This window comes from Brachyhypopomus gauderio, chromosome 19 (genome assembly GCF_052324685.1).
Source record: "Brachyhypopomus gauderio isolate BG-103 chromosome 19, BGAUD_0.2, whole genome shotgun sequence".
NCBI lineage: Eukaryota > Metazoa > Chordata > Actinopteri > Gymnotiformes > Hypopomidae > Brachyhypopomus > Brachyhypopomus gauderio.
Window position 1 is genome coordinate 14,557,741 of NC_135229.1, and position 71,436 is coordinate 14,629,176.

At 41.1% G+C, this 71,436-nt stretch overlaps 5 protein-coding genes across 10 annotated transcripts; 1 reads left to right on the forward strand and 4 right to left on the reverse strand.

Annotated features, from left to right (window-relative positions):
* Positions 1–4,976: 4,976 nt before the first annotated feature.
* LOC143483240 (alpha-N-acetylgalactosaminidase-like) lies at positions 4,977–12,947 on the reverse strand. Its single transcript, XM_076982062.1, has 9 exons — positions 12,879–12,947; positions 9,322–9,478; positions 8,235–8,375; positions 7,695–7,906; positions 7,417–7,511; positions 7,012–7,173; positions 6,524–6,721; positions 5,939–6,079; positions 4,977–5,809 (listed from the first exon to the last, which is right to left on the reverse strand). The coding sequence occupies exons 2-9, from the start codon at positions 9,474–9,476 to the stop codon at positions 5,591–5,593; spliced, it is 1,323 nt and encodes a 440-aa protein (XP_076838177.1). The 5' UTR covers positions 9,477–9,478; positions 12,879–12,947; the 3' UTR covers positions 4,977–5,590.
* A 2,243-nt stretch (positions 12,948–15,190) lies between these two features.
* Positions 15,191–22,478, reverse strand: rhbdl2 (rhomboid, veinlet-like 2 (Drosophila)). Of its 3 annotated transcripts, none has more exons than XM_076981760.1 (8): positions 22,021–22,478; positions 20,901–21,115; positions 19,784–19,932; positions 19,393–19,505; positions 17,791–17,891; positions 17,543–17,603; positions 17,395–17,456; positions 15,191–16,333 (listed from the first exon to the last, which is right to left on the reverse strand). In XM_076981760.1, the coding sequence occupies exons 2-8, from the start codon at positions 21,111–21,113 to the stop codon at positions 16,151–16,153; spliced, it is 882 nt and encodes a 293-aa protein (XP_076837875.1). In that variant the 5' UTR covers positions 21,114–21,115; positions 22,021–22,478; the 3' UTR covers positions 15,191–16,150. The 3 variants fall into 3 exon arrangements, with proteins under 3 accessions (XP_076837875.1, XP_076837874.1, XP_076837876.1); XM_076981759.1 differs by having other exon boundaries at positions 20,901–21,121; XM_076981761.1 differs by having other exon boundaries at positions 16,324–16,465; positions 20,901–21,121.
* A 956-nt stretch (positions 22,479–23,434) lies between these two features.
* akirin1 (akirin 1) lies at positions 23,435–31,484 on the reverse strand. The gene is made up of 5 exons (XM_076981617.1): positions 31,067–31,484; positions 25,011–25,157; positions 24,562–24,696; positions 24,302–24,373; positions 23,435–23,888 (listed from the first exon to the last, which is right to left on the reverse strand). The coding sequence occupies exons 1-5, from the start codon at positions 31,269–31,271 to the stop codon at positions 23,878–23,880; spliced, it is 570 nt and encodes a 189-aa protein (XP_076837732.1). The 5' UTR covers positions 31,272–31,484; the 3' UTR covers positions 23,435–23,877.
* A 569-nt stretch (positions 31,485–32,053) lies between these two features.
* On the reverse strand, positions 32,054–37,213 carry cnr2 (cannabinoid receptor 2). Of its 4 annotated transcripts, none has more exons than XM_076981616.1 (3): positions 37,110–37,213; positions 33,785–33,861; positions 32,054–33,396 (listed from the first exon to the last, which is right to left on the reverse strand). In XM_076981616.1, exons 2-3 carry the CDS (start codon positions 33,855–33,857, stop codon positions 32,393–32,395), a joined length of 1,077 nt encoding a protein of 358 aa, XP_076837731.1. In that variant the 5' UTR covers positions 33,858–33,861; positions 37,110–37,213; the 3' UTR covers positions 32,054–32,392. The 4 variants fall into 4 exon arrangements, with proteins under 4 accessions (XP_076837731.1, XP_076837728.1, XP_076837729.1 ...); XM_076981613.1 differs by lacking the exon at positions 37,110–37,213 and adding an exon at positions 36,048–36,200; XM_076981614.1 differs by lacking the exon at positions 37,110–37,213 and adding an exon at positions 34,479–34,582.
* An 8,514-nt stretch (positions 37,214–45,727) lies between these two features.
* Positions 45,728–49,527, forward strand: pnrc2 (proline-rich nuclear receptor coactivator 2). Its single transcript, XM_076981307.1, has 3 exons — positions 45,728–45,902; positions 46,378–46,596; positions 46,884–49,527. The coding sequence occupies exon 3, from the start codon at positions 46,905–46,907 to the stop codon at positions 47,361–47,363; it is 459 nt and encodes a 152-aa protein (XP_076837422.1). The 5' UTR covers positions 45,728–45,902; positions 46,378–46,596; positions 46,884–46,904; the 3' UTR covers positions 47,364–49,527.
* The last annotated feature ends 21,909 nt before the right edge of the window (positions 49,528–71,436 follow it).

Sequence of the window (71,436 nt, forward strand, 5' to 3'; positions counted from 1 at the left end):
TGTGTAGGTGTGGTGTAATGTGTTTGTAAGTGTGTGTGTAGGTGTGGTGTAATGTGTGTGTAGGTGTGGTGTAATGTGTTTGTAGGTGTGTGTGTAGGTGTGGCACAATGTGTGTGTAGGTGTGGTGTAATGTGTTTGTAGGTCTGTGTGTGGGTGTGGTGTAATGTGTGTTGGTGTGGTGTAATGTGTGTGTAGGTGTGTGTGTGTAGGTGTGGTGTAATGTGTGTGTAGGTGTGGTGTAATGTGTTTGTAGGTGTGTGTGTAGGTGTGGTGTAATGTGTGTGTAGGTGTGGTGTAATGTGTTTGTAGGTCTGTGTGTGGGTGTGGTGTAATGTGTGTTGGTGTGGTGTAATGTGTGTGTAGGTGTGTGTGTAGGTGTGGTGTAATGTGTGTGTGTGTAGGTGTGGTGTAATGTGTGTGTAGGTGTGGTGTAATGTGTGTAGGTGTGGTGTATTGTGTGTGTAGGTGTGGTGTAATGTGTGTAGGTGTGGTGTAATGTGTTTGTAGGTGTGTGTGTAGGTGTGGTGTAATGTGTGTAGGTGTGATGTAATGTGTGTGGGTGTGGTGTAATGTGTGTAGGTGTGTGTAGGTATGGTGTAATGCAGTGGTTCCCAAACTTTTTCTGCCGTGCCCCCCTTTAGTAGATGAGAATATTTTTGCGCCCCCCCCCCATATTGATTAGGGATGTACCGATTCACGTTTTTCACTTCCGATACCAATTCAGATATCTGAGGCTTAGTATCGGCGATAGAGTAAAACTGTGCTGAATCGACTTAAAACATTTTTTTTTTTAAACACAGACATACTGAATTCGAAGTTTATTGAAAACTCTGTACCAGTATAGCACACTTAAACACACACAAAAACATGTAAAAACAACACAACTTGCATTTGTTCAGTCAGTGCAATTATGAATATAACATTGAATGTAAAATAAATAATACCAAAGAACCTGAAACTTACAAAAACAATAGGTTCACAACTTTGGTCAAACATGAAAAAAATAAACTGCAAGAAACCTTTTAAATGGTTCAAGAATTCTAAATATAATTTAAAATAAATAAGGAGATGAAATAAGAGAAACAGCAATTCATATGCGGCTAGTTTGCAAGCGCAGACATCACGCAGAGCACAAAGCATGTAACGGCCAGAAATATGTGTACTGTCTCTTTAAGGGAGCGAGTTGAGTGCGCGTATGGAATATTGTTGACTCAGACCACTGCTCTTTATTTTATCATTATTTCATTTCTGTAAGTAACGCATTCAATGAGCTTTGGGCAACTCACCAGTTCATGTATGAACAGTCAAGTAGTGCTGGAGCCCAGGTTTAATTTGGTCAACCAGCAAATAAACGGACTAAGTGGAATAGCACCAGCGCGAGTACGAGTCAGTGATTCACCTCTCCTCTGTGTGCTTCGCGTTTCACTGTTAACTGTTCACTGTTAACTGTCCAGGTTCACTTCTATCCGGGACAGAGTGGATATTTAAGGTTGAACTAACTCCGAAAAGCAAGCAATACAAGCATAGAATTAGACTGAATAGATCTGTTTTTATGGATCGGTCACATTGTCACCGATACCCGATCTAGAATTGTTTCAGATATTAATATCGGAATCGGTGCATCCCGTTTTACTTCCAAGCTCCGCGCCCCCCCTGCAATAGCTCCGCGCCCCACCTAGGGGGCGCGCCCCCCACTTTGGGAACCACTGGTGTAATGTGTGTGTGTAGGTGTGGTGTAATGTGTGTGTAGGTGTGTGTGATGTAATGTGTGTGTAGGTGTGTGTGTAGGTGTGGTGTAATTTGTGTGTAGGTGTGGTGTAATGTGTGTGTAGGTGTGGTGTAATGTGTTTGTAGGTGTGTGTGTGTAGGTGTGGTGTAATGTGTGTAGGTGTGGTGTAATGTGTTTGTAGGTGTGTGTGTAGGTGTGGTGTAATGCGTGTGTATGTGTGGTGTAATGTGTGTGTAGGTGTGGTGTAATGTGCTTGTAGGTGTGTGTGTAGGTGTGGTGTAATGTGTGTGTAGGTGTGGTGTAATGTGTGTGTAGGTGTGTGTAGGTGTGGTGTAATGTGTGTGTAGGTGTGGTGTAATGTGTGTGTAGGTGTGGTGTAATGTGTGTGTAGGTGTGGTGTAATGTGTTTGTAGGTGTGTGTGTAGGTGTGGTGTAATGTGTGTGTAGGTGTGGTGTAATGTCTCTGTGAAGTTAAGCTGGGTGGATATGAGTGGACGTTTTCATGACAAGTGCAGTGATAATGTGGTAAAGCACACAGTGCCTGATCACCCTGCGGCTACAATGAAATGAGGGACTGACATTTAAAACTGCTGATGGCTAAAAATTTCCAGTGGAGACTCCTGATCCCGGAGCAGGAGTAGCTCTATTACGTCCTTACACTGTTATAAAAAACAGCTCTTTATTTCACATTATCACTGGACTTGATGCCACTTTAGACAGCACCAGTAACTGATCGGGGGCCTGTTAAGATTGTCTTAAATGAAACAGAAAGTGTCCAGTGTAATATTCCATATATGTCTTAAATATGATCTTGTTTTGCAATGCTTGAGAGTCCCAGCCAAGTTCTCTGTATTTTTAACCACAATTTAAAATTGTATTTTGTTATTGATAATACATTTGGATGGATATAGGATGTGTGATTCTGAATGAGGGCTTTAAGGTGGCATTCCTGTCTAAATTAAGGGCATATACTTTGTGTATACTTTGTGGCCATACACAATTAATATTTTTTCCAGTATTTAGTCAAAATTTATTTTCATTAACTGAGAGCAAAAACCTAAACTTCAGAACGTCATTTTGTCCTTCAGCAGAGAAGAATGTAACATTGAATATCAAAGATTGCTTTCCATCAAGCTGGTAGTTTGAGCAGAATGTTTGGCCATACTGCCCTCTACTGGTCAGTTTAATGTTGAAATATTTAAATAAAGTGAATCAATTACAAAATATATTTAAATGTGATCAGTGGTCAATCTTAAACTTTTCAAAATGTGCTCCTTTAAACTCAATTCTATTTTCTAAAATGCTACAAAAATATATCTCAAATGATTTACTTAAACATTATTTTCAAAATTGTCTTTACTTTTGTCAAATCATTAATAAAGACAATAAAGCTGTTCTGGAACTGGTGTGTACTGGTGTATACTAGTGTGTACTGTTCTGTGTGTACTGTTGCGTACTGGTGTATACTGGTGTGTACTGGTGTATACTGGTGTGCAGGCCCGTTGACAGTCTTGCTGGGGCCCGGGACAAGAAAGTTTCATGTGCCCCCCCTCCCCCGGCTTACGTCATTTGAATTTCCTCTGTAGCAGACAATCCTTGAGTTCGGTCATATAGTATATAATATAGCCACACATCAAAGCTGTTTCTGACAGCTGACTGGTTTATACTTGACGCGGCGCGAGGGCCCGTGCGGCGAAAATGACGTAATCGCAGTGGCTCCGCCCGTGCGCGAGGGCCTCACGCGCTGTCAATTTGCGAGGTCGTGCACCTCTCGACTTTTGTAACTTCGCGCCCACCGCGCCTCAGCGCAATTAACGAAGTCACGTTTGCAGGGTTCATACACCTTAATAAGGTGGAATTAAAGCACTTGTACGTCACTTTAAAGGTCCATTTCTATATTTCCCAGAATGTTAAACTTAATTAAGTTAAATATTTATACATATACTCGAAATGATTCGAAATAAATCGCTTTTTATCACATTATTTAATGGATGTTTATTTTCAAAACGCCCAATCTTAACGTCTTCACGTTCTCTCATGTTTCGTCCTGGAATTACAAGAGGCTCGTATTTGTTAACGTAATACAAGAGAACTGTTCAGTCAGATAGATATTTGTTGTGAAACTAAGCAATTACAATTTTAAGCATTTAGCCTACTTTAGCCTAAATTCCAGCACTTTTCAAACCTGGAGCACAATGCAACTTTAAAATTCGTCAGGTAAATGTTTTTCCTTTCTTTTCTGCGCTCCAGATTTCTGTATTTACTTTAACTATCCATCACTGTATTTCCCGCTGTTGGGCGGGTACCAGCCAGTTACGGTCGGTGCTGGATCAAACCATTTCAGTGGGAGGCGCGGGTGTATGCACTTAATGGAAAATATGCAGATAGGTACAAAACATATATATTTTAGCCATTGAGCTTATTTTGAGGACAGAATTTTATATTAATGAAAAATTTCAAGATTATTTAAAATTATAAACTTTAAATAAAAAATCAGTGGGGAACCGTCAGGGCCCTCTACGCCCTCTCAGAGGGCCTAAAATATTCTTAAAGCATTATATATATAATTATCCAATTTTATTTTATTTACTTACAGTTTGACATTCGACATCTAAACAATTACAAAAATATAAGCAAATAAAATATTCACCTATTCAGTCTATTCAATCTGTGTTGGAAGGTGAGGGGTTAAGTGGAAGCCTGTGAGCCTGTGTCTCCCCCTATCAGGACTGTGATGCCCGCTGTTCGTTTACAGAGGGCCTTGCAGTTATAATTCAGCGCAATACCAGTTTCAAATGACAGCAAAATTGACCAATCAATTGTAGCGGGCCCAGGTTTAAAGGTCACGGTTCGCTACTGTAAAAAATAAATTGCTGGGCTCTTTGATGGTACCCCCTGGCCCTGTTACTTTGACAGTGCAGATGTGAATGACAGATGTGTAGTTTTATTACAGTATTGGAGGTATGACGTGGTGTCTGGAACGCTGCAGAGAGGAGAGTCCATGCTTCTGAAGGACGCTGGGATACACACACACACACTAGTGATTACTAGGGGGCTGTGGATCACACGTGCCCAGAGCAGTGGGCAGCCCTAGCCCGGCGCCCGGGGAGCAGTTGGGGTTAGGTGCCTTGCTCAAGGGCACCTCAGTCATGGCCTCAGGTCTGGGAATACTGGTGTGTACTGGTGTATACTGGTGTGTACTGATGTATACTGGTGTGTACTGATGTGTACTGGTGTATAAATCAAATCAAATCAAATCAAATTTTATTTATATAGTGCTTTTTACAACAGTTGTTGTCACAAAGCAGCTTTACAAGTGTCAAGTCCTATCCCCCAGTGAGCAAGCCAATACTATACTGGTGTGTACTGGTGAAGTGGGCTAATTGTGACCTGAGGACGCCTGTTAGCCACCTCTGGGGATGCTCAGAAACAAGGACGGACATTATTAAAAACATTTAATATAGGATCTTGAGGACATATTCCTCTCTGCTTTATTTTAATTACATTCAATCTTTTCTGTGTGTTAAGTATTGAAGATATTGTACAAAATGTTCTGCACACTCTGTCTACTTCCCATGTGTTCCTGAAATACCTGTAGTAATGAAACTCTCTGATGTTTATAAAGGCCACACACATGTTGGGCTTGTCCCAGGACTCCAGGGACTTTCTGGTCATTTCCAAACATAGTAGAAATGTTGGCACTTATGCTATCAACAAGATGGCTATAAACACCATTCAGATCTTCTGTTGGTTTGTTGAAAATTATTTGAACGCATTAATGAATAAAGGTCTGCGTTAGCAAGTATCTAGTAAAAATGTTACTTTGACAGTGCAGATGTGAATGACAGATGTGTAGTTTTATCACAGTATTGGAGGTATGACGTGGTGTCTGGAACGCTGCAGAGAGGAGAGTCCATGCTTCTGAAGGATGCTGGGATACACGCCAGTCTGTCGGGACGCGTCCCAGACTTTATCCGGCTGGACGTACCACATGACGACTCCAGACGGGTTGATGGAGACGGTGAAGCGAGTCTTCACTGATGGCAAGGTCACCGTGTCCCCTTTGAACACATCGTAGGCCTAAAGGACAAACCCCATAGTACAATGCACACTTCAGCACTTCAACGCTACACGAGGCAGAGGTGTAGTGCTCTTCAGTGGTGTGCTGAAGAGCAGCAAGGCTGGGTGGAGATGTTGAGGGGCTCTGACCAGGTAGCTGGTGGATGTGTAGTTCAGCAGACTCAGGGAGCAGTGGTAGCGGTACGGCATGTCGGTGCGCCGGCTGAGAAACACCAGTGCGCTGGCCGACTGCGACAGAGGCCTCCAGAACACCTCGATACCGCCGTGGTCCTGGGGCGGGAAAGAGGCCGGGGGGCCATGTTTACACACAAGCTCATTTATAGACTTCTGATGGACATCTCAGACAGCCTCAGTCAGATGAGGACTTTCTCTATTGCAAATAACACTGCCTTCTGGCAACTCAGTGTGGAATTAACTAAGAATATTTTTTAGAGAAAAAAATTTATTACACCAAAGTTTTGCAGCCACTGAATGAGTGAAGTGTTTTGGGTAGGACAGGTAACACAGATGCTTTGATCTTATATTACTAAGTGTGCTTTTAGTAGATTTTAGTGGTTCTTTAGCTTTTCAGAACCAGTTTTTACTTAAAATGTAGATAAAATAAGACCTAATCTCTGATGAGGCTGACCGTCACACAGGTATGTGTAATGACCGTCACACAGGTATGTGTAATAACTGTCACACAGGCCCTGAGATATTCCGTACGATATTTACCTGTAGAATGCGTCTACCCTGGACACCCAGAGGATCCTGGTTGATGGCGATGGCAGCTCGGTTTTGTAGAATATTACGGGCTTCACTGGTCAGAGTTCGAAGGTCGGTCGACATGAAAAGAGGTGCGGCCATGATTGCCCAGAGGGCCATCTGGGCTTCTGATTGGTCCAGACTCAGGCCATAGTTCCCAATAATAAGCTAGGTGGGTCATTAAAATGAATAGATAAACATGAGCAAGAAGTATCCGTATAAATTTTAAGTGTTAACTCTTTCTGGTAGACATATACATGAACCACATGCAAATGAATAACAAATATTGAATAATAATAATAATAATAATAATGAATAATAATAATGAATGATGATATCTCTGTTAAGAATAAAGGGGAAAAAAAACAAAAAAAGAACTCGTGAGTACAGAGTGTCCAATAAAACCCAGAGGTGTTTGAGGAGCCCTCACGATGAACAAAGCTCGGGGGCACACGGACCATGTCGGGGTCGTTCCAGTGACCTGGTCCTGCAAAAGGCTGCAGATGGTCTTGGTTATTGAAGAACCAGTCCACAATCCTCAACACACTGTCCCAGGAGTCCTCGATGTCTTCATAGTTACGCCACAGGTTGCAAATTTCTCCCAGAAGTGTGTAATTGACCTGCAGTGGGAAAATAGCAGTGATGCCTTCTGAGCCTAATAAATTATATTTTTTTTAAATCACATCAATAAGCAATCAAGCAGCCAATTCTGCTAAACTGAATACAAACCATACAAGCCTTCTAGCTTCTTCCTGGTGGATCATAGTGCTATGAATAAAAAATCATTCACTCACTCACCCATGTATTCATAATCCATTTATTCTTTAATGCATTTACACATTTATAGTTATAGTTTGACCTACACTTGGAGGAAGCCCACCACGGTAAACAGGCCAGCTACACGAGTACGCAATTGGACGTCCTGTTGCATTCAGAGCCTTAGACATGAGTGGATATCCTATACAACATAAAACAGCACGTGTTTCTGAAGATGATGCCAACATTCATCCACTATATACTGCACATGGTGCTTTTCAGGGAGAGATGTTAAAGGCAGAACACTCCCAGCATGCAACAGGGTTATTCACATCCTCTCAGATGAACCCCAGGGTTATTCACATACTAAATGAAGGAGTCTTACCCTTTTGCTGTTCTTCACTGTTCGAGTAGCAGCCATCGAACTTCAACATGTCTATGCCCCAGCTGGCGAAGGTCTGTGCATCGAGCTCGACCTTCTCGAGCGTGGTGCCGGGGAAGCCCGCGCAGGTGTGCCGGCCCATGTCGGCGTAGATACCTAGCTTCAGGCCACGGTCGTGCACGTAACGTGCAAGCCTCGGGATGCCAAGGGGAAATCTGAAAGGTATGGATGCTCTTAAAGTATGGATGCTCTTAAAGTATGGATGCTCCTAAAGTATGGGTGCTCTTAAAGTATGGGTGCTCTTAAAGTATGGGTGCTCTTAAAGTATGAGTGCTCTTAAAGTATGAGTGCTCTTAAAGTATGGGTGCTCTTAAGGTATGAGTGCTCTTAAAGTATGGGTGCTCTTAAAGTATGGGTGCTCTTAAAGTATGGGTGCTCTTAAAGTATGAGTGCTCTTAAAGTATGGGTGCTCTTAAGGTATGGGTGCTCTTAAGGTATGGGTACTCTTAAGGTATGCTTAAAGAGAGAAAGAGAGATCTTCACCTGAGCATGTCAGGCATAAGGCGTCCATCTCTGTCTCTTAATATGAAGGACCAGCAGTCATCAATAATGAGGTAATTATAGCCCAAGTTCTTCCAGCCATCTTCAGATAACCTGTCTGCCATGTCAGTGAACAAAGTTTCACTGACACACACACACAACAGATTTGAGATTTTGTCAAATAACTGTCAAACACCAGAACAGATTGGAGACACAGCTAATTATTTTCATTATAACATTGTTCATATTTAATAACTGTCACGTACGATTTGCCTTCCTCCGTCGATCGGATCTGTGTTCGCGGTTTCCTTCGTATTTTCTTTCTTTAGCCTACTTGTGCTTCGTGTTTATTTCCATTTCCACTATCCGCGTCTTGTTCAGTGCCCCATGGTGTGTATTTGACCCCCTCTTTTCATTCGGGATTTGTGGGTCTGTTTTGTTCAAGTATGTGGGGGTTTTATCAGTTAGTAGAACCGATTAGTCGCGTTAGTGTTTCTTGCTGTCAGAGTCCCATGTTTTCTTAGTGCGGTTCTAAAATTAGGATTAGGGTTAGGGTTAGGGAACCCTATGGTTCTCTCCAGTGTGTTTGGTGTGCATCTCTCGCACGCTTCTATTGGATAGATTGTGTATCTCGTGTTTTAGTGCTCGGTTGCACTGTTACATGTTGAAACAGACAGTCATGTTGCTTAAGGTTCTGTTACACCGCGATGTGTTAAGAGTAATAGTTTGTCCGTTGCCTGTTGCCATGCTGTTGCTAGTCTTACGTTTATGTAACATTGTTGGGTTAGGGTTACTGTTCATACTTCATATTGTTATTTCTGCTGCGCATTATTCGGTCTAATTAAGGTGCACTCCAGACATGATGCCTCGTCGTTCTCATAAACGGGTCTCTGGTTTACGTGTAGGTAGTTTGTCTCTGTTCTCTTCTCCTGAGCTCTCTGATCAGACTAATTAAAGTCTCATCTTCCCCGCATTTGTATCCTCCCCTGGTTTCATCTGATGCTAGACTATTACAATAACGGAGCTGAATTAGCAGTTTGATCATTTTACTTATTGGCGCTCACAGAGATTTTGCAACTCACAAAAGTACCTGATGCAGTTCTTGGGGTCATTCACGCAGTCAACGTTACAGCGGAATCGCTCCCAGGACATCCAGCCCATAGGGGGCGTCCTCATCAGCCCGTTGTCTAATGCCAAAGCAGGCAAAACCAACACCAGCTCCATCACGAATGCCCAATTTTGCATCTCTGAGGAAAATGAAACCATTTTAGGACAAGAATACAATGATGATTTGAACACATCTGGACACGATCAAGCGTGAGGCATTCCATGCTGTGAGTGTATCCAAGATCACAACTGGCAATCCGGCCATTTGTGTTTGGAGCTCAGGCCTAGAGCTTGAGTGTGTGAGTGTGGATCTGGTCCTGATTCAGAGGGTTGTCAGAATTACATGTTTATGGGCAAAGGACGGATTTGATATGGTATAGATGGAGGAAGCCACATCCTTGATTGTGAATGTCTGTGATGTTGTTGTTATGGGCAGAGGCGGTCTTTGCATAGAGGCGTGGCTAGGCAACTGCCTTGGGCCCCTCCCACTGCAGCCCACTGTAGGGGCCCCCTGACTAGCTAACTTATTTCTCGCATATTAATGTTGATGGGCCCCCTAGCTAAATTCGCCTTGAGCCCCCAAATTGCTAAGTCCGCCACTGGTTATGGGGTTCCTCTTAAGGTTTCTTTCTCATGCTCTAGAGTTTTTCCTTCTTATTCTCACCTATCTTTGGCTAGCTCACTCGAGGTTTGGACTCAGACATGTGTAAAGCTGCATTGTAACAATGGCTGTTGTAAAAAGACACTATGTTCTCATGTTTATGCTACCGAAACATGCGGTACAGAGCCAGAAATATCACTGTCAGACTTTCTAGGCTGTGGACAGAGATCCAATCTTCTTCAAAGATTTTATCTGAGCATGTGGGTGGGTAAAGAGCATTCAATAGTAAAATGATAGTAATAAAGTAACAGTAATAAAATGTAGTTTGTCCATAGTCCATGACTTGCTTTGTTTAGGTTAAATTAGACCATTTTATGGCCAGACTTTTTCCAACATATTTCATGACCAAAGACCTAAGCTGCACTGGGTCTCAAATGAACAGTGCACTGGGTCTCATAGCTGGGATTCAGAACACACTGGATCTCATAGCTGGGATTCAGAACACACTGGATCTCATAGCTGGGATTCAGAACACACTAAGTCTCATAGCTGGGATTCAGAACACACTGGATCTCGTAGCTGGGATTCAGAACACACTGGATCTCGTAGCTGGGATTCAGAACACACTGGGTCTCGTAGCTGGGATTCAAAACACACTGGATCTCATAGCTGGGATTAAGAACACACTGGATCTCGTAGCTGGGATTCAGAACACACTGGGTCTCATAGCTGGGATTCAGAACACACTGGATCTCATAGCTGGGATTCAGAACACACTGGATCTCATAGCTGGGATTCAGAACACACTAAGTCTCATAGCTGGGATTCAGAACACACTGGATCTCGTAGCTGGGATTCAGAACACACTGGGTCTCGTAGCTGGGATTCAGAACACACTGGATCTCATAGCTGGGATTAAGAACACACTGGATCTCGTAGCTGGGATTCAGAACACACTGGGTCTCATAGCTGGGATTCAGAACACACTGGATCTCGTAGCTGGGATTCAGAACACACTGGGTCTCGTAGCTGGGATTCAGAACACACTGGATCTCGTAGCTGGGATTCAGAACACAATGGGTCTCATAGCTGGGATTCAGAACACACTGGATCTCGTAGCTGGGATTCAGAACACACTGGGTCTCGTAGCTGGGATTCAGAACACACTGAGTCTCGTAGCTGGGATTCAGAACACACTGGATCTCGTAGCTGGGATTCAGAACACACTGGATCTCGTAGCTGGGATTCAAAACACACTGGATCTCATAGCTGGGATTCAGAACACACTGGATCTCGTAGCTGGGATTCAGAACACACTGGGTCTCGTAGCTGGGATTCAGAACACGCTGGATCTCGTAGCTGGGATTCAGAACACACTGGATCTCGTAGCTGGGATTCAGAACACACTGGATCTCGTAGCTGGGATTCAGAACACGCTGGGTCTCGTAGCTGGGATTCAGAACACGCTGGATCTCGTAGCTGGGATTCAGAACACACTGGATCTCGTAGCTGGGATTCAGAACACGCTGGGTCTCGTAGCTGGGATTCAGAACACGCTGGATCTCGTAGCTGGGATTCAGAACACACTGGGTCTCGTAGCTGGGATTCAGAACACACTGGATCTCGTAGCTGGGATTCAGAACACACTGGGTCTCGTAGCTGGGATTCAGAACACACTGGGTCTCGTAGCTGGGATTCAGAACACACTGGGTCTCGTAGCTGGGATTCAGAACACACTGGATCTCGTAGCTGGGATTCAGAACACACTGGGTCTCGTAGCTGGGATTCAGAACACACTGGATCTCATAGCTGGGATTCAGAACACACTGGGTCTCATAGCTGGGATTCAGAACACACTGGATCTCGTAGCTGGGATTCAGAACACACTGGGTCTCGTAGCTGGGATTCAGAACACACTGGATCTCGTAGCTGGGATTCAGAACACAATGGATCTCGTAGCTGGGATTCAGAACACACTGGATCTCGTAGCTGGGATTCAGAACACACTGGGTCTCGTAGCTGGGATTCAGAACACACTGAGTCTCGTAGCTGGGATTCAGAACACACTGGATCTCGTAGCTGGGATTCAGAACACACTGGATCTCATAGCTGGGATTCAAAACACACTGGATCTCATAGCTGGGATTCAAAACATGTTGGGTCTCATAGCTGGGATTCAGAACACACTGGATCTCGTAGCTGGGATTCAGAACACACTGGATCTCATAGCTGGGATTCAAAACATGTTGGGTCTCAGCTGGGATTCAGAACACACTGGGTCTCATAGCTGGGATTCAGAACACACTGGATCTCATAGCTGGGATTCAGAACACACTGGGTCTCGTAGCTGGGATTCAAAACATGTTGGGTCTCATAGCTGGGATTCAGAACACACTGGGTCTCATAGCTGGGATTCAAAACATGTTGGGTCTCATAGCTGGGATTCAAAACATGTTGGGTCTCATAGCTGGGATTCAGAACACACTGGGTCTCATAGCTGGGATTCAGAACATGTTGGGTCTCATAGCTGGGATTCAGAACACACTGGGTCTCAGTTGGGATTCAAAACAAGTTGGGTCTCATAGCTGGGATTCAAAACATGTTGGGACTCATAGCTCGGATTCAGAACACACTGGGTCTCGTAGCTGGGATTCAGAACATGCTGGATCTCATAGCTGGGATTCAAAACATGTTGGATCTCATAGCTGGGATTCAAAACATGTTGGGTATCGTAGCTGGGATTCTAAACATGTTGGGTCTCGTAGCTGGGATTCAGACATTAACATGGTACACAGAACATATAATCTTCAGTTTTCATAGCAATGCCCAATTAAACAAACTTTCACAATATAGCTAAAATGTACTTAGTGCTTAATTAAATGTATCTACATTTACATCAATACAACAACATAAAATACTAAAATAAGGAAAATATTTACCTGGGTATTGTAGTGCTCGCCCCGTAACAGTACCTTGGTATAGTTGTTATACAACTTCCTTGTTTTGAGTGCAGTGATTTGGTAATACAGATCAGCTACACATAGAGGGCGTATCATTCTGTTTATAAGCACCTGTTAGCTGAGTGTCCTTATTAAATGAATGACCTTATTAAAACCGTTTATTTCCAACATGTGCAGCTATGCTGAACACATCCTGAGCATATGAGCGCTAGCAGTAATGAAGATCTCCTGCTTCTCCACAGTTTCTCACATCACAGTGGGGCTTCAGAAATCCAGATAAATCACCTTCTCCAAAAATGATTAATCACAGTGTAGTCATCTGCAGATGCTACATCTGTTCTGCATTAGGTTAACACATCGTTTAAACTTGATCAAGCTTATTCTATGTTGTCAGGGATATGCAGAGAAACTCAGTACCTGGTGACGTCATCCGTACTCACACACGGTGAAGAGTAAGACCAACAGGTGTTGAAGCCTCAGGGACCCTTCATACCTCTGTGTACCTTCATACCTATGTACATGCATACATACATACATATCTCCTGAGGCTCTCGTGTGCTATGATATGAAGCTACACATATAAAGTTCCTTTCTCAGTACCCAGAGACACTTCATAATCAACATACTGTGCAGTGGTTTAGACCCAGTCAATGTACTGGTGAGAAGCAGCAACCAACTGCTTATTCTGAAACAAAGCACAACCCCTGTGGGACTGCTTCACAGCAGAGAGAGAGGATAACACCCAGCACAGACCTCCATCCTTTACATTAATGGGCACAGGCACACAGTCACACTGTATTATGGAGCCAATTCTTACCTAATCTCATAATAATCATATTTTTGGACTGTGTGAGGAAACCAGAGACCCCCAAAGAAACTCAGGCAGACACGAGGAGAACATGGAAACTCAACCTGAGACCTAGACTGTGTTTAGATGTGTTGTGTGTGTACTCTGACTAGATCTACTCCAATCTGAATATTTCTAATGACTACACTCAATTTGCTTCATTCTTAAAGCTTTATTGTCATTTTGTTCTTTTATTTATTTATTTATTCATGTGGTTGGTTAGTTTCTATGCTTTGGCTCCTCCTTCTGTGCTTTGGCTCCACCTTGCGTCCTTTGACCTCTAGCTCCTGTCACTCTCTCAGTGAAGTTACATGATTATAAATGAGGGAAAGCAGGATAATAAGGTTTAGATAAGTATGCCATATAATTGTCACATAATAAAAGGCCACACAGGGGGTCGGTGTCCAAAACGGGACGTGTAGCGTCTCTACAGAAAATCTATTTGCCCAGTGAGTTCACAATGGATCTTTAAACATGTTGGTCAGTTGATTGTTGGAGATGCCAGCGAAGCTTCTGTAACTCTTCCCTGTACAAATGAACACATGATCTCAACAAACAACACTGGCAATATGGATGTATAAATATCATTAGTCATTTTACCATCAACTACTAAGTAAAAAAAAATGTATTGTGTTGACAGAGGTCAATTACAGCAGAGGCCACTTCAAATATATTTTCATTGGATAAATAGTTTAGATAAGTATGGAATTATATATTAAATTGTTTGAATTACATATAAAAATAAAACCACATACCTATTTTTTCTTCTCAACCCAACATTTATTTACCAGTACATCATTTAAAAACTACACTACACACTAATTCCTGTGTCTAGAAATTGACTGGCCAGTAGATGGCAGTATCTCCCCAACGATAAAGTGCACTCACTGTTCCTACCAACTTATATACTGATCTACACCGACACCAGTAGTTTTAGCAGGCATTCGTTACATTGAAAACTGCATTTGCTCAGTGTGAAATTACTGCTGCTAAATTTACCATTTCCTTTGATTGCTTGTTTTGCGGGAGGGGCTTATGCAATGACTCAGTTTTGTCTGATTTTTTTACTCTGCTCGTTGAAGACATATTCAGTTTCAATTTACAGAAAATTAAGTCTGAATTGCTGTTTTTACTAACTGCCTTTCTCTAGATGTAGAAGAGCGCATCAGACAATGACAGTACATCCTTCACATGGTTCTCATTTTGATCTGTCTGGTCACCCTAGAATTTATATCTATACCTATGAAGGGCACACCGATCTAAAGCCTCCCCTCCTACAACCTGCACTGCTGCAACTTGTTTAGGTGTCCTCGTGTCTTTGTGGAAATACACTGAACCCCATAAAGATTGATTATGCATTGATCGATTAATACAAGCCAATTTTTCATGTTCAGGAAAACTGTAGGCTATGTTATTTGTTCTGAATAATTACATGAACATACACTGCTGTGTCAATTGTCTTTTAATGAAAAAAATTGTACACAAATGTACATAAAAACATTTATAAAGAGTAGTGTTCTAATCTGTAGAATTTACAAAATAACATGGAGACAACAGGACTGACATGCAGTGAAGGTCAAATGTCAAGAGGTTAAAGTCAATCACTAATCTGATTTACATGCTACCAAACAGAGCTCAGGGCAGGAGATTCATTCATGGAAACGCTGCTCAGACTGGTGTTTTATTATTCTACTGTATTGATACTACAAGGAAGTCTGGTACTGTTCTCGGTTCAACCTCATTCATCAGCACACTGAGAAGCCTCTGAATATTAGACACAGGTCGAGGTGTGTAGGACAATTCTTGCAAGAATGCCCAAAATTCTGCCTCCTGTGTTTTAATGAAGTTTCAGCCAACCTCTGAATATTGAACAGACAAGCACAAAAAACACTAGACGTTTAACACGGAGAGAGAAAGTGTGAGATGAAGTGTGGCAGGTCACAACCAACCAGACTTCTTGTCCCCGCCCCTTAGCATACCTGAGCCAATAGAAATCCTTTGGAGAAGTCACCCGTATTCAGTCCACGCTCAAAGCAACAAATCATTAAAAACTTATGTAAATCCTTAACTTGGTAAACCCCAAACAAACAGCAAATCAGAAATGCCAATCTACAAATTGTACTACCTTTATGAAACAATGTAATACCCGCAAAGGTACACACCCTGACATCCATTTCTGTAGCACCAAATCCTTTGATGAGGTATGCTGTGTTGTCAACGTACTAAAAACAAACTTCAAACTTTTTTTGAAAAATTTGCAATTAGCATATTTAATCATGGCTGATGATTCCAAATTAAGAGTTCAACTTTAGCTTCACTTAATAGGATACAAAGTATATATAAAGCATATATACACCACCTAACTGCGTGACCAGACCCACAGTGGCGTTGGGCTATGTGCACTTTAGTAAGGAGCAGGAGACAGGAATATGTTAAAGAGAACAGCGAAAAGCAAAAATACAATGTATCCCACAATGCACAGCCAGAAGCGCGGGTCCTTCAGAAGCTTCTGGTTGTAATTGGTGAAGAACACGTAGCCGATGGTCATGCCTGCTACTCCGCCTCCGATGTGGGCTACGAAAGACACCTGGTGGAGCAGGAGGGAACAGCACACCACCCCTTTAAGAAAACCTCCATCATGCAGCGCTCACACAGAAAAGACCCGGACCCACACACATCCTGAGGTGTAGAATTGTCAGGATCAGCTACAGGCAAATTCCTGCAAGACATTCATTTGTTGTGGCAGTAGAGATTATTTATAAATTTTAATGTCTAAAGATTTATGACTATTATAATGCATGCGTTCATTGCCTAATTGTCTAAATTTATTACCAGCGTTTTTATTACTGTTATACAATTTGGATTGGCTTTTGATTATAAATGATCATGTATGCTTTAGTGTGTTTAAAACTAATAAAACACAAGTTTTAAACACAATAAACACACACACATTAGTTCTCTCTCTCCTTGTGCTGTCTCTAGTCCTTCCACCAAGTGTGCCTCTAAAACTGCTGTACTGGTCCCAGTCTCAGTGAAGATCCTGCAGTCCAGGAGTTTTACAGACATTTAAACTTCACTGCACATGAATTAAAAAAGAAAACCATATAGAAAACATGTAAGTGGATCTGAGAGATTTTACGTAATTTTGGGACATTTCTACTGGGACATTTCTACATTCTTAACCACACACGCATACTTCCTGACTGTAAAATGTTTTATTAATAGTGTGGGACGTTAGTGAACACATACAATATGCACTGCATGTGTTTAGAGTTTTCCTTTGAAGGAAACCATACTCTCACACACACAGCGTACACAGTGTGATAACACGTACAGTGTGGTAAACAAGCTGTCTGTGGTAAGCACACAACAAGATAATCCCAGTGTGGTAAACACAATGAGCAAGTGTACAGAGTGTGGTAAAAGCTACTAAACTCAAATATGACCTATGTTGCATTTTTAAACAGTCTCCTTCATAGAAGCAAAAAGGGCAATATCGGTATGCGTGTACAAAAATAAATGTCTGACACACACACACACACAATATATATATATATATATATATATATATATATATATATATATATATATATATATATATATATATATATATATATATATATATATATATAAAAATCATCTGCTCACTTTCGGTCCGACTGCGTCACTCAGGAATCGTCTGTAGAGAGCGAAGCCCACATCAGTTCCCACTAAAACACAAGCAGGTACCATCAGCCAGTTGTACAGATACAGAGCCAAGCAGAGGTCACACGAGAGGTTAAAAACAGGAACTGACCGATAATGACGATTACCAGGATACGGTAGATGCCCAGCAGTGGCATCATCTCCCTGAAGTTCTTCAGGAACATAAGAATGAAGATTCACCAAATGAGCCAGACAATTTCCACATATAAAAACATTATACACATTTGAACTAAAATTTCAAAGTCCACAACACCGGACAGATGTACCGACTCAAGAAACTTAAACTTGGTCATTAAATTCTAATCCAAACCAAAGAAGAGAGATAAATATGGATCATACCACCAGTGCGTTCATTAAGGAGCCTCCAATAAGGGCATAAACTCCACCTGAAGCCCCCACGAGAGCACTGTATGGGTCAAAGATGGAGCTGGCCAGAGATCCTGGGATGCGCACGCACACACACACACACACACACACACACACACACACACACACACACACACACACACACACACACACACACACACGCACACAAATTTGTGCTTTCTGATTTGAACCACCTTAGCAAATGACATATCCCAAAACCTTGTCAAATTTTTAAGAATACATTTTATGCAGCAATGCTTTATTCAATACTTTGTGGAAGCCAGGGCGAAGGGTTATATGGTAAACTGGGGCGCTGGTGCTGTCATCCTGTCACTGCACGTGGTCACTCAAGTTGGTTGACAGTGTAGTGGATGGATGCCATTGTCTCAGAATGCTCCCTGTGTTTCCTTCTGGTTCTGCCGTTTTATTTAGGCTGTAATAATTTAATGCCGGAGTTGCTGCCACACCCCAGAAATGTTTTAACTTCCTCAGTCCCGCATATGATCCCATACAGAACTAATTGTTCCTATTTTTTCAAATGGCTGACTGCCTACCCAAGAAATACTGAGACGAGGAGAGACGAGTCTTTCCTGATATCCACCCTGGGCCTGCCACCTCCTGCCTAACCAGTTATGGATGAAGGATCAACCCACTGCCCTGGACCCTCTCACCACCCCAAATTCCCCCCTGCTACGAATGTCTCAACAGCCCTGGACTACCATTACTGACCACCAGGAAGTCTAGGACTCTTAAGAATAAGAATTACATACATTGTTGTAATGGGATTTTTTGTATAATTTTGATTTGATTTGATAGCAGTTACAGCTGTATGTTTTCTTGGATAGATCTACAAATCTTGAACACATTCAAGACAAATTCTTTATATTAATGTCAGCTTAAATGGTGAGTTTAGATATTCATGTTGCGAGTTGTTACCATTACTCCTGTCCCTGCCACTGAGAAGTACAGCCTGGCACTGCCACCACCATGCTTCACCACTGGTATGCTGGTTTTTCATTAAACACGACGCTTTCTCTTCTGCCCAAACAATTACACTTTCATCTCATGAAATGAGAGAATCTTTGCCACACCAACTCTACGCAGCATCAAGGTCAGGCCACGTTTCTTCTATTTTAAAACATCTGAGGCCACAGAGGTTGTAGGAATACTCCAAGCATTAGATGTTGTTTAATATCCTTGAACTTCATCATTTGGTGTTTATCCTGACACTGTAGTGTGAACTGTGGGCCTTTACAGTGTCCAATCAATTCAAATTGAAACAAGTTGACTGGTGTGTGAGTTCTGGACACCTCTTAAAGACGCATAAAAGAAGGAGGATGCACCTGATCCCAGATCAGCGTGTCACAGCACAAAGGGTCTGAATACTTTTGCCATAAATCACAACAAAGTGTGCAACGAGAGGCCTGAATATGTTCTAAATACTCTGTATGCATAAAATACACTGAGAATCAACTTTAAAAATATAAAATAATATCAGTAAAGCGTAGTCCCATACAATGTTTCTTTATAATATGGTGATTATCAATAATAAAAGCTGGGACTGTCACCACTCACCTGCTAGAACGCCACTCAGGTAGACCATCCCCACCTCGAAGCCCTTGTGGACCAGCTCTAACGGGATACCCAGCAGGAGCTGGAGCAACAGGTTCCCCACTATATGCTGCACCCTGGCAGGAAGGAGAGGTGCCCATAACTCAGTTAAAGCCACTGCTGAAATCAGCCGTGGAACAAGGCCCACCCTCAGACCCGACATGCCAACATGCCATGACCGGAGGAGACATTTAGATTAAATTTGTTGCTCTCCAACATGTTTTTAATATATATGTATATATATTTTTGCATTACATTTGGTTGAGATAAAAAAAAGGTTGAAATGAAAGAGATCTCAGGGACATCTGAGACCAAACACAGAGGTAGAGAGGGAGAAGCAACAGGAGGTGTTTACCCAGCATGCACAAACATGTAGGAGATGAATCGCCAGGCCTGCTCCCTGTGGTCGGGTTTGTAGGTGAGGGGGCTGTTCCAGATGCCCTGGTCCAGCGTCACCCACTGTTTCTGGGGCTTCCACACAGCGTAGTAGATAAACACCGCCAGCTGTTAGGAGTTACAACACACGTATTACCCCCAGATACACTTTACTACGACTCCCAATGGCATCGCCAGTCGAGCTAACTGCTGCACACTGCCCTTGGTTTGGACAAGGGAGTGTGTCATTTCTTTTTCATAGTTTTTATGCAACTAAAGTTAATTACTAAAAGCTGAGGAATGTAGCATTGGCCTTTGATTAATCAGAGGTGGGTATAACGCTCGATTAATGGTATAAACACAATCTCACCAACACATTCTGTTAAATACTTTTATAAACATGTAGAATGTGATTGCATACAAAGGTCTTTCAGCAGATAAATTACAAATATGGCCTATTACCCCCATCTTAGAAAGCATAATGAGAACATTTGTAGGCCTAAAACAAAGGTTCTACTTTCACATAGCACAACAAAGGCAATAACATCTGATTCAGTTGTAAATCTCACTTCTATAGAGCAACTAGGAATACCAACGTTAGCTTTAGCTTGGTCTAACTGCACGCCAGGTTCTGGACTAGTATGTTTTAACTGTTGATTTGAAGTAAATAAAACACAACAAACATAACCAAGAGAAGGAATCCCTGCTTTTTGCTGTAAGAAACAGCACTGCAGTATTCAATAACTCTTGTGGTTTGAAACCAGGTATAGTGTGAGACTCTGGAAATCGGCCCTGAATCTGCTGATTCAGACGGTCTCCCCAACCGAGGCCCAGCACCACACCGCAGTGGAAAAGTCCACAGCTGAAACACAAGAACCTTTCAGTCCCAAAACCAAACACCTTAACATTAAAATATCTCCACTGCAGAAGTGATGCCAACAGTACTCTGACCACAGAGTATCCTTTATGGGGAGAGACCTTTAATATGAAATAGACTGGCTTAGATTGTTCTTTTTAAAATTATTCATCAGGTCACAAGAGAGATAAAATCCCTTTTCCAGTCTTTATATTGTCAAACTTTGCGCCCAGAGTCCTACCTCTCCAATGCTGACCAGGACCATGAAGATGGGTGGTGGACAGCAGTTGGCACGCTCCATGTAGGTTTCACGAAGGTCTGCTGGAAGCAACCATCTGGAGATGGAGGTGTGGAGTGCGTCGCAACACCCTTTCTTACTTGTATCTTCATCCTCTTCTTGGTCATCTCTCTCCACAGGAAAACCACCCTGGTCTTCAACGTCAATATCTGGCATTTCTTGGTCTCAACAAAGGGACAGCAGACGTTAGGTAGAGCTGGAACCTTCAAGTGTTAGGGGTAGCATCTTTACCCCATACATCACTCACACTGGAATAACTCACAGATTTAAATGAAATACATTTCATAACCAATTATTAGAAAAAAGAGAGAGAGGTACTGCTCTCCTGATTGAGGTGCTGGATCTAAAAGAAACTTAATAAAGGAGCATCCATATCTGTAGAAGAATCTTCAATGTACAGGTAATAAATGAACACAGGCGTTCAAAGATATTTTTAATGCAGAACACCCGTAGAACAACTTAAGCTTGTAACTAGGCAAAGTTATGAACTGATATTACAATGACATACACATAGACCAACCAACATATCACCTCCTATACCCAACGGGCGAACACACACAACAGAAGGGACGTAAGCTAAATTATGTTAACACCGTGCATCCGACATCAAAAGACACTAAAGGTCGAAAACGTCCCGATTATTAAAGGTATCGAAGGTTTAAATCCAATGAAGTTTTGTCTGACAAAGTTTTCATCATTTCTATAAGGAGATATTTAGTTAGTTAGTTAGTTTGTTACCATCTAATAAAACGCTACCAGAGCATTTTCCTTTATATTGGCCGACATGCTTAAGCATTAAAAGTGAATGAATCAGTATTACAGTGAGACGGTCGCTTTGGTCCAAGTTAAGATACTTTGAGAACATTTTAAAAACCATAAATCACCTTCCACGATAATTCAATAAAAATCGCAAAATTTGGTTTATGATAGGAGCAAATTCGGAAAAAGTGCGCTTCCGTTTACAGCAGCCCAGGGTTGAGAAGACTTTCAAAAACAAATTTTTAAAATGTAGCACAAATATCAGCTGAAATATATCAGGAATGAGTTATGAACCTTTACTTACAACTCTTTCTTTCACTTTGACTGCCGATCGCGCACTTCTTTCCAAAATGAGTTGAGATTTCTTTTCCAGTGAAATTCAGCCACTTTTTGACCCTATATTTTGAGTTGGGGGCTTGAAATATTACCGAAATAAAACATGCATAACCTATAGGATATTATTCCAGCCGTTTGACGCGCAACAAGATCATCGTTTCTTGGTGTACACAGAATTATGAGGAAAGGTGGCCTACACGAACACTGCTCACAAATGGACCGAGTTTCCCAGAACAGGCGAAATCTAATTATATCTAAACTTCTTTCCTGTTTCGGCCTTCCTTTGGGGACGGATGAGCGTTTCCGAAAGACCTATGTGAACTCAGTTCGTGAAGTTTTTTTTATCTAACAAATGGTAAAAACTTCTGCAGGTCTACCTGTGCTTCCTACAGGCGCCACACCTGGGCAGTGACGTCACGCAGGTAGCGCGACATTCGGCGGTTACGTCACTATACGTAAATTTACCGCGTGTCTTCAACCGTGAGGGGGACGCCAGCTCCTCCCAGAAGACAACAACCAGCTCCAGTATAAAACAACAACTTTACAGGGAACCTGTTAGAGCAAATGCAAACTTGAGTAGTTGGAATAGGTGAGACTGCAGAAGATTGGAGCAGTTTTTGGGTGTGAAAGATTATAACGACCGTTTATTTACTATTAAAATGAGTCTGTAGCCTTGGTTAAGGCAACTTCTTAAAACCGGTTCGACACGTGTAGCTACATTGCCAGTTAAGACCACTAGGGCCACACATTCACATGTTAGTGAAAAGCTCATTTGAATAATGCTGTAGTTTGCAAAATTTTTTTTTCAATTGAAGGGTGAATATACTAATTTTCAGTGTTCATAATTCTATGAGGATCATGTGAAATAAAGATCCCAACAAAGTGTCCAAATCCAGGTAATTATCCATCACTTGTTAGCCATGTTAGACAGATGTGTGCACCAGCTGATATTTCAATTCTCAAACTAAACTCATTTAAAAGACTAACATTGTTAAATTACAGTTCAGCTGGTGTATTTACATTTGAATGGACAACAGAGTTCCGGGTTCACCGTCTGTCAAAAGTAACTACAGTTTCCATTCTGTGTGGAAACACACATTTAAAAACCCTTTCCAGACAATATTTACGTCAAAGTGGCCTGCAGCTGTGTAGCAAAACCATAATCAACCTAAACAGGGTCTACGGCTAAACTAGCTAGAGCAAACGTTGATAAAATGGGTTAAAATGGGTAAAATTCTGACCAGGCGTTTAGGGCAGTTGGGAAAACTGGTTTCTTCTAGAGTTTCTATTGCTGGCGTGTACGGAGAGACAAAGACACACAATGGCCCATTGGAAGTGTATTCATATGAAACCGGAACAATACAAAAGAAAAGACAAGCAGCTTATGGGACAACCTTTATTTTTCAAAAAAGAAAAAAAAAAAAAAACAAATCCACATTTCTAAGTTAGTTTGGAAACAAGAGAGTTGGAGAGAAGAGATGAGTCAGGCCGTGTGTGGGAGCAGCTGTGGCCAGTAGGGGGCAGATTGTCCAAAATCATTCAGACACTTGTCAAGTTCTTGTACAGGTGGCACCCAGTCCATCAGCTGCCCATCCACACCAGCCACTGCATTCAGTTTTCAAAAGGAGAGGATATTTATTCAAACATATCTTATATGCTCATAGCTGGGCTGTCAGTAAGAATTTAGAAATACAGGGGGATTAAATGTGGATTATCCATGGCACCCAATCGGTTTTTAAAATAGGAAGGGATTAAAGGAAAGTGGGGACAGCGATGGCTTCATGAACCATGATGCAGCCATGAAGTCAAGGGGCCGTGAGGATCTTCAGGATACATCTGGGGAAAACACAAACAAATGAGCATTTCTGCATGAACAAGCCAATAAGCACTGTAGCATGTCTCAACCAGTGGTTAAGTCAGGTGTTGTATTCTGCAACTGCTATCTGGCTCATGAGCTAATCCAGCAGGGTAGGAACTGATACTAGTACGCTTGTCAGTGATGTATAGTGCAGCCAACAGAAGCTATTTTTGCAAAAGATGACAACGTTGCCACATTACACAAAACTAAGTATGGAAGACGCTATGAAATCATTCCCAGCTTTTAAAATAGATCATTATGCCCTAGTCCAAGTTGAGGCTGTAACAAAGGGCGGTAGAGGTGGGCCATGTGAGTAACTCACAGCAGCTACACGAATGACAATGCAACCAGACACAAAGACAAAAGTATGGATAAACACTTCAATACATACAGCTGGCTGGCCTGGCACCGTATCGCCGCATGATCTGATCTTGTGTGAATTTCACAAATGACTCATATTGTTCTGGAAGACAAGGAGATAATTAGTTTTAAATCATCACAAATACACAACAGGAGAGAAGAGTCACAAATAGTCATAGGAGACAGGGTCTTTAGAGAGGGCTGGTGTATAGGGGCCGGTGTAAAGGGGCCGGTGTAAAGGGCATGCTGATGTCTCCAGTATAAATCAGTGTACCAGGTGCTGCTACCTACCTGCCAGTTTGGTGTTTAGGATCTGTTCGTACTCTTCGCGGATCTTTTCCTCATGGTCTTTGAGAAGACGCTCACATAGATAGCCCACTTGGCGCAGTGTAAATGTGGGCTGGTCCTTCTTCAGCAACGAGGCACCTACAACACACATCCAAGCACAAGATTACACCTGTACACATGCACCATAGTGGTCTGCAATGTTGCAGAATACCAAGGCAGACAAACCATACGCAACTTCTACATCTGACCTGCTCAACCATGGACATTGGCCTCAACAGGAAGGATATATGTCCTGTATGTAAGTGTGAGAGATGCACAACTGGCACTGAGCCACTTCTATCATTTATTCTACATTCACATTCATGTGTGATGGGGAGTGAGAAACAAGCACTGTCCAGGCACATGGGAGAACAGGCCAGGACAATCCCACAGGCCTGGAGACCCCGTCTGACCTGAGGGTGAGCTGGGCGAGGTGAGGACCGGGCAGGGGCTGGCACCGTCAGCGGCTCCGCTCGCCTCCGTCTGGTTGAAGGCTCCCTCCAGCTGCCGTCGCCGCTGGTAACGGCTGTACTCCTGCCGAATGTTCTGGAAGATCTGCTCTGTATAGGCAAGAACAAAACGTGTCATACAGCAAAACGTGTATTAAAGAAACACGTAGGACAAGACACACAATATATATATATATATATATATATATATATATATATATATATATATATATATATATATATATGGTTTTACCATTGACCAGGTATTATCTAGATGTACATGTATACTGTACTTCTAAAGGCTGTTTATTGTATATTAAGTGTTTGTATTAAATATAGCACTATTTATATGTTAATATATACTCACACACTACTCACAAAACAAAAAGTTAGGGATTTTTGGCTTTTCTACACTTTTTAATGCACATGCCCAGTTCTTCAATGTCTCAGTACTTTTTTTTGCACAAGTTGCTGTTCTCCAACAAGTTTTGATCCATGACATTTCCTGGTTCAATTAGAACTGGCATTTAAACAGTCCTCCTCATCATGGTGTTCTCATTTTGACATCATGAGGCCAAGACGACGCCCCTCTATTGATCAACAGTACCAGCCATTGCGAGGCTTCTAACAGGATATTCTCAGACAGAAGTGGCGACTGAGGTTAGAGTGACACAGTGTCATCAGCAGATTGCGACAGAGAGACTGGAAGACGTGGACGTCCTTGGGCCACATCCCACACAGTTGAAAGCCACACAACTCCAGGTACATTTAGGGAGATGAGAGGCACCCAAGTGTCATATCAGACCATTGGAAACAGTTCACATCAGAGTGGCCTGCGTACAAGACGACCTGCGAGGTCACCTGACCACCCCACCCAGACGACCTGCAAGGTCACCTGACCACCCCACCAGGCACAGGTGTCATTGTCTTGAATGGGCCAAACTCACAACTGCATGTTTCTACTTTTTTCAAGATACATCACTGTAGTGTGCTCTATGTTTTACAAAAATCCACCCGAAAGACAAATATCCCTACATTTGTGACTAGTGTATTCTATCCAGACATCACTTGTCCTTTAACATGCATTTCATTCATTTTACAGAATTAACCTAAATTGTAAAATAGGTGCACATGCTTATGCACTCACTAGTAGATTCAATGCAGTTTACCAATCCTTACCATTCAAACTCATCCTTGTGTAGGCAGTAAAAGGTAAAACAGATGTTCATACCCTTTAACATTCCTCTTATAGGCCTACATCATGATTAAATCCAGCACCCGGAGCTTAAGATTTCTAAAACCAACATATGGGCTGGTTTTCACCATCAGAGCCTTTAGTTTGACTTCATGGTGAAAGCAATTCATTCATGGCAATTCAATCTGGGCAGCAGCCCTGCAGTGATGGTGTAATGAATCCATGAACTTCTTACTCCATTCTAGAAACAACTGGGCTGGGTCAAATTTTCAGGATCATGATGCTGAAGCATAATGCAGGACTCTTCAAATTAGATCACAGGGTACACAGCTTTTGGCCCTGTTTACACCTGGTAATGTATTGTGTTTTGAGCAGGATTATATCCAGACAGATTTCATTGACCTAAAAATACAGGTGCGGGCTACCGAAGGCTGGTGACAAGCTGAGCCCACTGTTGGCTAATGGGAGACATCAGGCTGTTGGAGGGAGCTGAGCAGCTGTCTCTCACACTCAGTGTGGTGCACTACACCATAAGAGAGAGTTTTCTGAGAATAAGAGAATTAATTAACCAGAGATGCCTTTGATTACAAAGAGTAAATGTATATGTTTGAAATCTTGCGCTGCAAACCACATGCTGCTCCCATGAAACTTCCAGGTGTAAATGGAAGCAGCACAGAAAGACCCAATTTCACCAGTTAGGTTGATAAAGTGGGGTGGGTATCAGAGTCTACATTTATTGGACAATTATGCACACACACACAAGGAGTTTGTATGTAGTTGTTGGTCATTCTCAAGCAATACACAGATAATACAACATATTGAGATAATACAATATATTGAGATAATACAATATATTGATTGTTTTAGTGAAAGATGTGGATTCAACATCATCTCAGTAGCGCTGGCATATGGAACCTACTGTCTGTACTGGTCCACAAGACTGTTACTCTAATTTACAGCATTGTTCTTGTCACTTGTGAAGAGAACCAATTTTCGAACCCAGGAACTCACTAAGAATACTGAATATACCTACAGAAAGTAGCCCGAGATGCAATAGTGGCATCATTTACATACATAACATAGACCATACTTATTCAGAAGGTACATCAACGATTCTGCGTGCAACATCGGTGGTGCACAAACAAGTGATTTGCTAGTAACTGACATCCATCAGAATATGAACCTGAAAAGTTTAAATATTGTGGGGTGGCAGTTGACTTTGCCTTCCTGCCCTGCTTGAATGATGCACTGTGAAAAGAGAAGCAAATGACCAGCTTCTCAAAAACAAGTAAACCTCACTAAGTAAACCTCATGCATAGTGATGAGTCCCACACAAACAAGTGCCACTCACTACTATGTGCATGCAAGTAGGAACACTAAATAAAGACAGCAATCATAGTGCAACACAGTGCATGTTGTTGGCAAAGGTGCATGCAAACCTGTCGGGAATCAGCATAACTGTGCACAGTGTGAAACTAGACCAACTAGGAGACATTGTGGACAACCACATTACATTTGCACTCAAGCCAGTGTAAAAACACCTTAAACACATCTGCCCTCTTGTGCAGTCATGGACCATGTTTGGTCTTTAACTGAATCACGTTACTTGCAGACACAGGCAAGATCTAAGCAAACTGTGATTCTTTAGCCTAACTGCACAGTGTGGTCTTTTACAGCTCCTAACACTTGGTTATTAATGAAACTAATTTTTTAGCTGGGCATCCTATGGCTACCTAACATGACAGGATCAAAGCTCAGCAGAATGGTCCATTACAATTGTGTCGTGTATATCGTATATCATACGTGCTGCTTTATCATCATATAAGTGCTGTGTGTTTAACTTAATTACCTAATCATCCACTGAAACAGAAGAAGGTTGCCCAACAATGATGGGAAGTCATGCCCTCCCATCCACGCCAGGAAGTTAAAACACTAGAGGTACTTTTTAAATGTAGGCCTAGTCCAAAATGGGACTACACTTTGTAATTGCGGTCATTAACCTGCGTCATAGAACCTAGATTTAAGTCACAAGCCTCAAAGTCTACTTTAGCTACTTTATGGAGGTAAAGAGCTCCACCCTGCCTTTAAGACCTGCAGTAGACTAAAGACTTAAACATGGGGAACTGCTGGGGAGTGTGTATGCACTACCGAGAAGAACATAGCTCAGCACACATGAGACTGCAGGACAGACATCACTTCTCACCACTGCAAAGCATGTCCAATTCAATAGGCTGTTTGGCATGAAAGCCTCTCACATACATTAAAGTTGTAAGGTTGATATTTATCCAGAGATAAGCTTTGACATCTTTGCTCTAGGGAGTTTTTCCTTGCCACTGGCTTGCTCACTGTGGCTTGGACTCTGACATATGTAAAAGCTGTAGGTATAAAATTGTCAGGTGTTCACACATGACTCCTCCATGAATAGTAAACAAATGTCCCTTTTTTATTTTGAAAAACACCGAAATATTTCTCACAGCAAGCTGGATAAACATATTTAGAAAAGGCTAAATAATTAACGATGTAATAACATTTCACTGTCTCCATATAAAGGTAAAAAGAGTGAAAGATTTTGGTAAACACATCATTAGCTGCCTGTGGCGAGAATGATCGTCTTCATTGATCCCCGGGGCTCTAGGCCAGGAGGGGGGGATGGGGTACCTGCACGTGAGGGGGAGATGGGGTACCTGCACGTGAGGGGGAGATGGGGTACCTGCACGTGAGGGGGGGGGGGGGGGGTACCTGCACGTGAGGGGGGGGGGGGTACCTGCACGTGAGGGGGGGGGGGGGGGGGGGTACCTGCACGTGAGGGGGGGGGGGGGTGATGGGGTACCTGCATGTCAGAGTACTAGACCTCCACATGTTTCTCTAGATGCACTCACATGAAACAGTACATAGCGCATATCTATATACATAGCTCACGCAAATTAACTAGCCACTTAGCTACCATAAGACAGCTATATAAACGCCGGAGTAAGATATACAAGAACTGCATTAGAAAACAACATTTAACATCTTTTCAGACGACGTGACTCTTACTAAGCCGTTCTGACTTAAGAGTGGGCAGGTCAGACTGGGTCCGTCTGTGGGGAGTTAGCCACACGAGCTAATACAAAAAGACTAGTCATTAAAACGGAACGATGTCTTTCAAATATAACTAGCAAGTATAGTAACCAAAAGTACAAAACACGCTAACGATATCAACAACTGGCATTAAAATAACGCTAACCATGCTAACTAGCCAGCTAGTGCCAGGTCTGTATTAGCTAGCCTAACTGGCACTGGAGGGCTAACAGCAGCTAGCTAGCCTAACCAATGTATAACGCTAGCTCAGAGCTAACAGCAGCTAGCCTAACCAGTGTATAACGCTAGCTCAGAGCTAACAGCAGCTAGCCTAACCAGTGTATAACGCTAGCTCAGAGCTAACAGCAGCTAGCCTAACCAGTGTATAACGCTAGCTCAGAGCTAACAGCAGCTAGTTGGCAATTTAGCGATTGTCTGCAAACCAATTTAACTACTTTGCGGTAATTATCTAACAGCTAGAAAAACTCCCACTATGGAAAACGCAACAGCGGCGTGATATATTTACAACTAGCGAACAGAATTGAACCTTTTTAAACGCCTACTACGCACAAAGAATGAGGGAATACACGTGTATACATATACATATTATACACATGTGGATACATATATACATGTGTGTGTATGTGTGTATATATGTTGGTGTGTTAAAATGTGTATGGATGTGTCAATATATATGTTGATGTGTGTGGATATGTGTATGTTGATATGTTAATGTGTGTGTGTGGATATATATTGATATGTTGAACAACACTGCTTTGGCAATACTGTAACTGAATATGGTCATGCCAATAAAGCTTATAGAATTGAACTGTATGTATACAGTGTGCATGTGTGTGTGTGTGTGTGTGTGTGTGTGTTGGGGCAGTCATGGCCTGGTGGTAGGGAACTGGTCTTGTGGTCGTGGGTTCGATTCCCAGACCTAAGGCCATGACTGAGGTGCCCTTGAGCAAGGCACCTAACCTCAACTGCTCCCCGGGCGCCGGGCTAGGGCTGACCACCGCTCTGGGCATGTGTGCACCACAGCCCCCTAGTAATCACTGGTGTGTGTGTGTATGTGTGAACTGCACAGATGGGTTAAAAGCGGAGGACAAATTTCGATTGGGGTGTAAAAAAATCACAATTGACAAAATATGGCACATTAAAATTACATTAAAAATGTTGATGTGTGTGTGTATTTATATATATATATATATATATATATATATATATATATATATATATATATATATATATATATATATATTAGTGCTGTCAATTCCAGGTGCCGCGATTAAAAGCCCTCACCAGGATTTTGCTCAAGCTTGCTAGATTTTCTAATTAGCAATCCAGGTAAAATTAGTGGAATCAACACAATCCAGGAAGCCTGAGCAAAATCCTGGTGAGGACTTTTAATCGCGGCACCTGGAATTGACAGCACTAATATATATATATATATATATATATATATATATATATATATATATATATATATATATATATATAATACACACACACATCAACATTTTTAATGTATATATATATATATGTATGTTGATGTATGTGTGTATATATATGTTGATGTATGTGTGTATATATATGTTGATGTATGTGTGTATATATTATATATATGTTGATATGTGTGGCTAACGCTACAGCTTTTGGTTGTACCCAACACACAGCTATTATCGCTTTGCTAGCTAGTTAACGTTAGCTTAGCTAATCCAGGCTCAAACACACACCTTGTCTGCTCGAAGTGTTATCTCACCTGGAGTTAACCGGTGCTCTCCTCCCACGGGCTGAGGGCACACCGAGTTTGATGGGCTTTCCGTTTGTGGTCGTAGGTTACACCGCTGCGGAGACGGAGTACCGGGGGTTCCCGGTAACGGACTGCACCTTCTCCGCTTGGGAGACTGAGGGCTGAGAAGGGCCTCGAACTCCATGGAGCGTTTTAACGTAGCGCCACAGGCCATGATTGAAACGACGGTCAAGACGGCGCTCGGAAACCTTTAGTCCTCGGTCACACGGACGATTTCGTGCTCTTATATCGTTCACTCCTTGGTCTTTCTTTATGAGCTACGAGTTAGCACCCCCTCTCACTCACACCGGTTTGTACTCGCCAACTGCCAATGTTGTGTAAAAATGTTAGAACGTCACAATGGAGGAGTGTACCATGTAGTCCGTGTGGGGGTGCACTGTCCAAATGTTTCCTCTAAATTGCTTTCTTCCTTTACAACTGGAACTTCCTTTACGAATTGAAACATGTCACGTTGTGCCTGCTTTGAGTGTGTACAAATCTGAGCCACCTATAGTCTTTAAAAAAGGCAATGACTTAACTGACATAAAAAATAGGTAGTTCCTCGAAATCATTGTTCATTTCTTATTTCTTCTATTAAACAGATACGATGTAGATGACTGGAGCAAATACGCACTGGTTATTTTGTAATCTGGGCGACACTGGTGTTATGTCCTCTGTCTTAGTGTCATCCAGCCAGGCGTGTGCCAGTTCGTATTTAGCTACAAGTGGTAAACTTTAGTAACGTGTCTGAACCCTGAGGCACTGGTTACCCTTTATCTACTTTTGTGATAAACAAATTAAAACGAGCAGTGTATTTGATAATAACATTGGTAATCACCTTTTAAAAATGTTTTAATGTGTCATTCAAATTAAAATATAATTTGAATTTGCCTTAATGTATTTTATAAAGTAGTATTAACGAAGAGATGACAAAAGCGTATTTCAAAAGCATTTTTTACATTACCATTGTACCATTCAACACTTCTTCATACGTGTGTATTTCAGCATGAGCTACCGTATTAATTAAAGGCATAACATATAAGGTTTAATATTTCATACATATCACATGAGTATTAGACAGTCATGTTATCTTTTTCTCAAACTGCCACTGTTCCATTTTTGACATATGAATGTTGTAGAAGTATGAAGATGACACATCACACATCAAAGTATCACATTTTGTGTGTGTTTTTTAAACTTTCTATAAGCAAATATAAATATACACTGTAAAGTTTCCAACTGAGTTAATTTATTAGGACTCCAGAAGCTGCAGTAATATTGCTTGTTGTCATCAGGCTATCCAACACCATCCTCCCTCCCTTGGTCACAAACACAGCCCATATTACCATGACGACACACACATACTCTCCATGGTCTGGAATTGCCGATGGACCTCAACATGTTCATGAAGGCCCGTCTCAGCTCACCGCAGCGGAGGGCATACAGCAACGGATCAACCATTGAATTCACCAAGCACAGGGTGCAGCAGAAGGCAAATGCTCTCTGCTGCTCTTTGTTGAGAGGCTGAGAGACATCAACTGCCATGAAGGAGAGTACAGGAAGCCAGCACACCACCAAGATGAGGAGGATCAGACCCAGAGTCTGCGCCAGGTGGATGTCCACACGCATACGAGCTTGTCGGCTCAGGTTTGAGATCTCTGCCTGTTGTGTCCCCATGGCTGCTTCATGCTGGTGCGCTCGCCACAGGATCTGAGCGTAAGCCACCAGGATGAGTAGAAGCACAGCCAGAAGGAGGCCCGTCCAGGAGCCCAGGTAGAACCGGTCGATGAAGGGGAAGAGACGGGAGCACGGTTCACATTTACACTGCCAGCCCATCAGAGGAAGGAAGGAGATCACAATGGTCAAGGCCCACAGTGCCACGATGGTCACCATGGCTCTGCGACGCGTTAGCAGCAGTCTGTAGCGTGTCGCCTGGTGGATGCAGATGTAACGGTCCAGCGCTGTCAGCAGCAGGCTGCCCACTGAACCCGTAAATGCCATGGTGACACCAGCCAGCTTGAGCAAGTACATTTTAGGGGTGTCGCAGGAGTTGGAAATATGGAAAGCCAAAAAGCTAATGGGGAAAAAGCAGCTGGCCAAGGCATCCGCCAGTGCGATGCTGCTGATGAAGAGGTAGGAAGGCCGCTTGCGCAGGCTGGCTGAACTTCCAATCACCACCAGTACCAAAACGTTCTCCAAGAAGGTGATGGGGGCAGTCAGGCAGCAGATCCAGCCGATGACTATCTTCTCTGTGTGATTCAGCACCATGTACCTTGACAGAATCTCACATGTGTTGTGACCTACAATTGCAATATGGCAGCAAAGTTGCATTATAACTCTGATAGCTGTAAAACAAATTTGAACAGAGATGAGAGAAAGAGCAGTCTCAGTTTTGACTGCTAGAGTTCAGCAGTGATATCAGTAGTTCAGCAGTGGTATCAGTAGTTCAGCAGTGATATCAGTAGTTTAGTAGTGTTTGCTGATATGCCTTCCTAAATATACCAGATCCAATGAAATCAATAATAACCTAATTTGTTGGTTTTTAAAACAGAAAATTGCTCACTAGAATCAGAGTTAGTCAAGAGACATTTTAGTTTCCATATGTCTTTTGTACAGTAGGTTTTGGGATTGTTAATTAAATAGAAACCGGCAACCCAACATAAATCGTTGTTCTGATGTTTGAACTACCTGTGGTGGAGCATCTTGGTGGTGAAGCATCACTGATGAATTCTGTAGATGCCTCTGTCAGCTCTGCTGCCATGGTTCTGTAGCATAAAATCTAGATTAACTTGAGGAACAATTATTATATAATATAATAATAATTGTATAGAAAATAATAGAAAATAGAATACTGCATGTATTTTAGATCTTGATTAAATCACAAATATAAATAGAATGTTGTAAGGGAATTCTTGAAGAAATTACAGACACGGTGCATTTTGCCCCAATTTTGTATAATGGAGCTCTGTGCAATTGGCCACTGAGCAACTGGAAGGTGCCATTACGTTTTCACACAGGTAACATTATGTTTAAAGTGTGGCTTCTCCTGCTGAAGCCCTCTGGTGGATCTATTCAGAAGTGCACAAAACCATCGTGGCATGACGAGGTACGCAAGTGGACAGAAATGTCTCGCCCAAATAGTTTCTAACATTATGGTAAGTATAGTATGTGTTACACTGTAATCCATTTTTGTTTGTGATTACTACATTAATACTATTGAGAGAAAAATATACGCTGTTTGGATTACTCTTCTGAAATGCATTGAAGGAGTTTTTGAGTTTAAATCACAATTTTGAATGTATGGAAGTTGATTAACTAAGTTGTAAGATAACTCAGAACAAGAAATAAATCTGTTATATATGTACATGATAATAATGCTCACCCATGTACCATAAGACAAGCATAAATACGATGGATGATGGAACTAGACGATCCATTAATTATGAGAGTGTTCTCTGCCTACCGTCTGCTGGGAAGCCTGATGCTGTTCAGTACATTTCACAAATGTGTCTTGTTGTAATACACCCGTGATTACAACATAACATTCTTCCTCTGTTAACAGGACCCAGGCACAGATGAAGTATCATTAACCAAACTTGACTGACACTTAAAGTTACCAGCAGAAGACCATAGTCATGAAAAACATTTAAAGATGCTGCTTTTTAAACTTTTGTACTTTTAAACATTTTTCAGTTTACTGTCTGAGCGAGGGCAAATTTCTCACTCCTCTCCGATACACCTTTGTACAGGTGTGCTCTCAGACTAATGTTTCCTTTTAAAAAGACTTCAGATTAGGCTTTGTATCAGAAGAACTGGTTTGCACTCAGTGTAACATCTGTCTGGAACACACATGGAATGTCACTACTAAGACATTGAAACCAAAGTGAAAGTAATCTTATTTAAAGGTCGATAATCTCTGTTTTCACAGCATGGGAGTACACTGTGGGCAGGCTAATGAAACACACCTGATATGGGGACCTATGGGATCAAATAGTGGAGAACAAACTAGGTGAGAGGTGTGTGACCTGATGAAGTGGGTGATTGTGATCTAGGACGTTATTGTGGCATGTGATCGGTTGATGTGCTGGGGCTGATCTGGGCACCAGATGGGGCGTGATAGGGTCACATTCCTTTGTCTATGTCAATCCCTTAGGCATCCACATATCCAAGTTATATCATGTTTGAACAAAACCATGCCTACTCAAATTATGACTTTTCATCATTTCAATTAATAGTGAGTGTTTTTGGTGCCTAGATGCATAGGTCTGATACATCAAATTCTGGATTTTTATGCCTTATTTTGGTGCTATATAATTTATGTTATTAAAATCCAACTGACATAATGAACATTTAACTGCAATTTAAAATTTTAAGCTCCATTGCAGCAGCCCAGGGGTAAAATACGTGCCGCTCATTTCTTCTCTGAAGTTTGAATAACTTTAAAAATGTGATAATTTCAAAATAAAGATGTAATTTACTTTGAAATATATATTTCTTTGGGCCACTATCTGGACATTTTGTTTTTCTTCTGTCTGCTAGATATCGTCTTACATTTGATTGTTGATTGTTTTCAATGTAATATTTAATGTAATATTAAAACATCTAAATCAATTAACTTCATCACTTTTTATTCAACTTTAATTGTCAATTGCTTGTCGTTTGCTTGTCGTCAGTTGGTGTAACCGATAAATGTCAATTGGCATAACCAATGTTTCTCATAAAAATCTAATATTGCACAAAAAAGTTACTATGAATATGATTTCAGCACTGTACTACACTGTAAAAATGAAATGTAAAATTATTTGAAACCAACTGACCCAAGATTAGAGAGAAAACATTATTGGCATATGGCATATTGGCATTATTGGCACTATGGCATATTGACTTGCTCAGTAGTTTAGAAATAAAATATTTTAAATATAATTTGAAATGATATTTGATAATAAATCACTTCTTCCCGCGGTGTCGTGTTGCGTTTGCTCGGTGCCTCATCTCCAGTCTCTCTCTCTTTCTCTTATCTTGTTCGAGTACTTCCTTCTCAAATTCTATTCTCTCGGTCTGGTTCTGGTTTCGTTTGGGAAGGGTTTTCTGTTTGTTGCGGCGCCTTCCTGTTCATGTATTTTCTCCCGTATTGTTTCTACGGTCGAGTTAATTTTACGCATCTTTTGGGGTTTGTTTTCAACTTCATTCATTTCTCCCGTCACTACGGTCAATATTTAATTTTACGCGTTAAGTTCCTGTTTCATTATGGTGTTTTGTGTTGGTTCTGTCAACCTACTTTCAGTTCCTTTATTTTTTCCGCGATCTGGCACTTGGGTTCATCCTCGTCTCTATTATTACTCACGCGTTGGGTACAGTCCTCGTATCCCAACGCGTTACAACTTCAGCAAGGCAATTCTGTTAAAGAAATCACCTATAAACTCATGGGAGGACACTTCATTGTAGCCACTGCTGTCCAAAAAACACTGCTGCACTTTTGACGTTTGCAAAAGAGCACCTGGGTGTTCCACATCACTCAGAGCCGGCCCTGACCAATGTGGTGCCCTAGGCGAGATTTTGGTTGGTGCCCCCTGCATCATCAATCATTGGGTTGATTGTGTCACTATTAAAGAAACAAATAAAAAGCAAATGACTTAAATATTACCATATAACAAGCAATAAATATAAAGGTGTTGCACAAAAATATTTAAAAACTATTTTACATAACGATTCTAATTGGATAATATGATTGATTGATAAAAACCTAGAAACAACGGTGTGAAATATTCTGATTGGTTGATTTTTTTATTTCAGCACTATTTTAAGTTTTTTTTTCCAGCACAAGTACGAAAAGTGGATTTGAAAGCCGATTTATAGGAAAAATACAAATTATTGGTGAAGCGTTATTAACATATATTAGCCTACATATAATAGATAAAGCATCCTTTTTAAGATCAATTAACCTTCAGAGAAGGCGTTGAAGTCCCTGACGGTTCGCCAATGGTGTTAATTCACCACATATTACCATTATTACCTGTTTTTTGCCGTCTTTCTTCCTCCACTTTTCTCCTTTTTCTACCCTGGGCACCAGAGGACTTCTGCCTTTTTGACGTCTTTTCGAGGAGATGTCACTCTGTGGTGTCTTTTTCCCCACAGAGAAATAGTAAAGCCTGGTTTATACTTTCGCGAGCGACCGTAGCGCGCGGCTCCGCCCACCTCGCGCGACCTGACCAGAGACCGTATATATACACATCAGGCATCAAACGTAATTATGGCTTTGCAATGTTGTCCGAAACGATATGTGGTAGTATAAAGAAACACCCCTCAAAAAAAGGTGAATGAACATTTACCTGACCCATTTTGATGTTGCTTTGTGTTTCAGGTTTGAAAAGTGCTGGAATTTAGGCTAAAGTACATTAAAATGTTGAAATTACGTTAACAAATACGAGCCTCTTGTAATTCCAGGACGAAACATGAGAGAACGTGAAGACGTTAAGATTGGGCGTTTTGAAAATGACCAACCATTAAATAATGTGATAAAAAGCGAATTATTTCGAGTATATATATTAATATTTAACTTAATTATGTTTATCGTGCTGGAAAATATTTAAATGGACTTTGAAAGTGCCGTACAAGTGCTTTAATTCCACCTTGTATAGGTGTATGAACCCGGCAAACATGACTTTGTCCATCGCGCTGAAGCGCGGCGCGCGCGCGAAGTTAAGCCTGGTTTAAGCCTGGTTTAAAGCCTGGTTTATACTCGACGAGGGTCCGCGCGGCGAAAATGACGTAATCGTGGTGGCTCCGCCCGTGCGCGAGGGCCTCGCGCGCTGTCGCGGCGCGAGGTCGTGCACCTCTCGAATTTTGTAACTTCGCGCGCGCGCCGCGCTTCAGCGCGATGGACAAAGTCATGTTTGCCGGGTTCATACACCTAAACAAGGTGGAATTAAAGCACTTGTACGTCACTTTAAAGGTCCATTTCAACATTTCCCAGCACGTTAAACTTAATTAAGTTAAATATTTATACATATACTCGAAATGAATCGAAATAATTCGCTTTTTTATCACATTATTTAATGGTTGTTTATTTTCAAAACGCCCAATCTTAACGTCTTCACGTTCTCTCATGTTTCGTCCTGGAATTACAAGAGGCTCGTATTTGTTAACGTAATTTCAACATTTTAATGTACTTTAGCCTAAATTCCAGCAGCACTTTTCAAACCTGAAACACAAAGCAACATTAAAATGCGTCAGGTAAATGTTCATTCCCTTTTTTTTGAGGGGTGTTTCTTTATACTACCACATATCGTTTCGGACAACATTGCAAAGTCATATTTATGTTTGATGCCTGGTGTATATATACGGTCTCTGGTCAGGTAAAATGTTCTTTCACCGGTTTTGCAGGGTTTTTTTATTCTCCACTGCCACCTATCGCCACCTATCGTTTCGGAGAACACTGCAGCGACGCTCGCGACGTTCGCGAAAGTATAAACGCCTACACCGCTCGCGCAGGGTCGCGCGAGGTGGGCGGAGCCGCGCGCTACAGTCACTCGCGAAAGTATAAACCAGGCTTAAGGTTTATACTTTCGCGAGTGACTGTAGCGCGCGGCTCCGCCCACCTCGCGCGACCCTGCGCGAGCGGTGTAGGCGTTTATACTTTCGCGAACGTCGCGAGCGTCGCTGCAGTGTTCTCCGAAACGATAGGTGGCGATAGGTGGCAGTGGAGAATAAAAAACCCCTGCAAAACCGGGGAAAGAACATTTTTACTTGACCAGAGACCGTATATATACACATCAGGCATCAAACGTAAATATGGTTTTGCAGTGTTGTCCGAAACGATACGTTAACAAATACGAGCCTCTTGTAATTCCAGGGCGAAACATGAGAGAACGTGAAGACGTTAGACGTCTGGGCGTTTTGAAAATAAACAACCATTAAATAATGTGATAAAAAAGCGAATTATTTCGATTCATTTCGAGTATATGTATAAATATTTAACTTAATTAAGTTTAACGTGCTGGGAAATATTGAAATGGACCTTTAAAGTGACGTACAAGTGCTTTAATTCCACCTTGTATAGGTGTATGAACCCGGCAAACATGACTTTGTCCATCGCGCTGAAGCGCGGCGCGCGCGCGAAGTTACAAAATTCGGGAGGTGCACGACCTCGCGCCGCGACAGCGCGCGAGGCCCTCGCGCACGGGCGGAGCCACCGCGATTACGTCATTTTCGCCGCGCGGACCCTCGCGCCGCTCGCGGCGCGTCGAGTATAAACCAGGCTGCTTTAGCCTGGTTTATACTCGACGCGCCGCGAGCGGCGCGAGGGTCCGCGCGGCGAAAATGACGTAATCGCTGTGGCTCCGCCCGTGCGCGAGGGCCTCGCGCGCTGTCGCGGCGCGAGGTCGTGCACCTCTCGAATTTTGTAACTTCGTGCGCGCGCCGCGCTTCAGCGCGATGGACAAAGTCATGTTTGCCGGGTTCATACACCTTTACAAGGTGGAATTAAAGCACTTGTACGTCACTTTAAAGGTCCATTTCAATATTTCCCAGCACGTTAAACTTAATTAAGTTAAATATTTATACATATACTCGAAATGAATCGAAATAATTCGCTTTTTTATCACATTATTTAATGGTTGTTTATTTTCAAAACGCCCAGACGTCTAAAGCCTGGTTTATACTCGACGCGCCGCGAGCGGCGCGAGGGTCCGCGCGGCGAAAATGACGTAATCGCGGTGGCTCCGCCCGTGCGCGAGGGCCTCGCGCGCTGTCGCGGCGCGAGGTCGTGCACCTCCCGAATTTTGTAACTTCGCGCGCGCGCCGCGCTTCAGCGCGATGGACAAAGTCATGTTTGCCGGGTTCATACACCTATACAAGGTGGAATTAATGCACTTGTACGTCACTTTAAAGGTCCATTTCAATATTTCCCAGCACGTTAAACTTAATTAAGTTAAATATTTATACATATACTCGAAATGAATCGAAATAATTCGCTTTTTTATCACATTAGTTTATGGTTGTTTATTTTCAAAACGCCCAATCTTAACGTCTTCACGTTCTCTCATGTTTCGTCCTGGAATTACAAGAGGCTCGTATTTGTTAACGTAATTTCAACATTTTAATGTACTTTAGCCTAAATTCCAGCACTTTTCAAACCTGAAACACAAAGCAACATTAAAATGCGTCAGGTAAATGTTCATTCCCCTTTTTTTTGAGGGGTGTTTCTTTATACTACCACATATAGTTTCGGACAACATTGCAAAGTCATATTTATGTTTGATGCCTGGTGTATATATACGGTCTCTGGTCAGGTAAAACGTTCTTTCACCGGTTTTGCAGGGGTTTTTTATTCTCCACTGCCACCTATCGCCACCTATCGTTTCGGAGAACACTGCAGCGACGCTCGCGACGTTCGCGAAAGTATAAACGCCTACACCGCTCGCGCAGGGTCGCGCGAGGTGGGCGGAGTCGCGCGCTACGGTCGCTCGCGAAAGTATAAACCAGGCTTAACGTCTTCACGTTCTCTCATGTTTCGTCCTGGAATTACAAGAGGCTCGTATTTGTTAACGTATCGTTTCGGACAATACTGCAAAGCCATAATTACGTTTGATGCCTGATGTGTATATATACGGTCTCTGGTCAGGTAAAAATGTTCTTTCCCCGGTTTTGCAAGGGTTTTTTATTCTCCACTGCTATCCAGACCCTAAGCGTTCTACCACTTCACATATATTCCGACATACAACACTATTAACCTGCTAGATTACTTCACATCTAAGCAATATATAATCTGGCAATTCGCCAACCTCACAATCTCATTTGCCGTTTCTAATAAAACGTCAGCCATGTCGCTTGTGCTGCCCTCTCTGGATTTCACGGGAGGTACTGTAGTTGTAGCTCCGCCTACTGTTCATTTACATGTATTTGCATGCTGGTGAAGTTGAAAACGAAAATGAAAAGTGGAAAAAGAAAATGAAAAGTGGAAAATGAAAAAGAAAATCACCAGCAGGTAGCGCCAATCCTCCTTTTTAATTTTCATTTTATATTTGTCACATATGACCCGTGCTCGAGTGAAAAATTAAATTGCAAATTAAGTGATTTCATTTTATTTTTAATTTTGTCATAATATTTTCACACATGTATGGAAAAAGAAATGGCAAAACGGTATTTTCATTTTCATTTTAGTGTTTTCATTTTAGTTTTATTATTGGCAGGAAATACCTCCCATACACTGCCACCTATCGCCACCTATCGTTTCGGAGAACACTGCAGCGACGCTCGCGAAAGTATAACGGCTACACCGCTCGCGCAGGGTCGCGCGAGGTGGGCGGAGTAGCACGCTACGGTCGCTCGCGAAAGTACAAAATTCGAGAGGTGCACGACCTCGCGCCGCGACAGCGCGCGAGGCCCTCGCGCACGGGCGGAGCCACCGCGATTACGTCATTTTCGCCGCGCGGACCCTCGGGTGCGCAGAGCGCGTGGGGGAGGGCGGGTTGGCGCGCGGGTGAGAGGTGTCGTGTGTTGTTATTATAAGAATTATTAATTTGACTAATATTATAAAAAAATGAAATTATGATTATGTGGACTTTGCTTGTTTTCACATTTATTAATTGTTCATTTGTAAAAAAAAAAAAACGCATGCACGCGAGCGCCCCCCTGGACAGACGGCGCCCCTAGCATTTGCCTATGTCGCCTAATGGAAGGGCCGGCCCTGACATCACTCCTGGCAAAATATCCTGGACAAATGAAACCAAAATTGAGTTGTTTGGAAGGAACACACAATACTACGTGTGGAGAAAAAAGGCACAGCACACCACCACCAAAACCTCCTCCCTACAGTGAAATATGGTGGAAGGGCATCATGGTTTGGGGCTGTTTGCTGCCTCAGGGCCTTGAATGAAGTCATTATGTTCCCAGCTCAGGGGACATGTCCACTGCCTCATTTTGCAACTCCATAATTTCTAATGCTTGTCCAGTGCTGCATGGAGTTCTTTACAACTGAATGATGATAATCCATTATATATAAAAATGTTCATTAGAAACAGTACAAGCGTAGGCTATTGACATCTTAAAAGGTAACAGCGGACATTTCAAGGACAACGTTGTTCCAAATCCTCACTTCACGTAATCTCATATTAAGACTCGTTGGAGGATCCGTGTTTGAAAGATTCCGCTCTGCAACTTCGCTTTTTAACCTACATCCGGTTTATGTAAAAACTTTTGACAATCATTTTCAGAATCAGTTCGTTTTTAAATTCTCTTTAAGGCTTTATTTTATAATTTCATTTTTGATACAGAACATAATTCTGGAAATATAATGTGTTGTTTTGCAAATATAACACAAAGTGAAGGAAACAATAAAATCCAGTCAACTCGTGTTCTCCAAATACTTTATTAAAAAACAAAAATGCTTTGGACGGAACGTACAGTGCTCAGTTGCAGTTTTTCCCAGTAATGCAGTTGTCCCTGTAATTTACTGGCATTTGAAAATGGATTTGCCTGGATGTTTAATACAGTAAAACCCCGGTAGGCTACTCGACCGTCTCAGTTCTCCACATTTTAGGAGTTCCACGCAATATTTCTAGAAATTGTGTGAGCTCGAACAAAACTTCCGACCCGACTAACGTGACTTTTGTCAAAATACAGTTCGTGTTTCGGTCACATGGTGTTAGTTGGCGTTAGTCAATGGGTTATTTTTTTTTTATTTTGAGGTTGTGCAGCTTTTCTGTATTTTTGTTGTTTTTTGTACTGTTTTTTTAAACAAAAAAAAAACATGGGAGAAAAGCAGAAGAAACGGTAAGAACAACAAAAGAGTTGAAAAAGAGGATCATAGAGAAGTATGAAAAGGACAATCGTGTGACGGACTTAACATTGGAATTCAGTGGTGGAGAACGGATTCATCAATTTTCAATTATTTATTATTGGGAAAATTGATTCTGAATTCGACTGCATCACTTCCGGGATACTGCTGTACTGTATTTGTTTTGCGACCTGGGCATAATTGTGCGCCCTCCAGTGGCTATTACTGTATGACTGTTTACAATCTTCATTGTTAAATACACTTCACCATTAAATGCGCAGGATAACTTCCAGTGTGTGAAAATCACAAATGGTCAATTGGCTCACTTCCCACAAGGTTGGGCTGAAAACACATTTGTATAGTCAGACTTTTTATTAAATACCTCTCAGCCACTGAGAGTTATGGTAACTTGGGATGTTATGATGCTGTGACTACACCACTTATTGTCACTCATGTTTGATGAGACACATGTCTGTGTTTCCTTCTGGCCATTTCCTTTTAGCTGTGCTGCCATAGCTAGATCTATTGGAGTCCATCCTTGCACACAATACATCCCTAATACATGGACGTAATACTTTAGTATTTGGACACGCCTAATAATCTATCCTCACCTTCTACTGAGATACATCTACTCTTAGTGTCATGCTGCCACTCCAGAAACAGCCCGCTCACCCTAGAGCTGGGGTGACCGAGGATCCATGTTTATAGTGAAGTGGCTATTTGGAGTATGGACTGGTTATCAGTGGGTACCCAGTAAGTCTTGGTTTCTTCCTTAAACTGGCCCAGATTGTTTGTCCTTGCTCACCCTCAGTTTGCTCACCAGCGATCTGGACCTAAACATTTGTAAAGCAATCCCCCCCCCACCCCCCAAATGTCTTTTTCCTTCCAAAATGGGTCCTCTGGGAGCTTGAGGGAGCTGCTCCCAGGATTTCACTCTTCTGGATGGCTCTTATAGTCTTGTTGATGGTAGTCCAGGATTCATGTGTGGTGCACTGCATCATGGGCTTTCCTTTAGTCAGTCCTGGCAATGGGCAGGTTGTCTGCTTGTAAACATTCTTAATGAGACAACGTTTTTTCTATGGTTACATTTTATGTGTGCTTGCTTGAGCTATGACTCTCAGGCCGCAGTAAGGTTTATTACTGGCAATAATTGTAAAATATAATATTATAATATAATCGTTGTGAGCTGTTGGATGGATGGACCTCTGTGGAAGACTCTACATTTTATTTACTTATAATGTTCTTACTGGTTTAAGAGCACCTTCTTTGTTTTTGATCATCTCCTTTGTTGGCTTTGTAAACTTCTTTGTTGTTGCCTTTTAATGCAGACGTTACAGAACACACTTGAGTGATTGGATTCCAGTGCAAGTCACAGATCTTTTTACCGAGTTTGTAAAATCCAGTTTTTCTCACGGTACACCTGAAATTACTTGCAGTGCTAGCAGTGTATGCAGTGGGTAGGGCTACACAGTCTGACCTGATTTGCTTGTTTGGTTCTTGCTGTGATGTGGGGAATCTTAGTTCCTCTTTAGGTTTCTTCCTCATGCTCTACAGTTGTTCCTTGTTCCAATATCACCGTTGGCTTGCTCACTGGTTTCTTGTACTGTCATATCTGTAAAGGTGTTGTTTGACAAAGCTGATGTGAAAACTGCTATACAAATAAATATAATGTATGTTTTTGCTATGACACAGGGTCAGATATTCTCTTAAAATCTCTTCCACTACAGCATTATTGAGGTAACTTTCCCCACAGTGAAAGGTTGATCAGTGGACTACAGACTGAAGTATCATCCTAAACCCAATCTCATATAACATTCCAGTACATCTCTTAGATGGCCTCAAATCCCTCATACACTTGCTCTAAGCCATCATTAATAACGAGCCACACATGGTCAAATGTTGAGCACATTTACATATGTATGCCAGCTGTACTATCAGCTAGAGCTCTGAGGACTTGCATCTCTTAGTCAGCGTCAGTGCTAGGTCTTCTGTTTGGATTTGAAAAAGTGGAAAAATATAAATGGCCGATGACACTTCAACTAAAGGAGCACTGTATTAGAGTCTTATTAACTTGTGATGTGTTGGCCTATTTGTTGATGTGATAATATGAAAACATCCTTAGTAAAACAGACAGCCCTTCCAAAAGTATACCTCTCTCTCTCTCTCTCTCTCTCTTATGCACACACACACACACACACACACACACACACACACACACACACACACACACACACACACACACACACACACACACACACACACACACACACACTTGAGAAAGACTGCAGAAATAACAGAACCCATATAAGTGAAAATAAGGCCCTCTTCCTAAAGTCTAGGGATGCACAATTATGAAGATTTTGGCTGAGATGGCCTAAAACAGCAGCAAACACCAGTTGCTTGTGCCATTGCAGTAGGTTAATTTAAACTACATTATACTTCACTATTAGGCATTGACGGATGCACATAGGTCATTTATTTGCAACAGTATCAATTATTATTTAGCTATGTCAGCTAAAAATAATTTCTCAACTAAAATGTTAACAATTATTAGCTTCCTGTTATTTATACACAAAAGCTAGAATTTTGACCAGTATGAATAAATGAAGTGCAGTTCCTGTCAGTGAATTTGAAATTATATATTTATTATATGTATTGTTAATTTTGTTAAAGATGACGAGAAGATAAAAAAAATAAGAAAACAACAGCTAAAACTTCTCTGCTCGAGACAGTGACGCAGGTACAACAGCAACAAGCTCGCCTCCTGCATTTGATTGGGCGATTTGTGTCTATGCTCGATGCTTATTGGTCAGGCCCCATCAGGAACGACCTACTTATTCTGTCTGAGGCGCCATTTTGGTGCAAGTGAGATGAAGACGGGGAGAAGTGCAGATGAGATCTTAGCTGCGGTTTGAGTGGCAGAGTTTGTTTTAACACGTTGTTAAAGTAATTTCTTCACTTAGAGCTACAGCTTGCATAACTTATCTGTGTCAGGCGAAGGGCCATCGCCGTCAAACCCCGAGGAAGTCGGTAATGTCATGTTTTGTTGGTTTAGCGTCGTCGTGGCCGCCATGTTGTGAGCGGTTTCTTTGTTTTGGTGTGTGTGACCCAGATTTGAGAAACCAGACGAAAAAAAGACACATTTATGGTTTAAAATGTTTTTTTAGTTTTACTTCATGTTGCGGTGATTGTGACACTTGCGTCAAAGTCAAATTTGAATAATAAAAAAAAAACTAAAGGTCAGAGTTTTTGTGCAGTCTGGTTAAATTGTGGCTCGTTATGTGGTTTATCGTTGATTTAGTCGGTAATCCTGATAAATATCAACATTAATTAAACGCATGAAGTTCTGACTGCATGTCGTGGGCTGCTGTGTTTACATAGACAACCTGTGAAACACACGCAGTTCCGCTCAGCAGACGGCCGAGTTATATTTACAGTAATAAGATAATGTATTGATTATGTATCAGTGTTGGCCACATGTGTTGATGTGGGGCGATGTTGACAGATCAGCGGCTTCTGAGAGCTCCGTGTGCCGAGGTGAGTTGATGTTCAGCTCGGCTCCGCCAGGCGACGTCGCTCGGTGGCACATGAAAACCTCGGAGCTTGTTGGACACAGACGTGCAGTGAGAAGTGGGTCGACTACTTCGAGGACCTGGAGCCCGATCGGGGAAGAGAAATTAAGAAGTAAAAACATCCGCGCACTCGATTTCTTTACAGCAGAAAGGTAGGTGCGTCTTCAGAGAGCAGGGCGGGGTGGCGCCTTGTCTGGGCCGGCTGCACGTAGCCCTTTGTTGCACAGCAAAACAACACCAGCTATTATATATATATATTTATATAATATATAAAAAATAATATTTCCTAAGCATATTAAAATATGTCCTAAGCATAAAATATTTTATCCATGTTACTTGTGTGCACGCCTGTTTTATTTTGACAGCCTGTTTCTGTTTAGTTGTTGCAGTAATGTGCTGTAATAATTTCTGTATGTTGTTATTGCCATTCTTGGTTAAGGTGACATCCAGCGGTAGAAGAATGGGAGGTGGTGAACGAGGCAACATTCCAGTGTCCCACCCTGATCATTGTGCGTTGAGGAAACCCCACCAGGTTGGCAGGCCCAAGCAGAGGATCCGTAGCCCCAACGAAGGCGTGCTTGCGGCGTCTCCTGCGGGGTCCCACGGCCACCAGAGGGGTGACGAGGGAAGTGTTTTCTCCAGGTCTCCTGAGATGCGGCAGGCCGTGTCCATAGAGAATGCCTCTGTGCATTTTGTTGCGGCATATAATCAGAACTGGGATGGAGCTGTATCTCATCTGAAACACCTGTTAGCAGCTCAGTGTAGCCACAGTTATGCAGGAGCCAAGTTTAGTGACCCCCCTTCCCCTAGTGTTTTGCCTAAACCCCCCAGCCACTGGGTGTCCCTTCCCATGGGCCCCTGTGATGGCCGTGAGATGATGGCCTTTCAGCTGAAGACCCTCCTCAAGGTTCAGGCGTGAGACTCTCCCTGCCCACTCAAAGCCAGTAATGGAATGAAGGCTTCACTTTGGCCTCTTGCCCTCCTGGAACGCTGCAGTAATATAATGTACTTTTAAAAGTTCTTTTAAATTGGTGTTGAGGTGACCATTTTGCAGAAATGTCTGCTGGTGTTAATCTTTAAATGTGTTTTTTTAATGTGTAGCGTTGGCAGGTATTTTGTAGCTGCAGCCTTGTAGGTGGGAGAGTTCTTGGTGGAGTTGCATGTCTCAACAAACGATAAGCTGAAATTCCTCTTTACCCGTGTCTCTCTCCGACACACTCGTTTTGTTCTTTTTTTGCTGGCCGTTAGACGTTAGACTTCTGTAGCTCCCTTCCACCGGGGCGGCGCTGAAAGCTTGATGGTATTAGCACTGCACAGGCTCCTCTTTAATTTCCCCTTCATATAGAGGCCTTGTGTACACCTTTAGCATGAGGTGTTAATCATGTTGGAGGTTTTGCAGAGGACTCTTAGTGCTAGTGAGTATCCTTTGTGGTTTAGGGGAGATGCTACTCAGATGTTCTGAAGGGAGATCATGGCAACATGAATGTGGAAGAACAGGCCGTCGTGAGTTGGTCACGTGAATAACCTCGGACTGACGGATGTAATTGTGGCACACGGGTCTTGTGCTTTCAGCTCCCGTGTCTTTTTTATGCGCTGTGCGCACTGCACTATGGGTGTTGAAATGCAACAAGGTTTGTAAGTTCTTTTGTAGCATTATTCCTGTTAGGTCATCCTTAGGGTTTAAGTTTACTAAAGCAAAGTAGTTAGAATTTGAGTCCCCCTTTGCTTCATCTGTGGACGCAAGTGCCATGGATGCACTGGTAAATTTATTTGTATACAATCAGCAATCGTTAAAGTTTAATCCCTGCCACTCCCCTCCACACCTCCATGGCAGACCGTGCGGGGGGTTCAAGCAGCAGGACCTGGTCTTGGTTATTCCTGGTCCTGTTTCATGGACCTGTTTGCTAGGAGGTGTGGCCTGAGGTGATGGGAGGTGTTTCAAGCACTAAAAATAAAGCATTTATGATGTGTGCTAGGAATGTGCAGGCATTTACTTTCAGATGGAAATCATAACTTGAAGCCTGCCAAGTCTTTATGCATTCTCTCCTTTTGCGCTTGGTGTCCAGTTTGCACTGGTGTTAAATTGTGCTCAAAAGCACAAGAGCTTAACAAAGTGTCTAAAGATTGTGGTTTTTTTTTCCTCTGTCATGGGTATGAAATTCCTCCCTTTCACTTATCTTTGACATTGTAGTATGTGAGTGTGATGGTACTTCCTGCATAAGAGTATTAACGGCCATCGGAAAGATGACAAAACAAAGCTGAAAACTTGGGTTATTTGTAATAGAGCCATGTAAATAATGAAATGTATAAAACATTGTAGCATATTGTACATTGTGCAGGGTTATTTCAACCTTGCTGATAAAGTATTTTTAGTAGTAACACTGAATGTAAGTCATGCTCAAGACGTGGCTTAGTTTAAAATGCTGAAATTATTTTTGTTAAAAAAAAATAAAAAAAAGACTACAGCATGTTGGATCCCCTGCACTGTGCAATCTGCCAGTGATCTTGCACATGACACTTATTTTGTATAATGCACAGTGTAGAGGGTGAAAACAAGCTTTATGTGCAACAAAAAGGAAACAAAGGAACAAAATGTGAAGGGACTTTTACACACCCCCCCCCCCCCCCCCCCCCCGTCTCTCTCTGTGTGTGTGTGTGTGTGTGTGTGTGTGTGTGTGTGTGTATATACACACACACATTTGTAATTGTATATCTAAGCCAAACAATATATTATAGACCTCTTACCAAAACTAATATTTAAGCCACAGGTGTTCAGACTCAAGTCTTTCCTCCGCAGACTGATGTGTGGATACCTGCTGCAGCGTATTCCAAGTATTGCCTATGTATATATTATATAATGAGATAATGTTTTTAGTTTCTATTTCTTTCCTCACGTGAGTGTGTAAAAGTCTCTACATTTCCCTGATAATTTGGTTTGAATATCGTCCCAACCTTTTTAAATGTCACCGTGAAACAAACGTAAAGCCCACTCTATTGTAATTGGTATGTTCTAAAATGGTTTTGAAAGTATTGTATAATTTGGTTAAAAAAAAATAAACTACCTTTCCCTTTGCCCCTCCAAAGTTGTCTTAAGCTTCCTGAAATATTGTCATTCCTTCAGTTATTTTAAGTTTGAATATAAGGTAAATATACAATTAGCTTGCTGTAAATGATTAACTAGTAATAATGGTAATAATATTAAGTGTAGAAGAGTTTAAATGGTTGTAGCCCTGAAATTGTATATAAAAATGTTATGAATGAAAATATTTAGTTTAGTAAATGTAGGCTTTATGATTGCTGTTGTAATATACCAAATCGGCATCTTTGCTGTAGATAATCTTGAAATGATTCATAAGTGTAATCCTGCTGCATCCCTGAAGACACTAGATGGCTTAAGGTGGCGTAATTTGTGCAGGCATAATACTAAAATGCCACATTTCATTTTTTCAGTTCACTGACCAGCATATACAGGGAGTCTGGAGATAACGTTCGTTAAAATGCTCTAAACGTCAGTACAGTGGCCATTGAAGCAGGTGGTTTGTAGAGCATTAGCGTACGTTTGTATCTCATAACGCTTAAGGGTGTCTACATGAGTGATGTAGATGTAGTAATGAGTGAATGATGCACATTAGCAGCAGTTAAAATAACATTAATAATCTGTAGTGAGCTAGAGAACTCCAGACGTGTTTGATTTGTGCTCAGGACTGTTCACGCTCTCGTAAGCACCAGTATGTTGGTAATGTCCAGAGGTGAACATTCCAGGTTCAGAAAGTAAAACAACTTCCCAGGATTTTCTTCAAGCTTGCTGGATTTTCTGATTAGTGCAAAACAGGAAAAAATAGTAGAATCAACACAATCCAGGAAGCCTGAGCAAAATCTTGGTGAGAACTTTCACTTTCTGAACCTGGACTGTCCACCTCCATTCACAAAACGTAAAGCTACAGGAGTTGCCCCTGAAGTGTTCGATTCTAGCTGTAGTGTTGTGGGGCTAATGTCAGATAGCTTAGAGCAGCAGACTGCTCACTACGCTGGATTGATGCCAGTGTTTCTTTCTGGATCAAGCTGATTGAACTCAAACCACTGATTTCACAGATTTGTTATATATTTAGGTTTTGGTTTGAACTTACAGGTTAATAGATGTTCTACAGGTAGGGGGGCGGTGCAGGACCACGTCCCAGAGCCCTGCGGGCCTAGATACCCATGAAAGGTCACTGAATATGAAAGCCACTGCATTATGTGTATTTAAGAAATCTGATCCATTTAAATGCATATATAGTGATTCTGTTATAAACGTCTTGAGGGGAAAAAAATTGTCAAGGATTAAATTGGTGTTTGATGATGTCTCAATGTTTCTCAACCCAATCCTTGAGGTCCACCAGGTGCTTCCTCATTTTTGCACTAACCTAATATGTTGGGAAGTTGGACAGAGCAAAGCTGTGTAACTCAAGTGGGCCTTGAGGTCTGGGCTGGGAAACACTGAACCAGGTCACATTGCAGCAGTATGGACCTCTTACATTTTGACCCTGGTTACAGCCATGAGCAAGTGTCCCAGAATGTGATGGTAATGTAGTTTTTCTAAAATCTGTTTAACAGTGCAATGTCCAGTGAGGCGTTTCATCTCACTTTCCTCATGGTTGTTTCTGGGACACGGGCGGCACTAATAACAACTCTCACAGGAACAAAAGAAAACTTCCACGTCCCACATTTTATACTCTGGCCTCTCAGTGATCTGTGCTTTGTGGCTCTGCGGCAGTGTGATTCTCTCTGTCTCTTTCTACCTCATCCTTGATGTTCACCCTAGAACATCTAGAGACTAAAGGTTTTGTGTACAACTATGTGTATATTAACAGCTACAAACACTATGAGATGATCCTTTACATTGAAGTATCAACTGATGACGTTGTGCTCCTTGACCACAGACCTCTAGTGGAGTTCTGTATCCAGCTTGGGCCCAAAACAGCATGTGTGTGTTTACTATAAGCTGTACACAGATGAGGATGGCAGTCAAGTCTTCCTGTAGCAAGATAAAATATCTGAATAGATTACTGTAAGGAAAGGTGAATGTGATAAAATAACAACGTTGTATATCATAACCTATGATAAATCCAACAAGTATATAACAGGCTTGAGTTACTGTAAAGTTTGTTTCTAAAAACTCGTATTTTAGACAGAATCGTGATTTTTTTCATTTAGTGGTATGCTGGCTTTAACTTGAAATTCAGTCAGTGGGTGTGGCCTTCCTCTGACTCCTTATCGATTATTCAGTGGCTGGTGGCTTATTCTTTATACATGACAATCATGTTCTGGATTTATACATAAGTCAGAAGTATAAAATTCTGTTTTTGCCTCATTGCATTATGTCTTTTAGGAGAATTAATATAAAAAAAATCATTATAAACTAGTAATGATAGAGAAGTGTAGAGAAGGGTCTTTACTGTTTGTCCTGCAAATATAAGCAATCTCACTGATTCCCAAATTTCTGTAGTTACCAAAGTAGGACATGATTTTATGATTTTGGTTTTCAGATTTTACTCTTGTAAAATATTCAGAGCTTTGCACCAATAACATAAGCAAAATACACAGGACACGTTTACTGGTGTGTAACCTAACAACATCATGGGTCCCAGTATACCAGCACAACTGTGACCGACCATCACTGAGTTCTGACTGTGCCAACCAGTTCAGTGGTCTGGTGATCAGAGCACACGCATACCACTTAGAAGACTTGGGTTAGAGACCAGCTGTCCAGTGGGATGGTATCATGAAGGTAAGAGTGAGCCTATGGTAGTGAGGGAATGGGGTGAAGCCCAATCTGAACCCCTGGTGAGGGGCTTGCTGTCAGCTTCTTGCTGTCTTCAGCAAGAGGTTCTGCTTCAGAAATAATTCTATTAGTTAGACTAATTCATCACAAAGGTTTCTTTTTTTTCCCTCACCACCACCCCCTCTCTTTGGAGGACTATTGATACTTTATTGTTTGTAAGTAACACTCATATAGTGTATGTTTGTTAAGGCCAAATCAATTGTATTTTATTTTGAATGTTTGAATGTAACTTACTACCTTAATCGAAGCACTTTTATTTTGAAAGTTTACTTCCTGTTTAGTAGGGGTGGGCGATACTCGGAATTTTGGTATCGATACGATACCGATACGATACTGGTCAGTAACGCCGATACAGATACCGATACCGATACTTCCAAACCGTTGGGGGGGGGGGGATACTTTTTACTTTAAATTATAATCCAATAATATAATAATTTATATTAAACTATATATATTTTTGCTGATGCTGGTCCAGCATGTCGCGTGCCAGTGATTATGCCTCTTGCCAATGGTGGCACGCATGCCATAGGTTGCCGACCCCTGCTGTAGACGGTCAACCAGTTTCAGCTGTGGAAAATTCAATTAAAACAGGCGAATACACCACAATTAAGCCAACTACAGGAAAGTCTGATGTATGGAAGTCATATTCCATTGTAATTAATGGAGAGGGAAATCGGCTTGTTGTGATTGATATCAGAAAGTGTTGGTGTACGTCACCTGACGGCATGTGTTTGGACTGTGGTAAGAAATGGGACAGCGCGATCCATTGCTATATTGCTGTTTTAATAAATACATAAGAAAATTTCAAGTACTAAATCTAATTAATTCAATTCATATTAGGATTGCGGGCGGGGGGCGACAGAAATGTGTATGTGGCGGGCGGGTGTGGGATTAAAACAAGCGATTTTTTGGCCGGTGCGGGCGGGAGCGGGACTAAAACAAGCAGGTGCGGGCGGGAGCGGGATTAAAAAAGCAATCCCACGCAGACCTCTAAACTGCAGCAAAAGAATCGATATTTTCGCCATGGTATCGATCCGATACCGATCCTCACCTTTGTATCAATACTATCAATATAAATATCGATCTGCCCACCCCTACTGTTTAGCACAGTCCTGAATGTAAACAATGTAAGCGCGTGCGAATATGACAGTTATAGCGAATCTTCAAGGTTCTTTTTACGTTGGCAGCCCCTCCGAAGAGGCAAAAAGCTCTTATGGTGATTGAATGGGCATGGTGATTAAAAAATGGTTACGGTGATTGCTGACTTTGAGAAGTGAAATAAAACCCATAAAACCATCTGTAAGTCTCATCGTGGGGGTTCGTTCATGGGGGTATGCTACAGTAAGAGCTTTACCTCAGTTAGCTACACAAGCTTCCCGTGAAGGCTAAAAACAAGGCGCCGACGCAACGGAGACTAACGGCTAAAGGCATCGGTGAGCTACAAAAACGGAAAATGGACAGCACTGAAGAACAAACAAGTAAGTTACAAATGGAGGCTGCTGCAGAGTTACCTCTGCCCAGATGTTCAGAGAGGCCTACAGTGCTAACGGAGAAAATGCTAGCTTACCAGACCAATGAACTGATTAAAAAAGAGAAAAAATTGCTAAGTCTATATGAACAGTGGAAAGAGCTAATCAGAACATCCAGAGAAAGCCTAAAGAGTGGCTATGTGTAATGGCTGATGATATCGAAAGGGGTTTGCATGGCGTGATGAAAGCTTACAAGGAAATAAGGGAGCATGCTACACCATCTGACACAAGATGCAAAATGTATTCATGTGAAGCAGTAACTAAGGACTTTATTAAAATACTTAATGAGCGTATAACAGCAATAGATGGTGATTTTGATGCAGACAGAGAACATCAACGTGTCCCATCAACTCTTATCATATCAGTATGCTCATTCCATCTATGGAGCTGCCTCTCAGTCAAATGTCAGTAAACAATCGGACATCTCAAGTGTTGCAGCCAAAAGGATAGATGCAGCTGCAGAGTTAGCGACAAAGGAAGCAGAATACAAAATAGTTCAAGAATAACTTAAACAAAAGGAAAAAATAAGGGATATGAAGGAACAACACAGAAAGGAAATGGATGTATATAAGTCAGAACTTGAGCGCTTAAAGGCAGTAAAAGAAATGCAAGCTGCTCGCGCAAAACTTGAAATCTACAACAGTGAAATGAATGCAGATTTGGACCATAAGCAGATACAGCAGAATATGCCTTTCTTTGCTGACCACCAATCTGTTCATGAAGCACCAGATGACCATAATGAACTTTTGCTGCCATCAATGCCACCAAATGTTTTGTCAGCCTCCACATATCCTGTGGTGAATAATTCAAACCCACAAGTCATCGCTCAAACAACACCTACAGACATCTCCCAGTTGGCCCAAGCAATTCAAAACAGTATAGCCATAAACAGGATCCCAGTGCCAATGCCCAAAGTGTTCAGTTGAGATCCAATCAACTACATTGAATGGAAGACCTCCTTCACTTCACTTGTAGACCGCAAAGGTATTCCACCTGCTGATAAGCTCCATTTGCTTAAAGGGTATGTTGCAGGCCCAGCACAAAGATGTCTTGAGGGCTACTATGCTGGGTGTCAACTCTATTATTAGGAGTCACAGAGTATCAATTGCTGATAAGTTACCACCTCCCCTGAGTTGTGATGTTGGACTCCTCATTTAGCCCCAAGACAAGTTCTGTTAGAAGAAGGCAATGAACCCTATGCAATCCACACGGACCTAGGGTGGAGTATTGATGGAGGCTTCACATCGGCTCTCAGTGAAACTGAGCAAAGTTTGTGTCACAGAGTCACAGTAAAGGAATTACCTCCTGTAACTCCCTTAGACGTGATTAATGTTCTAGAGTCAGACTTTAAGGACACAAATGCAAGTGACAAAACAGTCTCACAAGAGGATCTTATCTTTTTAGACAAGGTCAAGGAAGGAATAAGGAAAAATGAACAAGGGCACTGTGAGATGCCTCTACCATTCAAACAAAGACCACACTTATCTGACAACAGAAGGCTTGCAGAAATCAGACTTGAAAACCTAAAGCGAAAGTTCAAGAAAGATGAAAAATACAAAAGGGACTACATTGCTTATATGAAAGATATCAGAAAGGTGTGATGTCGAAGAAGTACACAGTGAAGGAAAACAAGGTGAACAGAGGTACATACCCCACCACGGGATTTATCATCCCAAGAAGCCAACTAAACTGCGTGTTGTATTTGATTGCTCTGCCAAACACAATGGTACAAGTCTGAATTTTAATCTTTTACAAGGGCCCGACCTGATGAATAACTTAACAGGCATCCTCCTACGGTTCAGGAAACACCCTATTGCTCTAATGTGTGACATTGAAAAGATGTTTCACCAGTTTCAGTGACCGAGACTACCTGCGTTTCCTGTGGTGGAAAGATGGCAACACAGAGACACAACCTCAGGTATACAGGATGAAAGTACATCTTTTCGGTGCGGCATCATCCCCAGGGTGTGCAAATTATGGACTAAAATACTTAACCAAAGAATGCTGTCTCACGCATCCTGTCGGCTCCGAGTTCATAGAGAAAGACTTTTATGTGGACGATGGCGTCACAAGCACAGACACAGTTGAAATGGCAATACAGCTCGCACAAGAGGCCACAGAGATCTGTAAACAAGGAGGACTTTGCCTACATAAATTTATGTCAAATAGTCCTGCTGTTCTTCAAAATATTCCACCATCTGAATGTGCAGTAGACACAAAAACAAGGGACTTGACATTCAAAGACATGCCACATGAACGAACCTTAGGCATTCAATGGAGTGTTGAAATGGACTGTTTCAAATTTGATAATACTTTAAAGAACCAACCACCAACACGACGAGGCATCTTATCTACTGTTGCATCCATCTTCGACCCCCTTGGCTTCCTGGTGCCATACGTGCTCAATGGTAAACAAATTCTTCAAGATATGTGCAGCCAAGGTATTAACTGGGACGACCCCCTGCCTGAAGCACTGAGACCAAGGTGGGAGAGCTGGCAAAGTGACTTTGTCAACCTAGAAAGGATAAATATAAGTCGCTGTTACCTTCCTGCAACTTTTAGAGAACTAAAGGAAATAGAGTTGCACAACTTTTCAGACGCAAGTACAAGTGGTTATGGACAATGCAACTATTTAAGAGCTATAAATGCTAATAAGAAGATTCACTGTTCACTAGTAATAGCCAAAGCCCGTGTTTCTCCTACCAAGCTGACTACAATCCCCAGACTCGAGCTAACTGCAGCTGGAGTTTCAGTCTCTGTCAGTAACATGTTGAGAGAGGAACTTGGTTATGCTCAAGTCAAAGAGTATTTTTGGTCTGATTCAAAGGCAGTTTTGGGCTACATTAACAACGACGCACATCGTTTCCATACTTTTGTAGCAAACAGGGTCCAAAGGATTCGCCAAAGTACAAGCCCTCAGCAATGGTTTTACGTGCCATCAGAAGAGAACCCAGCTGATAGTGCATCTAGGGGTAAAACTATCTCTGAGCTTCTCTCATCTAACTGGTTCAGTGGTTCGTCTTTTCTCTGGGGAAAAGATCTACCCACAATGCAGGGTGAAGAGCTGAATCTGTCCATTGGAGACCCAGAAGTGAGAAAAATACAGACATTGATAACTAAAGTAACAGAGACATTCAGCCTTGCAGAGCGTTTGTTAAAGTTTTCATCATGGCCCAAGATAGTGAAAGCTGTTGCACGTCTCATAAGATGGGCAAAGAAAGTCAGATCAAACGCACTTGCTAATGTGACTGAACAAGAAAGGGCAATACATGTCATCATTCAAGACGTGCAGAGACAAGTATATGAAAATGAAATAAAAACGTTAAATAAAGGCAGTCAGCTCCCACACCACAACAAACTGTTCCACCTGGACACTTTCATGGATACAGACGTTCTTCTCAAGGTGGGAGGGAGACTCTCATCCAGTAAAGACTCTTTCAAACATGCCGTTGTCATTCCTAAAGAACATCATGTGACCAAGCTCATAATAGCTTACTGTCATGACAATGTGAAACACCAAGGAAAGGGCTTCACCATAAATGAAATCAGATCTAGTGGCTACTGGATCCCTGGAATGAGCAGAACCGTTGCTTCTTTCATCCGGCAATGTGTCGTCTGTCGCAGACTGCGGAGAGCTCCTGAGGGTCAGAGAATGAGTGACTTACCAGCTGAACGTTTAGAGCCTTCTCCACCCTTCATGTACAGCGGTATGGACTGTTTTGGCCCCTTTGTAACTAGAGAAGGCAGAAAACAGCATAAACGGTATGGACTTCTATTCACTTGTCTTTGTTGCCGTGCCATTCACATTGAGTTGTTAGAAGACTTATCCACTGACACATTTATTAATGCGTTAAGGTGTTTCATTGCCATCAGAGGTGCAGTCTGCCAAATCCAGTGCGATCAAGGAACAAACTTTGTTGGCGCACGAAATGAGTTTAAGGCTGCCCTAAAGGAATTAGACACTCAAAGACTAAACGCTTATCTGTCCCAAAAACAGTGTGACTTTGTAATGAATGCACCTCATTCCAGCCACGCAGGTGGAGTATGGGAACGCCAGATAAGGACTGTCAGAAGTGTACTGAATACAACTCTAGCACTTACTCATGGTAGACTTAATGACGCTTCATTAAGGACCTTGTTCTATGAAGCTATGGTCATAGTCAATAGTCGCCCACTGACTGTGTATAACCTTAACAATCCTGACAGCTTAGAACCACTTACCCCTAACCATCTGCTCCACATGAAATCCAGCACAGTACTGCCCCCACCTGGTGCCTTTCCATAGGAGGACCTCTATGGAGCAAAGAGATGGCGTCACATGCAGTTTCTGACTGAGCAGTTCTGGTGCAGGTGGAGGCGTGAGTATCTGCACAATATCATCGCCAGGCAGCACTGGCATTCACCAAAGAGAAATCTCAGAATTGGTGACATTGTGTTGGACATTGATGAACTGTCACCAAAAGGTGAATGGAAACTTGCCAGAGTCCTAGAGACTATCAGTGGCAGGGATGGACTCATGAGAAGAGTAAAAATCTTCTTTGGAGATAAGAGACTGAACAGTTATGGTCAACGCTCCAGTAAGCTTTCTATTGTAGAGCGTCCAGTTCACAAGCTAATCCTGATATTAGCTTAGTAAAAGATTAGTAATTAGATTAGTAAAAGTTCCAATCAGGATTTAGACCAAACCACAGCACTGAAAAGCTTTACTCAGGGTAGTGAATGATCTACTAATATCGGCCGATAATGGGCTTGTCTCGTTCCTTATACTGTTAGATCTTAGTGCAGCTTTTGATACTGTAGACCACAACATTTTGCTGGATAGACTAGAAAACACAGTACACTGTAAAAAACATTTTTTAACAGATATTTACTGTAAATAAATACAGTATTTTTCTGTCTTTTTCATAATAAGAGAATATACCTGTAAAATACAGGAAAATGACTTTTTTAAAGAAAACTCCTTTAAATATACAGTCAAAGTCTGTAAATTTAAATTACAAGAATTTCTTGTTTTATAACAGGATTGTATATTTTTTTAAGGGTCTTGAGTTTTAATTTAGTAATTATTAGTGTAAAAATGCAGTTTTCAGTGTAAAAACACAGAACAATGCCTTTTGTAACTTCACAGTAATTTTCCATTTTCAAACAGTAAATTCATGGCATATTAAAATTGCATGTTATCAAAGAAATTATATTTAACCAAAAACAGCAGCCTAACATCTACATTTGACCAAAGCTGGAATTATAGTGAATTAAGATTTGAAGTAAAATATTATGTTAAATTTCCCATTTCCAATTCTCTAAATATACATTAATACCTCTGCTACCAAACCAGCTGTAAAATGAATCACATACACTAAGTACTGAACAACAGCCTTTTATTTGAAATGACATTTAAAGCAACAAGTTTAGAACGCAATACTGCTCCACTCTGCTCAAGCAAGTGAATAATATAAAATATTTGGTCCCTCAATCCTCTATCCCGGGCAATCAAGGGCTTTTCGTGAGAAGGCGCAAAGATATAAGGCATTAGAAGATTTTTTTCAGAAAGGCCCATAAGATAACCTGTTAAAACTTTGCAATATATAGCAATAAGTTTGCGGAGGGGGGTCAGAGAGAGAGAGAGAGAGAGAGAGAGAGAGAGAGAGAGAGAGAGAGATCGACAGAGATCGACAGAGATCGACCCACCCACCCAAACATTCATCCATCAGGAAACAGATCAGCAAACAGTTCTGTGTAGTGATTGGACAGAATCGTGGGTGCCTGGTCTGTTCAGCCAATGAATGCCGAGAATTACTAGTTTGAATTTGAGCGCCAGGTACCTGGAGACGTTACGTTCAGTTATTCACGGAATCGCAGGTAAAAGCGAGCCCGACTGAAGCACCGAAGCACCAGTTCACGCCAAGTGTCTGTGTTCAATATCAACTGAAGGTACGTCTTAGTTTTTTTTTTTTTTTTCTTTTTCAAAAATCGCTGCTTTGCCGGGAGTGTTTAATTCTTTTATTATGAGTAGCATTCTGACGACAAGTTGTTGTCTGACACGTTGTGTTATAGTAGTTTATTTTAATCTGTTCATGGCGTTTTTAATCACATTATTTAATGGTTGTTATTTAATTGGTTCAAAACGCCCAATCTTAACGTCTTCACGTTCTCTCATGTTTCGTCCTGGAATTACAAGAGGCTCCTATTTGTTAACGTAATACAAGAGAATTGTTCAGTCAGACAGATGTGAAACGAAGTAGTTTCAATTTCAAGTACTTTAGCCTAAATTCCAGCACTTTTCAAACATGAAACACAAAGCAACATTAAAATTGGTCAGGTAAATGTTCCTTCCCGATTTTGAGGGGTGTTTCTTTATAATTCACATATCGTTACGGACAACACTGCAAAGAATGTGACGAGAGACGTGAGGAGTCGCGCGCTACGGTCAGTCTCGAAAGTATAAACATAGTTAAAATGAGCACAGCCAGGCCAAGTGTTTAATCAACTTTAAATAAATACTTTTAATGTCTTTTTTTAGGTTGTACAGACAAACAGCATTTTACAGAGTATACCTAACTTTTAGAAAAAACTGCAAGTTTTTGTGCTTTTATGTTGGCTATGTTGCTTCTGTGATGCTGAGCTCTAGCTATAAAAAGTTTGTGCTATTACCAGAAAAGAGAGCTTTTGTTTGTATTTAATTTTTAACCTTATTTTTCTATTATTTACTTATGTTTTATTATTATTTATTATTACTAAATGTTGAGAGAACACAGCCTTGCACAAAATGTTTGCACTATTATTACTTGTACACGTGTTATCTAATTTTAGATTTCATCTATTGTTTCTATTGTTGAATAAACCTGCAAAATATTTGGAATTATTCTGGATTCATTACACAGTAAAAAACAAAACAAATTAACATGCTGCTGTTCAGAGAGACATTACATTTCTGTATTTGAATCTTAATTTATTGTGTTTCACATCGATATCAGGATATCCAACAATGTTAAAGTGTTGAAATGTAAATTAATTAGACCGGCAGCCTCCTTAAAAATAACGCAAACCAGTATCCTTTGCCAGTGTGGTAGTTTTTTCCATGTACGGAATGAGGGAATATAAAAATGTCAGATCTTTCCCTTTTGTTCATAGTTTGCTTTGACAAGCTCTAAAAGCAGACAGCACTCAGTGGAGTTCTTTCTGACCCTACCGATACTTGTCCATCCTCAAAGCAAAGTTGGCATCTGTGGTGCTCTTTCTTGGCATGACACCCTGCTGCTCACAAATAGTTCCCTCTTGTCTAAGTCTAGCTTCTACAACTTTCTCCCAGATCTTCAATGTGTGGCTCATCAACTTAATTCCATTGTAGTTATTACAACTCTGTACATCATCACCCTTGTTCTTAAAAATGGGCAGCACACCTCTCCTCCATTCCTCTGGCATTTTCTCACTCTCAACCATACCATTGAATAGTTGAGTCAAAGACCTCACTGCTATCTCTCCTAGAGATTTCCGTACCTCCACTGGTATGTCATCAGGTCCATCTGCCTTCCCTTCTTCATCCCATCCAAAACTTTCCAAACTCTACTTTGTTCCATTTCATTCTCTTCATTCATTAGCCATTAGCTCCTCAAAGTACTCCTTCCATCTTCTCATCACACTCTCCTCACTTGTTAAAACATTACAATTCCTATCCTTAACAAGTCTAACCCAGCGCCTTTAACAGCTCCTCTATTAACTCTTTACCACATTCCTTCCTTCTTCAGTTTCCACCATTTGGTCTTCTCTGGTTTGACGTTTTTTTGGCATCATTCTACACACCACCATACGATGCTGTTTGGCCACGCTCTCTCCTGTCACAATCTTATAGTCTCCAATCTCTGTCAGGTTTTGTCTTCTACACAGAATGTAGTCTACTTGTGTACTCCTCCCTCCACTCTCATAGGTCACCCTATGTTCCTTTTTGGAAATAAGTGTTGACTACAGCCATTTCCATCCTCTTGGCAGAAATACCACTATCTGTCCTTCCTGGTTCCTTTCCTTGACACCAAACCTACCCATTGCTTCCTCATCATCTGTTTCCTTCACCATGTCCATATAGGTCTGTCACAATCACCACTCTTTCCTCACTGGAAGTACTTTCACTTCATCTAGATCCTTCCAAAACCTATCTTTTTCCTCTTCTTCACATCCAACCTGTGGAGCATAACCACTGGCAACATTCAATGTCAGACCTTCTACTTCTATCTTCAGACACATCACCCTATCTACACTTGTTTCACCTCTACTATGTTCTTTGCTAACTCCTCTTTCAAGACTAGTATGTGCACACAAATCAAGGCACCAGTATGTGTAATACTATTTCACTACTTAACTTGATAAACAGCTATGTTTTCTGGTTCTGTATACAAACATTTGTATGACTTTTAAATGGTCCCATGATGAGCTTACGTGCAGTCACTTTTGAAAGTTGTTCCACTTTAAGCAATCACAAACTCCAATAAAAGCCTGGTCAGAAAAGGATGGGTTTACTTTAGAAACTGAATAATGGGGCAAGAACTCTACAGCTGCAAGCCCTGTAAAAATGTCAAAAAGTCAAAACCATACACAGCTGCCAAAATCAGGCCCAATTCTGACCAACATGCCTAGTATCTTCCTGGATGTCAAACAAAACTGTCTGATATTTGGGGTTATTGTGATTTCAGAATTGTTTTGCATTTTACGTTACAATGTCATGCATTCTAAATTGATTAAAAAGTGCACACGATGTCCCAGAATTACTATATAGATTACAGGTTAAAACAGAAACATTTGATTTTCTCTTTTCACAGATGCGGCAGTGGGCACTGGTTTAATGATGCTGTAACGATCTGCGCAAGGCAGAACAGGGAGGCGGACACAAACGCTGAGGAGAGCGAGATTTATTCTAAGGAATTCCAAAGACGTGGTCAAGGTAACAGGCGCGGGTCAAAACGGGCAGGCAATCCGGACATGAATTACAAACACAACTAGGAGGACTCACGGACCAGGCAGGAACACACGGAGATCATGGGGAAAACAACGAGACATGAAACGGAAAACTATGAACGTTAGAGATCACAAGGAACATGAATGCACAAAACAACCGATAACCAGACATGGGAAATACAAGGACTATAAATACACAGGACTAGACTAGGACCAGGTGACAACACTGATGACAAGGGCGTGGAAGACAATGGGAAACCATAGAAACAGACAAGCTGGGCGGGACTAACAGGCAAGGAACTACAGACACGAGGAACAGGGAAACTGGAGTGACAGCTAGGAGAGGGGGCGTAGCCCTACGTGACAGATGCCTAACAAGATCATTGAGAGAAACTGCCATAATGTTCAAAACCTGGAGTTATGGAATTTTCTTCTTTCTGGATGTGTCCTAATACGACATCTTTTTTGATAAAGTTAATGATAAACTGTTATGCAGTGACAGCTAACAGTGAGAGAACTGGGACTGAACACAAGTGCACAGTGATAATGAAGTGATGTTGTTCTATGAGATATTTGATGTGATCGTTTCATATAGCTAGGCGCAATTCTTAAAATAATTTCAGCACCTTTACCATCTTACTGTTACTGTTGAAAATGCCTTAAACAACTGTGTGTAAGCCCTTAAATCTTCTGTAACGATTATTAAAGTATTAGATTCTGTGATTGGCCCTTGTGCTTTGTATTAGCCAATTAAAAGTTCTCGTTGTAGAAGCATATTCAGTGTAGCTAAATTTTTCAAGTTGTTGATTTTCTACTGGGTGTGTAAATGAAACAAAAACATTTTTCTCAAGCAATCCTAATCTGAATCTTTTAATTGGCACGTGCTGCTACAGTCCATACTACACAATAAACTGAGAATGATATAAGATAACTAGTGCTGTTAGTTCACATTATTGTTTATATTTTAGAATCCCATTTAATATAAATCTTTTCAACTTCGAGAACATTGTAAAAATCCATAGTAACCATCTTTTTGTGTTTTTTATATATTTTTTAGAGTCAGTTCAGTTGTCATGGTTGAAGTTCAACTGTCAAAATAAAGAGATTGAAAGTATGTATTATGGCTGAGCTTTTATTATTGCTTTTATTGTTTTGGTTAATGTTTTTACATTGTTTTAAATGTTGTTTGTTAATTTATGTAAGTACACCATTCTTTTATCTGCTGAAATAAAAGGTAACTGTAAAATGTTCATGTAACCTGGAATTTAAAGACCAAAATAACCACAAAAATATTTGTTTACAGAAATGTATTGTAATATTGGTAGTTTTAACAGAAACTTAAGATGTTAATACATCCCAAGCACCGTAAATTAATAGGAAAGAGTAGCATATTTATTGGACCATTGGATGTTAAATTAAACATAACTTTTGAAACTACAATATCAAAACCCAGAACTTTCATTTTTACCTTTTACTTAGTCTGATTGTGTGATTTGTGTGTGACTTGTGTATTTGTCTGTATTTTGTGTAAGATTTTTCCAGTGATTGATGTTTATGTTATTTTTTGTTTTCCAATTCATGAGGATGACTTTTTTGCAATGACTAGCGACATTAGGATTGTTCTATTGTTTTGTGGTGTTGTGCTAATGGTTGATATGTCTCCTAGTAAGCATAATGAAGGTGTTGGATGAATTTGGGTATTTAGTGCTTGAGATAGATGAGTAGTGACTTAATTCCAAAACTGGTTAACTGGAGTGCAGTGCCACATAGCACGGATATAATTATCAACAGTGTTCTGATTGCAGTGTTTACAGTTTGGTGAGTTTGTGAATCCAATTTTATACATTTTGTATGTGGTATAGTGTACTCGGTGGATAACTTTATACTGGATTAGTTTTGTAAGTTAGTATTTGTGATAATGCTATAGTTATTATTACATATCTGGATCCAGAAGTTCGCATTAATAGTTATTGATAAATCATCTTCCCATTGCTTGTACGGTAAGCTAATGTTAAGATTTAATTGAGATATAATTTTATATATTTTGGATGTTTTATTTGCTGTAGTAATGTTAAGAAGTTCTGAGATTGGTATTGAGGGCTAGAGTAGTTGGATTGATTTTTGAACTGATGAGTGATTTTAACTGGTGATATTGTAAGAACTGAGTTCTTTCGATGCCGTATTTCTGGGTTATTTGTGGTAGTGACATTAATGTGGTATTGTTATACAGGTGTTTGAGGTGCGTGATTCCCTTACTAGTCCATGATATATAGTTTAATGTTTTTTTATTAATTGTAAAGTCCGGGTTATTCCAGATGGGTGAATGGATGGTTGGTGTTAGTGCCGAGTTTGTTAGTTTCTGAAAATTCCACCAGGCTGTCAGAGTTGTAGCCACAGTTGTATTATAAAAGCATGGGTGATGTTTAATTGTTTGGCTGATAAATGGTAAATTGTATATCTGTATATCTTTACATAGTGCTTGTTCTAAATCAGTCCACGATCTATCTGTACTATTAGGTTTTATCCATTTTAATATATATTGTAATTGATTTGCCAGGTAATAATTGTGGAAATTTGGTGCCTCTAGACCGCCATATGATTTCGAATTCTGTAACGTTGTGAGTTTGATTCTAGCTGGTTTATTCTTCCAATAATAATCAGTTATTGTGGTATTTAAAGTCTGAAACCAAGTGAGTGGGGGCTGAATGGGAATCATTGAAAATAAATAATTAATTTTTGGTAATATTGTTGTCACGTTGAGGACCCCGGCCCCTCCCTTTTGGGCGTGTGTCAACGTTGTCCACGTGCTTTGTCTGCGCCAGTGGATATCCGTGGTTGGGGTTATGTCATGTGATTAATAAGTCTCACCTGTGACTTGTCTCGTAATCACGTGGGGCTAATGTGGTTTGTCTATTTAATGTGCGCTTGCGCAGTGTCCTGTGCTCGTCGTTGTCTATGGTTTACACATTGTGATTGAGTCCATGTTCTTCGTGCGCTTTGTGCGCTTTATTTGTAAATAAAGTACCGTGACGTCAGTAGACAAGGATTCTCGTGTCTCGTCCTTCGTCCAGCCCCGAGTGTCACAATTGTCATTTTAATCGTAGCAATTCTGCCAGCCAGTGAAAGAGGAAGTGTAATCCAGCGGTGAAGATTGTCATTTATTGTTTTAGTTAATTGGTTGTAATTAAGCTTGAACAATTCTGACAGCTGGGGAGATATCTTTATACCCAGATATGTGATGTAATTGGTACATACTGGGATAGGTAATGTTTTCAGTTCATTATCACATTTATTTATATTTATTGGGAGAATTGCAGATTTTGACCAGTTAATTGAGTACTCTGATATTATTGAATAAGTTTCAATTGTTTGAATTGTTTTTGTTATTGAAATATGTGGTTTTTGTAGAAATAGTAGGATATCGTCTGCATATAGACTGATTTTATGTTCCATGTTAGGTGTTTGGATTCCTTTAATGTTTGTGTTTTGTCGTATTGCTGCTGCTAGTGGTTCTATGAAGATAGAGAATAGATAAGGAGAGAGTGAGCATCCTTGTCTGGTCCCCCGGTGTAATGTGAAAGGTTGTGATATTACCCCGTTGGTGTTGACTGTAGCCTTAGGTGCAGTATATAAGATTTGTATCCAGTTAATACATGATTCTCTAAATCCGAGTTTATATAGTGTGGTAAATAAGAATTTCCAGTTTACTCTGTCAAAGGCTTTTTCTGCATCTAGGGTTACAATTGCTGTTGGTATGTTTCGGTGTGAGGTGTAGTCTATTATGTTCACTAATCTGCGCATATTTGTGGATGAGTGTCGACCTTTGAGAAAACCCATTTGATCCTGATGTATTAAATTATGAATTACTGTTTCTACTTTGTTGGCTAGCACCTTGCTGATTATTTTTGTGTCTGTATTCATTAATGATAATGGTCTGTAGATGGTTGGGTAGGGTCTTTGTTTGGTTTAAGGTGAAGGGAGATGATTTCCGTATTCATGTTTGTTGGAAGTTTTGCATTTTGTTTGATTTCTGTTATTGTTCTGTAAATCACATCATAAAGGTTTCTGAAACATGAGAGAGGTTACCAAGCCCAACTGCTGTTCAGTTAAGCTGAAATCTCCAGAAGAACTTGAGGGAACAATGTGGAGCCAGTGAGGAACTCCTAGATCCTCCATTCAAGGTTCTGGCTCAGAAAATGCAACCAAAGCTGTGAAGACTTAATCATACATTTGAGGGCTGTGCTGTCATTTGAGCAGCTTCTCAAGCACATGCAGGCAAGCTCTTGTGTGTCATGGCCATCAGCCACTGTAGTTCCACAGGCCAGTGGACATAATGAAGACAGCAGTGGGGAACCGTCAGGGCCCTCTACGCCCTCTCAGAGGGCCTAAAATATTCTTAAAACATTATATATATAATTATCCAGTTTTATTTTATCTACTTACAGTTTTACAATCGACATCTAAACAATTACAAAAATATAAGCAAATAAATCATTCAACCGTGTCTATTCAATCTGTGTTGGAAGGTGAGGGGTTAAGTGGAAGCCTGTGAGCCTGTGTTTCCCCCTATCAGGACTGTGATGCCCGCTGTTCATTTACAGAGGGCCTGGCAATTATAATTCAGTGCAATACCAGTTTCAAATGACAGTAAAATTGACCAATCATATCTTCCCTCTTAGTGGGCGGGCTTAACTGTATGACAATTTCCGCCCGCTGTGGCGACGCTAGCTGTCGTTAGCGTACCACCGCTAGCTAGTTTCGATTCATTCCTTTGATGCCCTTGTGCGCGTTGTTTACATATTCTGCTTCCGAGAACCACGAAGCTGTGAACCTTATTTTGTTTGGAAACTTATTTTGCTTAACAAGTTATCTAGTTATTATTGCGTTTCTAAAGCTATACTGTCGTCTCGGTTTTTTCTTTATTCTTCATTGCAGTTTATTAGGAGAGAGAAAATTTTTATGTACAGTTCAAATTACAATTATAACAATATGCAAAGTGATAATTATTGGGGTTAGGTGGACCAAGAAAAGAGGGGGAGAGAAAGAATAAAAAGGGAAAAGACAGAAGGGCAGGGGGAAAAAAAAACCAATAATAATTTAATCTGTTTCCAAAATGCATCAGTAGAGGGTTTTCCATCCACCGAGTTTTTGCGCATTTTGAAAATGCGCATGAAAAAAGCTGGATAGAAAAAGTCCAAAATTCGAAAAAAATGCCCCAAATATCGCAAAAAGATTTTTACGCTAGGAGGAGGTAGAAAAGTTAGACTATCGCATCGCCAAAATTCGGAAAAACTGGATGGAAAAGGGTTTTTCGCATAAACGATGACGTATCATGCCTCAAGTCATGTGGTTCTGTACATGATCGCAATGTAAAGATGGCAAATGCATACAAAACAGTTCTGGAGAGAGCAAAAATTGAATTTAACTTCTCCATGTATAGAAAAGAAAAAGAAAAAAATGTTTCAAAACCTCAACGTGCAAAAATGCGTAACTGCCAGATGGATGTAAAAACCGCAATTGTTTGGCGTCCTCTCACGTGATGTAAAGTTTATTCGCATAACTGTAATGAATGGAAACAAGGCTTAATTCGCATTGTTTTCTGCCGAAACTGCGCATTATTTTTTCGAAAGATTTGGATGGAAACCCGGCTAATGACTGCTTGAGGAAGCTGTTCTACTTTGATACTTGAAGAAAAAAATCATGCTCAATAAAATGTAGGCTACTCGTGTTCAACGGTTTATTCAGTTAACCATGAATTTGTAAGCCTACATACTGTACATTAAATAACATGTTTATTCAGCTAAACATGATATTTGAAATGTAAGCCAACATTTAGTACATTTAACCTCACGGACGTAATTTTCAAAAGTCAGTTTTGGTCCTCTAGTTTTAACGCTTAAAAAGAAATATTTAAATAGTGACGAATCTAGCGCTAGGACCATGCAGAAAACGACCGCTCCGAGCTCCGCTCCGGTAACACTTTACGTTCCTAAAAATGAATTTTCCATGAAGCAAACCTGGCGACTTCGTGGCTGCATCCATATAAAAACACGTACGATTTGTAATTCGTTCTCGCCCCTACTGTGCAGTTTGGTTAGGAATACAGCCAAGCTAAACTATCAAGTTGAAAGTCATCATAGTTTGCTTACCCATTTTGACCCAGTTCCCAACCCAACTTTAAGAATAGATTAACGGCGATAATTTTATATCGCCCGATAAGAGTATCAAATTAACGACCGCCGTTAACAGCCCACCACTAATATATATATATGTATATATATATATATAAACACAACCAGCTCGAATGACCACAGCAAAGTAAAGCAGAAAGTGTACCCAAGACATTTAGCACAAATGACGTGATGTATGTGTGAGTGTGTGTTTATGTGTAACCTAGTTGTGCAACATAGGATAAATGTACAGAATGTACTTACCAGCAAGGGTAGAAAGCTGCGACAACATTCCCCCAGAGGCCAGAGGCAGGCAGAGAGAGACCCCGGAATCCCACCTGCCCACGGCCCCCCCAGGTTTAATGGTCACGGTTTGCTACTGAAAGAGAGCCTGTGGGAAGTGTTTGACTAGGGTATGTGAAACCACCCAGGAACAGTGTGTCACACTAATGTGATGAACCTAGTGTTGAGATTCAGCACCATCTCTCAGCCCCATATCTACCCAGAGGAGATGACCCTCAAGATTACTGGACCCCACACACCACAATAACCCCTCATCTGTTCCAGCTGGCCAAGATACATGTAGACAGATGTAAATTGCAGAAACTCTGAGAATTTTTCAGGGACAATCAACACAACATCCATGTTTATGAATTGTGGGAGGAAACCCACACATACACAGTGAGAACATGGAAACTCCACTCAAGCAGGGACTTGAACCCAAAGACCTCAGGGCTGAGAGGCAAACGTGCTAACCACCAAGACCCCATGCTGCCCAAATTAAAGTGCAGTGTCCATCCTAATCCCAAGATATTTGATTGGTAATCAAACAAGCAAATAATTACTTACCTGGTCCCAGTAAGCAGGACATGAAGCATGCTGCTCATGGGGAATGAGCCTCAGGCAACCTGTGAATCTGGCTGTTTAAAAGCAAAGATGAGTTTCATCATCTAACAGAAAAAAGATGAGCTAATGATAGTGAATGGGAGAATATTGTGACGGTGCTAGGTATGCAGACTGACCGGCCCTGCCCTCATCAGAGAGGATGCTGGGCAATGTGTGGAGAAGGGAGAATAGTTATAGACATTACTAAATTAAAGTGTTAATTGATATTCAGTTGTTATGTTGTTGGAAGTTATGGTGGCATGGGGAACACGCTCGGGGATACTGAAGTGTGAGATCAATATTTTTTTTTATCAGTAACGTGAGGGCGTTCAAATAGAGCAACGTAAAACTACTTAGGTCAAAATTTACTCGAGTAAAAGTAAAAATTACATATTTCAAAAACTACTCAGAAAATTACAAATTACTCATAAAAAGTACTCAATTACAGTAACGTGAGTAAATGTAATTCGTTACTTTCCACCCCTGCTTAATATGCCGTGTTTCCAGTTAGATTTGAGGTATAAAATGATGTTGAGTCAGGCTAAAATCTGGTTCTTCTCTTAGGGAGCGACCTATTCTTCATTATGCATTTGTTATTTCTCTGGCCCACCATCAATAAGGCCTTCAATAAGCCTCTGAAACTGCCACTTTAAATTTGTTCACCTATATGCCCACTGCTCAGTATGCCATGTTGTGTGCTGGTATTTCTTCTTCCGCTTCTTTTGTGTTCGAGAACAGCATTTCTGTGTTTTTAGTTTTCAAATCTAAGAATTTGTTTCATTACGTTAGAAATGCTGACAAATTCAATCATCATGTACAAATTGCATACAATTGGAACGACTTGAAATAGAAACCATTTTACAAAAGGAATGCTTTAATTATATTTTTATATTTTTTCTACATTCACAAAATCAGTATGGGAAACAATAACCTCTTAATGTATGCTCCTATGCTCGTTTGTTTAATCTCTCTTTTAAAAAAACACACCCTTTTTGAATAAGGAACCAACTTCAGCCGCCAATTAAGGAGCAGCAATTAAGTAACCAAACGAATCTGAAATTGTGAATAAGTAACCAACTTCAGCGTCATAAATATTTTGCAAAGGTTTTTGTTGATATTTTATGTAAAATTGTAATTCTTAATATTTCCAGAAGTAACTGTTACTGAATTATATTTTCTCATTGTAACTGTAATGAATTACAGTTACACTTTTTTTGTAATTAAATCACGTAAAGTCGTTACATGTAATTCGTTACTCCCCAACACTGGTCACTAATACCAACTGCTTGTGTACTGCCATTTCTTGATGAGGCAGGTAAGAGTTCTGTCGCCATCTAGTGGTCACACCAGTCATTTCAGCACGCATTGGAGGACATTGTCACTGAAAATGTGTGTGTGTGTGTAATAATCTATCCATTTAATCTACTGCAGTTTGTTCCCAACATTTCAGCATACTGCAGCCCATCGGTTCAGCACCATACATTTAGCAGATGCTCTTATTCATAGCTACTTACAAAGTGTTCACAGAATACATCCTAGTAGCATAGATATGTCAGAATTCAACATACCCTTGAACCAGACTACTAAACTACAGGAATCAATGCCATTACCTAGTGTAAATAAACACAGATTCAACCATAA

Coding starts and splice junctions, on each gene's coding strand:
- rhbdl2 (XM_076981760.1), bottom strand. CDS start 21,113: ATGCCAGATATTGACGTTGAAGACCAGGGTGGTTTTCCTGTGGAGAGA. Junction 17,892..19,392: donor CCTGAGTGGCGTTCTAGCAG/GTGAGTGGTGAC, acceptor TGCGCATCCCAG/GATCTCTGGCCAGCTCCATC. Junction 17,604..17,790: donor CCTTAATGAACGCACTGGTG/GTATGATCCATA, acceptor ATGTTCCTGAAG/AACTTCAGGGAGATGATGCC.
- LOC143483240 (XM_076982062.1), bottom strand. CDS start 9,476: ATGCAAAATTGGGCATTCGTGATGGAGCTGGTGTTGGTTTTGCCTGCT. Junction 7,174..7,416: donor GTGGTGGGCTTCCTCCAAGT/GTAGGTCAAACT, acceptor TTCCCACTGCAG/GTCAATTACACACTTCTGGG. Junction 6,080..6,523: donor AGGGTAGACGCATTCTACAG/GTAAATATCGTA, acceptor TTCCCGCCCCAG/GACCACGGCGGTATCGAGGT.
- akirin1 (XM_076981617.1), bottom strand. CDS start 31,271: ATGGCCTGTGGCGCTACGTTAAAACGCTCCATGGAGTTCGAGGCCCTT. Junction 24,697..25,010: donor CTCGCCCAGCTCACCCTCAG/GTCAGACGGGGT, acceptor TGTGTGTTGTAG/GTGCCTCGTTGCTGAAGAAG. Junction 24,374..24,561: donor CCTAAACACCAAACTGGCAG/GTAGGTAGCAGC, acceptor CTTGTCTTCCAG/AACAATATGAGTCATTTGTG.
- cnr2 (XM_076981613.1), bottom strand. CDS start 36,088: ATGAGGCACCGAGCAAACGCAACACGACACCGCGGGAAGAA. Junction 33,862..36,047: donor ACACGACACCGCGGGAAGAA/GTGATTTATTAT, acceptor TTTATGCTACAG/AACCATGGCAGCAGAGCTGA. Junction 33,397..33,784: donor ACCAAGATGCTCCACCACAG/GTAGTTCAAACA, acceptor TTGCAATTGTAG/GTCACAACACATGTGAGATT.
- pnrc2 (XM_076981307.1), top strand. CDS start 46,905: ATGGGAGGTGGTGAACGAGGCAACATTCCAGTGTCCCACCCTGATCAT.